General features: G+C 49.0%; 1 protein-coding gene across 1 annotated transcript; it reads right to left on the bottom strand.

Annotated features, from left to right (window-relative positions):
- Nucleotides 1–16,604: 16,604 nt before the first annotated feature.
- On the bottom strand, nucleotides 16,605–17,051 carry LOC127309805 (uncharacterized). The gene has a single exon (XM_051340527.1). The coding sequence runs from the start codon at nucleotides 17,049–17,051 to the stop codon at nucleotides 16,605–16,607; it is 447 nt and encodes a 148-aa protein (XP_051196487.1).
- Between the last annotated feature and the right edge of the window lie 44,836 nt (nucleotides 17,052–61,887).

Here is a 61,887-nt window from a genome sequence, read left to right as displayed (position 1 = left end):
TGCCACCAACGACTGCAGGGCGTGGCGTCAGCAGATCCAAATGGCGATAGAACAAGGACGACTGATTTTCAACCAGTACGCCATGAAGGTCGACACTCACCCCTTCCCCGCCGTCAACATGGTGGGGTCTACTTACCCTGAAGGTTGCCAGCCAGGACCCTCGTTCAGCATCAACATGGTAGGACCTGGGAACCACTCTGGCAAAGATGGAGACGAGGGCAGCTGCTCTCATAACAAGGACACAGAGGAGGCCGCTCCACGCGATCGGCTCCGTCATGATGGCAAGCGCTACGTCACAGAGGGAGAAGTGAAGAACATAAGATATCAGCGACCCCTCTCTGATCACCTCCTCAACAAATATGTAAGTCAGTATGACCAACGCCGACGGTCCAGCTATGATAATGAAGGAGATCGTCTGGCTAGAGAAGCCAGAAGATATCATCGGCATGATGACGATGAGGAGGAGCACGAGCGCCGGGCCATGGGAAAATCAAGGGAGCAAGACGACAACGACAGGCACTGGGACTGCCCCTTCTTCAGACACTGCTGGGATTCAGGAATGAGCCGATTGCCCACAATCGGCAATTGCCCAGAATGCAACCAGAAGAAGGAGGAGGCAGCCAACGTGTCTGTGTTCAAGCGCCTAGGGCCTCTCCCGCCACAAAGCAAACGCGCTGAGTCACCTCGTTGGGCAGATCTCGAGGATTCAGAGGACGAGGAAGAAGAAGAAGACAGGTACCACCGTCCAAGGTGGTGCCCTGATGGACTCAGCCGTTCCCAGAAGCGCAGGGTTCAGCGATTGCGCGGCTTGGAGGAAGCCGAAAGGTTATACTTGCATACGCTAAGGAAGGCGCGACCTGATCTGGCTGCAAAAGTTCAGCGAACCCTGGATGAAGAGGGTCGTCCACAAAAAATGGAGTGGCGTCCCAAGCAAAGGAAAGCCGACGGCGAAGCATCGGCTGGTACAAACATGGTGCTCGTCCTTCCAACAGAGCTTAGTGCTCCACGGTTCTACGATGCACTCAAGGTAGACGACAGCAGGCGCATCAAGTCAGAGGTTGGGCTGGTTCTATCCACCAGCCTGACCGAGTAGCAAGAACAAACCAATGAGCAAACAAGGCGAGGCTGATCCTTGGGATCGGCCCCAAAAATCTATGAAGGGACATTACAGATACTTCACTGAGCGCTTCAATCAATATGGAGGCCGGTTCCAGCAATCGGCCAAAATTATCCTCACCACACGTTCCGTTTGTGTTCATCCTTGGTCCTATCAGGAGCCGACGCGCAAGTTACAGAGCCGATATCTGCCATTCCCCGACAGATTCGGCTCGGGGGGCACCTAATCAGATGGACATGTGCAGTAAACATGTGTGCAGTAAAATACTGGGGGCCGATAGGAAAAAATCGGCCAATAAACAAAAATTTTTAACAAAGCCGATGCGCGGCCATCGACTCTAGTACAGTTACACAAGACCAAGACCTACTGGCTATGTGCTCAAGGCTCACTTTTCGCCAAAATGGTTTTTCGGTTGGGTGTTCCTCTGCAACATCGGCGTTCAGTGATCAATGACCCGTGCATCCTCGCCGGTATTCTCGCCTTGATTAAGGCTCGGGGGGCAGCTCGCCCTAAAAAATCTTTACCCTGAAGAGCCGATTTGGTTGGAATCGGCTGGTTCTACATCGCAATTACCCTGAAGAATGGTGCTTTTGTTACAGAAGTGCCAGTCTCAGCATCCAAACTGGTTCAGCGACAGTCCCAGGGTTTCTTGAAGTTTATCGTCAGGAACCAATGCGTTGCCGACAGTCATTGAGCTTTGGTTAAGCTGACAGCCGACGAAGTCAGAAGAGATATATCGACTTTCGAGGGAAGGAAGGTAATCGGCTTTGGTGCATCCTTTCTGACATTCTCGCCTCAAGTAAGGCTCGGGGGGCAGCAGGCCTGGTGGATGCTCTATTCAGGAGCCGATTGGAGTCGCATCGACTGACCCTACATCGTGATCTTCTCTGAAGTAGTGAGGTGTTGCAAAAGAAGACTGCTGAAGCTATGAAGAGGAATCGGAAAAGGGGGGCCGTCGGCTTTTACAGGTTTTGGATCCTTCTGTCAAGAGAAGGAAAGGGACTGGATTCTCAAAATAGCCGATGAGTAGTTGTCGGCTAAGGGATTGCGAAAAGTTTTGGTCAAATAGCAAATCGCAGCCTGAAATTGAGAGGTGCTTGGCCGATGGGCTAATCGGCATAAGAGCCCGGCTTCACGGGCGTCTGAGAGAAAAGAAATCCGATACGTTGCTATCGGTCTTGGCATGATAGGCGGAAGGAATGAGATTGGATTAATTGAAAGGGGAATTGAAAGAACAATTTTCATTAATTCAAAGGAGCGGCTTTACAAGAAAGAGCCGATGGCTCTCAAAAGAGGGATCTGGTGCCTAGTGCACTGCTACTACTGGTCCTATTCTACTAGTCGTCGCTGTCCTCGTCATCACCGCCGTCGATGTCGTCGGCGCTGCTCCCAGGAAGCTCCTCGTCGCTACTGCCCCAGCCTTTGGCTGGAGCCTCGCCTTCCTCGTCATCATCATCATCCTCGCTGTCCGCCCAAGAGCGGAAGCGCTTGGTCGGCGGGTACCCGATGGAGGAGGAGGATTCATCCTCCTCCTCTTCCTCCTCGTCATCATCATCGTCCTCGCCTGACCAAGCCCAGCCTCGGATGCGCTTTGGCGGCGGCTCGTCGGAGGGGGTGTCGTTCGCCTGTTCTTTCTTCATGTTGGAGGAGATGTCTTCGTCTTCATCATCCTCTTCTTCTTCTTTGGTGACGGAGGTGAATTTACCCCGGAAGGGAGAGTCGTCGTTGTTGCTCTCCGCCTCCAGTTCTCCGTCAATGGAAACGGAGGTCATCCTCCCCGTCAGTTAGGGGCATGTCCCCATCTGACCAGACGAGGTCCTCGCCCTCTGGCACGAAATCGAAGTCCCACTCCCGCTGGTCCCAATGCTTGGGAGCGCGCCGGTTGTACGCCTCAATCTGGTTGTGCTCTGGGATCGACTCGCTTGAAGAGGAGGATTGGGGAGAAACGGAAGAGGAGGAAGAGGATGACATAGCTATGAAAGGAGAGGATTTCTTGGCCGACGACTGATGTGGAGCAGGGGGGACGAAGAGGTGAACTGTTCGATAAATAGAGGGGACAGAATAGAGATGTATTGCTCGAGCAGTTTCCGAGGGGGTGGAGTCAAAATTGTCAGATCACGCAGAGAAGTTGTGAAGGCAAGTCATCATGATGAGGAATACTGCGACGGTTCTGCTCTGCCACGACATGACCCTTCGAAGGAAAAACAGAGTGGTTTTGAAATTATCATTACCAAAACCAGGGGGGCATGTGTTATCACCGGAATTTGACCAAGTCAGAGGTGGGCCGCGATCAGAGATGGATTTGAAGATTATATATTGAAGAATATACGTGAATCGGCCTTGAATAGCAAGTTTGGGCTAGTTTGCCCTTGTATCTGTAACAGAGTAGGATACGTGTCGGTTTAGTTAGAGTTGGGCCCGTGCCCGGTTGGGACTATTCCCACGATTAGAGAGTCTACGGACTATAAATATGTATCTAGGGTTTATGGAATAAACAACAACCAACGTTCAACCAACAAATCAATCTCGGCGCATCGCCAACTCCTTCGTCTCGAGGGTTTCTACCGGTAAGCGACATGCTGCCTAGATCGCATCTCGCGATCTAGGCAGCACAAGCTCCACGTTGTTCATGCGTTGCTCGTACTGAAGCCTTTTTGATGGCGAGCAACGTAGTTATCATAGATGTGTTAGGGTTAGCATAGTTCTTCGTATCATATGCTTGCGTAGTGCAACCCCTAGCATATCTCGCCGCCCTTACACCTATCTTAGGTGTAGGGGCGGCACCCCGCTTGATCATGATTTAGTAGATTCGATCCGTTACGGTTGCTCCTTGATTCTTCAAGGATTAGTTTAATATCTGCAATAGTTAGGCCTTATAAGGGGCTGGAGGATCCAGCGGCACGTAGGGTGTCGTTCGCAAGTCCTAGACAGGATGTTCCGGGGATCAACCTCGTGTTGGTTTTTAGGCCTTGTCTAGGATCGGCTTACGATCACCGTGCGTGGCCGCGAGGCCCAATCCTGAGTAGGATGTTCCGATTATGCGGTGAAAACCCCAAATCGTCGTAGATCTTATTAGCTTTATCTTGATCAAGCAGGACCACCATATATTCGTGCACCTCGTACGAATCATGGGTGGATCGGCTCCCATGAGCCGATTCACAGGATAACCTGAGAGCCGATCGAGGCTCGTATTTAATGTTTACGTGTATGCCATGCAGGAAACTAAGCGAGGCATCTCCATTACCTTCCTGACCAGGTATAGGTCAGGTGGCACGCCCTAGCATCAGCATCGGACGTGTGACCAGAAAGCTTTGCGGGCCGTTGCTCGGAGGGACCAGGGCCAGCCGAAGCCCTAAGTTGTTCCCGGCTCTACTGTGTTGCCTGTCGCTACCCGCCGGTGGGTTTCTGACCGCAACACGGCGACGTAGTCGGCGAAGGAGTCCGGCAGCCTCTGGATGTCGCGCGGGTCGCCCTTGAGGACGAGGACGAACTCGAACCGCACGTCCGGCTCCACGTCCATCTCCGACGATGATGAAGCCGGCGGCGTGGAAGGTGTTATCACCAGAATTTGACCAAGTCAGAGGTGGGCCGCGATCAAGATGGACTTGAAGATTATATACGAAGAATATACGTGAATCGGCCTTGTTTAGCAAGTTTGGGCTAGTTTGCCTTTGTATCTGTAACATAGTAGGATACGCGTCGATTTAGTTAGAGTTGGGCCCGTGCCCGGTTGGGACTATTCCCACGATTAGAGAGTCTACGGACTATAAATATGTATCTAGGGTTTATGGAATAAACAACAACCAACGTTCAACCAACAAATCAATCTCGGCGCATCGCCAACTCCTTCGTCTCGAGGGTTTCTACCGGTAAGCGACATGCTGCCTAGATCGCATCTCGCGATCTAGGCAGCACAAGCTCCACGTTGTTCATGCGTTGCTCGTACTGAAGCCTTTTTGATGGCGAGCAACGTAGTTATCATAGATGTGTTAGGGTTAGCATAGTTCTTCGTATCATATGCTTGCGTAGTGCAACCCCTAGCATATCTCGCCGCCCTTACACCTATCTTAGGTGTAGGGGCGACACCTTGATCATGATTTAGTAGATTCGATCCGTTACGGTTGCTCCTTGATTCTTCAAGGATTAGTTTAATATCTGCAATAGTTAGGCCTTATAAGGGGCTGGAGGATCCAGCGGCACGTAGGGTGTCGTTCGCAAGTCCTAGACAGGATGTTCCGGGGATCAACCTCGTGTTGGTTTTTAGGCCTTGTCTAGGATCGGCTTACGATCACCGTGCGTGGCCGCGAGGCCCAATCCTGAGTAGGATGTTCCGATTATGCGGTGAAAACCCCAAATCGTCGTAGATCTTATTAGCTTTATCTTGATCAAGCAGGACCACCATATATTCGTGCACCTCGTACGAATCATGGGTGGATCGGCTCCCATGAGCCGATTCACAGGATAACCTGAGAGCCGATCGAGGCTCGTATTTAATGTTTACGTGTATGCCATGCAGGAAACTAAGCGAGGCATCTCCATCACCTTCCTGACCAGGTATAGGTCAGGTGGCACGCCCTAGCACCAGCATCGGACGTGTGACCAGAAAGCTTTGCGGGCCGTCGCTCGGAGGGACCAGGGCCAGCCGAAGCCCTAAGTTGTTCCCGGCTCTACTGTGTTGCCTGTCGCTACCCGCCGGTGGGTTTCTGACGACAACACATTCTGGCACGCCCGGTGGGACAAGCTTCTACATCAACCACATCGCCATCTACATCTGAGATGGCGGACGGCACGCCAGTCACATACGATGACCTAACCGAGGAGCTCAAGAAGAAGCATGACGAGATCAAAGCACTCCTCGAAGCCGACCTCATCGGCTCTTTCCACAGGACCCGTTCCCATGGCATCAGATGGAAGGGGTTCTCGCCTAACGGTGCACTAGATGGGATAGACCTCTCTGCCCCGTCGGAGGAACGCACCAGGTCCCTGCGGCAGGAGATCAACTACTTGGTGGGGCACTCGCTACACCGCCACTCTGAGAACCTGGTAAACGCGTTGGAGCGTGTCGCTCTTCGCGTGATCCAGGAGATCATGAGGCACCAATACTCGCCGTCAGGACCAGCTCTCGGGACACATCAAGGGGAGTTGCCACTCCAGTCCCGTCCACCGCTGCCATTTGCGTTGGCAGCGCCAGAGGTGCCGGCTTCACCGGCATTCATCGTATACAAGATCGGCGGTGACCCTAGCGACTGCCAGTTCTTGCAGGAGGCACCCAAGGAGATCCCTCACGGGTACATGTGCACGTATGTGCCAGATTGCGGTAACTGGGCTCTCACAAACCAGGCCGCGACATCAGGGGCTTCCGGGAAGACAGGAGGAACGTCAGCGACAGAGCTTGAGAAGCAGACGTGGCTAACAAAATACGCCACCCCGACGAACCTCCAGAGCGCAACTCCTGCAGTTGGCTCAGAATTGGAAAAACAAGCGTGGCTGGCTAAGTACGCCACCCCGGCGAATCTTCAGAGTTCTACTCCTACAGCCAGCACCGTGGATCAGATCAGCACGATCCTGAGGGACCAGTTCGGCATGGTGCCGAAAAGAAGGACGATCGGCTATTCCAAGCCGTATCCCGACGACTACGAATTGGTCCCACTACCACCTAAGTATCGGCTCCCTGATTTCTCCAAATTCAGCGGAACGGATGGCTCCAGTTCCATCGAGCATGTAAGCCGATACTTGGCACAGCTTGGAACGGCTTCAGTGTCGGATCCACTACGCGTGAGGTATTTCTCACAGTCCCTCACGGGATCGGCTTTCGGGTGGTACACCTTGTTGCCGCCGAACTCGATCCAGACTTGGAAGCAGTTGGAAGAACAGTTCCACATGCAGTATCACTCAGACGCTGCCGAGTCTGGCCTTGCCGATCTAGCACAAGTACGTCAGAAGCGTGGAGAAACCGTGGCAGAATACATCCAGCGCTTCAGAAATCTGAGGAACCGATGTTATTCGGTTCGTGTGACTGAAAAGAAGCGATCGAGTTGGCAGCAGCGGGCCTTGCCTCACAAATCAAGGACATGGCCTCCCAAGCAGACTATCCTTCGCTGGCGCACATGGTTCAGAAACTGTCAGCATATGAACAGCGCCACCCAGACTTGTACCAGGACAAATTCAAGCGTGCAGTAGGCCTGGTCGAAGCGGAGGAAGAAGAAGTCCCTGTGGGAGATCAAGAGGTAGCAGTGGCTGAGTGGACTCGGGGGGCAACCCCCGTGTCCTGCAAATGGGTAAAGTCACCAGGCCCGCCCCGGGGGTTTGATTTCGACGTGACCAAGACTGAACAAATCTTCGACCTGTTACTCAAGGAGAAGCAGTTGAAGATACCTGAAGGTCTCAAATTCCCCACGGTACAGGAGCTGAATGGAAAGCCATACTGCAAATGGCATAATTCGCTCTCCCATGCCACCAACGACTGCAGGGTGTGGCGTCAGCAGATCCAAATGGCGATAGAACAAGGACGGCTGATTTTCAACCAGTACGCCATGAAGGTCGACACTCACCCCTTCCCCGCCGTCAACATGGTGGGGTCTACTTACCCTGAAGGTTGCCAGCCAGGACCCTCGTTCAGCATCAACATGGTACGACCTGGGAACCACTCTGGCAAAGATGGAGACGAGGGCAGCTGCTCTCATAACAAGGACACAGAGGAGGCCGCTCCACGCGATCGGCTCCGTCATGATGGCAAGCGCTACGTCACAGAGGGAGAAGTGAAGAACATAAGATATCAGCGACCCCTCTCTGATCACCTCCTCAGCAAGTATGTAAATCAGTATGACCAACGCCGACGGGCCAGCTATAACGAAGGAGATCGTATGGCTAGAGAAGCCAGAAGATATCGTCGGCATGATCACGATGAGGAGGAGCACGAGCGCCGGGCCATGGGAAAATCAAGGGAGCAAGACGACAACGACAGGCACTGGGACTGCCCCTTCTTCAGACACTGCTGGGATTCAGGAATGAGCCGATTGCCCACAATCGGCAATTGCCCAGAATGCAACCAGAAGAAGGAGGAGGTAGCCAACGTGTCTGTGTTCAAGCGCCTAGGGCCTCTCCCGCCACAAAGCAAACGCGCTGAGTCACCTCGTTGGGCAGATCTCGAGGATTCAGAGGACGAGGAAGAAGAAGAAGACAGGTACCACCGTCCAAGGTGGTGCCCTGATGGACTCAGCCGTTCCCAGAAGCGCAGGGTTCAGCGATTGCGCGGCTTGGAGGAAGCCGAAAGGTTATACTTGCATACGCTAAGGAAGGCGCGACCTGATCTGGCTGCAAAAGTTCAGCGAACCCTGGATGAAGAGGGTCGTCCACAAAAAATGGAGTGGCGTCCCAAGCAAAGGAAAGCCGACGGCGAAGCATCGGCTGGTACAAACATGGTGCTCGTCCTTCCAACAGAGCTTGGTGCTCCACGGTTCTACGATGCACTCAAGGTAGACGACAGCAGGCGCATCAAGTCAGAGGTTGGGCTGGTTCTATCCACCAGCCTGACCGAGTAGCAAGAACAAACCAATGAGCAAACAAGGCGAGGCTGATCCTTGGGATCGGCCCCAAAAATCTATGAAGGGACATTACAGAACCTTCACTGAGCGCTTCAATCAATATGGAGGCCGATTCCAGCAATCGGCCAAAATTATCCTCACCTTCCATTCTGCTTGGGTTCAACATTTGATCCAACAGGGAATACCTAAAGAGCCGATACCATCAATTCTCTTGACAGAATCGGCTCGGGGGGCATTTAGGTGGATAAAACACGAGGATATGAAGAAGGAGTATCTTTCAAACGCCCAGCAACCTAAGATATCCTTTGATGATGGGTGTTGAAGTGTGGGGGCCGATACATAAACCGGCCGTAAAAAAAAAAAATTCAAAGTTTTTAAGCACAGCCGATACAGCAGACATCGACTTAAAGATGTCAAGCCGATGCATGGCCATCGACTCAAGAGGTTATAATTGGAGGGTCAATGGAGCAGGAAGAGGACCACGAAGAGAGATTCTAATGGAAGAACTTCTCAATGGAGTGGTTTAGCTCGGATCCTCTCTTCAAGAACAATGCCAAGAGCAGCATGGGTGTGCAGATCAGGCTAAGGGTAGGTTGCCTCAGATCCACCAAAAGAAAGGAGCCGATCTGACCTGCAAAGACAAAGAAGTGGACTGAAGAAGCTCGGGGGGCAGCTCATTCTGAAGGTTCTCTGCTCTGGAGAGCCGATTTGTTGAAATCGGCTGGCTCTGCATCATGACTTGGAAACCGATGACGACACGTTTGATTAGCCCACTGCTATGCTCGCCTTGGTAGAGGCTCGGGGGGGCAACTGACTGCGTAGATATTCTGTTCTTAAGAAGCCGATCGAGATTTCATCGGATGGCCCTCCATCATAACCTTTTTAAAGGGGATTGGGCAGGTTTGAAGAGTATCACTGAATATCTGAAAACCCAGAGGTCTCAACTTCAACGTCAAGTCATTTCAGCAGTGGTTCTGGGACTCTCGTAAGGGTGTTGATCTGCCTAGTTGTCCGCTTGAGCTCAAAGTCATCGGTTGGAAAAGGCGAAAGATAGATCGTGAAGGATTGATGTGTTAACCTCAGCTTTCGGGCATTGATCTAATTCACGATCGCTCCGATGTCAAAGGGGTGAAGAATGGGTCATGAGAGACCGATGCGTTGTCATCGGCTCATTAAGCTTTAGCTAAGTGACGATCGGCGGAATCAGTATGAAGGGAAATCGGCTAAATTGGCATAAAGGAACTCGGCAAAATCAAATTAGGGAATTTCTTCATTGATAAGCCAGATTTCTTACATAGAAGAGCTGATTGCTCTCAAAGGGAGTACTAAGGGGATACATTGCCCCGTCTACTACTGCTGATCCTATACTAAGGGTCCTATCTACGGGCCGTCGCTGCCCTCGTCATCACCCTCGTCGCCGCTGTCGGCGCTGCTCCCGGCGGGCTCGTCGTCGCTGCTGTAGCGGCCGCCGGCGGGACCTTCGTTGTCCTTGTCTTCCTCGTCATCGGCGTCGTCGTCGCTGTTGTAGTCACTGAGATTCCCTGGCCAGGGGCAGTGGCGCTTGACCGGCGGCTCGTCGGAGGGACTGTCGTCGTCGTCCTCCTCCTCCTCCCCCACCTCCTCAGAGGTGGTGAAGTCATCCCAGGAGAAGCGATCGTCGTCGCTCTCCTCCTCCGATTCCCCGTCGGCGAGGAAGCGGAGGTCGCTCTCCCCACTGGTCAAGGACTTGTCGTCCTCGGACCAAATGGAGGAGGCGTGGTCTTCCAGGTCCCATTCTTCTGGTGCGCGAATGTCCGGCGGCGTCTCGCGGGAGGAGGAGGACCCAAAGGAAAGTTCCGATGAGGTGGAGGAAGAGGAAGACATGGTGCGCAGAAGGGCTTTCGGAGTGCTAATGCGGAGCAGGAGGATGAAGAAGCAAACCGCTCGACGCGGTTAAAAATAAAGGGGACGGGGAGATTTAATGCTGTGGTGATTTCCGAGGGGGTGGTGCCAAAACTGTCGAATCGTGCGGAGAAGTTGAGAAGGCAAGGTGTCATGATGAAAGCTGCTGCGACGGTTTTGCTCTGCCACGACATGACCCTTCGAAGGAAAGACAGAGTGGTTTTGAAATTATCATTACCAAAACCAGGGGGGCATGTGTTATCACCAGAATTTGACCAAGTCAGAGGTGGGCCGCGATCAAGATGGACTTGAAGATTATATACGAAGAATATACGTGAATCGGCCTTGTTTAGCAAGTTTGGGCTAGTTTGCCTTTGTATCTGTAACATAGTAGGATACGCGTCGATTTAGTTAGAGTTGGGCCCGTGCCCGGTTGGGACTATTCCCACGATTAGAGAGTCTACGGACTATAAATATGTATCTAGGGTTTATGGAATAAACAACAACCAACGTTCAACCAACAAATCAATCTCGGCGCATCGCCAACTCCTTCGTCTCGAGGGTTTCTACCGGTAAGCGACATGCTGCCTAGATCGCATCTCGCGATCTAGGCAGCACAAGCTCCACGTTGTTCATGCGTTGCTCGTACTGAAGCCTTTTTGATGGCGAGCAACGTAGTTATCATAGATGTGTTAGGGTTAGCATAGTTCTTCGTATCATATGCTTGCGTAGTGCAACCCCTAGCATATCTCGCCGCCCTTACACCTATCTTAGGTGTAGGGGCGGCACCCCGCTTGATCATGATTTAGTAGATTCGATCCGTTACGGTTGCTCCTTGATTCTTCAAGGATTAGTTTAATATCTGCAATAGTTAGGCCTTATAAGGGGCTGGAGGATCCAGCGGCACGTAGGGTGTCGTTCGCAAGTCCTAGACAGGATGTTCCGGGGATCAACCTCGTGTTGGTTTTTAGGCCTTGTCTAGGATCGGCTTACGATCACCGTGCGTGGCCGCGAGGCCCAATCCTGAGTAGGATGTTCCGATTATGCGGTGAAAACCCCAAATCGTCGTAGATCTTATTAGCTTTATCTTGATCAAGCAGGACCACCATATATTCGTGCACCTCGTACGAATCATGGGTGGATCGGCTCCCATGAGCCGATTCACAGGATAACCTGAGAGCCGATCGAGGCTCGTATTTAATGTTTACGTGTATGCCATGCAGGAAACTAAGCGAGGCATCTCCATCACCTTCCTGACCAGGTATAGGTCAGGTGGCACGCCCTAGCACCAGCATCGGACGTGTGACCAGAAAGCTTTGCGGGCCGTCGCTCGGAGGGACCAGGGCCAGCCGAAGCCCTAAGTTGTTCCCGGCTCTACTGTGTTGCCTGTCGCTACCCGCCGGTGGGTTTCTGACGACAACAGAAGGCGACGGCGAGCGTTCAGCTCTTCCGCGGCCACGACCACGACCACGACCACGGCCGCGAGGTCGGCCTCCGCCTCTACCGGACATAGCGTCGAGTCTTGTTGAGGTGGTGGCGGCTAGGGTTTGGGAGAGAGGCGCTAGGGTTTGTGTGTGAGAGGGACGATGAGAGGCGGCCCTTTTATAGGCCGGAGGGAGGCGGGGAGCGGTGGCGCGCATTAACGCCGGCACGCAGAGCTAGGCGCGACGGGACGCGTCGTTGCGTCGCTGCGGGAACTGCACCGTCGCTGCGTCGCTGCGGGAACTGCACCGCCAATAACTTTCGTCGCGAGGTAGGCGACGGTTAGGTTAAAAATTTATTGCGCCGCTGACAAGTCGGCCCCGCCACTCCCCGTCTCGCTTTTCGTTGTGTCCGGCGTCCCCGGTGCGTCCCCTGTGGGACGGGGACGGGCTCGGGGCGCCGGACACCGTATGGGGACGCGCCGGACAAAAATGGGCTTTGGGGGACGCGGCTGGAACGGTTTTTTTGTCCGGCGCGCCCCAAATCCCTTTGGGGGACGGTTTGGGGGACGCGACTGGAGATGGTCTTAGCCCTAGCCTCTACGTCGATTGATGCATGCAGCTTTTATTATATTGTTGCAATGTATGTACATCATTTTACATCAAGGATCACATAAGGCCGATACATGAATCGACCATCTAAAAAAGAGAGATAACATGGAGCGACTCTGCACTGACATGAGATCAAAACGCCAACTGCTCCGATCGTATAAATCCAGTGCAATACTCTCGAGTCGGTTGCACCCAGTATCCAAATCCTTGCGCCTCTTCATTGGTTATAAGTAGAACAGTGGGTAGTCATCGTTATAACCTGCATGAAAGAGGAATTTGTTTACATTGTTAAAAATATAATCATTACAAATATTCCATATGCCTAGAGCAAAGCACAAACACCGACTTAGATGTGTGCTTTCACATTTTTTTAGACCAACAGGGAGCGCTCACCAGCTCCATTCTCATTGAAAATGAAACATATAAGCGTTTTAACGACAAGGAAAAGAAAAGATCCAGCCCACCAGCTAGCCTGGGGGTCTTAAACACCTGAGAGATCCAGGAAGAAAAGACATACAAAACAGAAACCAGCAGCTCCTTAGTCCAGCTACCCTAAACTCTGAAAAGCAGATCAGCACCAGCTACGATATATGCACTAACGCACCACCTCCTCACGCCAAGACCATGCCATCAGATCACCACATGGATGTTGTCGGATTCCTCTGGGTGCTTCAGCAAGTAGGCTTCGGAGGCGCGTCCTTGGTGGAGAGAAGTCGTAGAAGACTTCCAGGTCGAAATCCAATTAAAGGATATGCACTTCAGTCCGGCATCAACGACGGCATCATCCTCAGATTTCTCACCAGGGTGTTTTTGAACTTTTCCACCAGATCCCACTCCGGGTTTTTGAAAGGAATCTGCCATTACTATTATAAAAATGTGAGAAATTTGAATATGAAATAATTTTGTTTTATTCACTTTATTATTATTATTATCAAATAATATATGCATTATTCATATAATATGGCCAAATAATTAATATCTTTAAATCTGTAAACCGCAATTGGAGAAATAATATATGCATTGCTATTATAAAAATGTGAGGAATTTGAATATGAATTAATTTAGTTTTTATTCATTTATTATTATTATTATCAAATAATATATGCATTATTCATATAATATGGCCAAATAATAGCTTTAAATCTGTAAACTGCGACTGGACAAATAATATATGCATTACTATTGAAAAAATGTGAGGAATTTGAATAGGAAATAATTTTGTTTTTATTCATTTTATATTATTATTATCAAACAATATATGCATTATTCACATAATATGGCAAAATAATTAATATCTTAATCTGTAAACCGCAACTAGACAAATAATATATGCATTACTATTAGAAAAATATGAGGAATTTGAATATGAAATATTTTTTATTAATTTATTATTATTATCAAATAATATATGCATTATTTTTATAATATGGCAAAATAATTAATATCTTTAAATCAGTAAACCGCAACTAGAAAAATAATATATGCATTACTATTATAAAAATGTGAGTAATTTGAATGTGAAATAAAAATATTATTCAATTTTTATTATTATTATCAAATAATATATGCATTATTCATATAATATGGCCAAATAATAGCTTTAAATCTGTAAACTGCGACTAGACAAATAATATATGCATTACTATTGAAAAAAATGTGAGGAATTTGAATAGGAAATAATTTTTTTATTCATTTTATATTATTATTATCAAATAATATATGCATTATTCATATAATATGGCAAAATAATTAATATCTTAATCTGTAAACCGCAACTGGACAAATAATATATGCATTACTATTAGAAAAATATGAGGAATTTGAATATGAAATAATTTTGTTTTTATTAATTTATTATTATTATCAAATAATATATGCATTATTTTTATAATATGGCAAAATAATTAATATCTTTAAATCGGTAAACCGCAACTAGACAAATAATATATGCATTACTATTATAAAAATGTGAGTAATTTGAATGTGAAATAAAAATATTATTCATTTTTTTATTATTATCAAATAATATATGCATTGTTCATATAATATGGCCAAATAATTAATATATTTAAATCTGTACGACAAGTGGACAAATAATATATGCATTACTATTAGAAAAATGTGAGGAATTTGAATATTAAATAATTTTGTTTTATTCATTATTATTATTATTCTTAAATAATATATGCATTATTCATATAATATGGCCAAATAATATATGCTCCATCATGTTTGGTAATTCTTAGCCCTGCCGCAAGAATATGGCCAAATAATGTGAGGAATTTGGATATGACATAATTAATGTGTGGGGAATCTGTAAATCACAAATTAGAAAAGTATGAAAAATTTGAATAACAATAAAAAGATTAGATTTATTTAAACGATTCATAGTTCATACAAATATAGAAGACTGATGACCCACAAGTATCGGGAGTGTATCGTATTACTTTCGATAAATAAGAGTGTCGAACCCAACGAGGAGTAGAAGGTGTTGACGAGCAGTTTCGATCAAGGATCTGCAGAAGGTGTAAACACTAGCAAACAAGTTTGCATGGGTATTTGGTATTGCAGATAAATAAAGTAAGAGTAAATAAAATGCAGTAATAATAATTGCAGCGAGTGGTCCAATACTTTTTAGATCAAAGGACAAGCCGTTTGTTGTACTTATTATGACCAAACGTTCCTGAGAGCACGCGGGAATTTCTTCAAGTACTTTCGCTTCACATAGCGGAATAATCTTTAATGGTTTGGTAAGTTGTGTGTGAGTGAACCTATGCTAATGCACTACCTCATACTTGGACTAATACATACTTGTGATTATACCTTTTGCAAGCATCTGCAACTACAAGAAAGTAATTTAGATAAATCTAACCACAACCTTAAACTTTGAGATCCTACACTCGCTCGTGCACCGGTTTCCTAACGGGGGTTTGGATTTCTGTCGCTCCCGCAACTCCACAATTATTAGCCAAATACACGATGCATTCCCCTAGACCCATAAAGGTGAAGTATAATATAGTCGACGTTCACATGATACCACTAGAAGAATAACACCACAACTTAAATATCAAATGATTGCATATTACTCAACATAGTTCCACTACTAACAACATGACTTCTCCCATGTCCTCAAGAACTAAACGAACTACTCACGAGACATCATATGAATCATAATAAGAGGTGATATAATGATGAATAACAACCTAGACATAAAGCTTAATTCAATGGTTTCACTCAATAGCATCAAGTACAAGGAGTAATCAACACCGGAAAAGTTTCCCCTATGAACTAGATAAGTATCAAACCCAAGATGTCACAGCAGGACAGCGTGGAGACGTCGGTGATGATGGTACTGGTGGTGGAGATGATGATGATGATGATGATGATGATGATGATGATGATCCCGATGAAGTCCAGCTTGATGGCGGTAACGATGGGGACGATTTCCCCTCTCCGGGAAGGAATTTCCCTGGCAAAATTCTGCCTGCCAGAGAGCTTTTCTTTCTCTCTGGTTCTCCACCCCGTAGCGGCGGCGGAATATTTCTATGGTCGCTCTCCCATCTTAGGTTTCTCGGATGCTTGAAATATGCGAGGGGGCGACGTCAGATGTGGGCTAGGGCGCCCAGACCAAGCCTAGGTGCGTCCAAAGCCTGCGCGCCTAGGGGTGGTTTGGCCCCCTCCTGGCCCATCTCTACCTCCCCTTCTGGCTTCCTCCGTCATCTCGCAAAATAGGATTTTCTGTAAATTTTCTGGGAATTGTTGTTCTTCAAAATTATGGTCTCTTGACGGTCCTTTCTTTAGTAGAATCCTGGCTCTGGCGTTAATTCTCCAATAATTATCAAACATGCAGAAAATAGATGGAATGACATAAGTATCACCTCTAAATATGAAATATATCAATGAATAACAGTAAATTATGATATTAAATAGTGATGCATCATCTTCTTTTTCTTGCGCAACATCCTTCTTCTTGTACTTCTTCCTCTTCTTCTTCCCAAGGTTTGTCCCAATGGTAGAATTTGCCACATCTTATAGACTCGGAGTGGGTTTGTTGGTGAGGTTCGGGAGTATCTTTTGGAGGTCGAACGCAGAAGTAATATTAATACCGTAGGAACTCAGCATTTGCACATCTTTGCCGATAACCGCGCCCCAGAATCTGATGTTGCTGTCCTGCAAGAACTCCTTGAGAACTTGTGTCACTTCATCGGCCCAACAAATCTGGAATACCAAAGTCTCGATCGCCACCGAGAGTTGAAGGATGGCGGCGCGCTGATCACCCTCGCGAGGGTCGGTGAACTCGCAGTCCAAGCCGACACACTTGGTTGGTGAGGCGTAGAGAAAGTCCCTCTTGATGTCGCAGATCCACTTCTCCACTCTTGATGCACGGAGAGCGGCCGTGACCTTGAAGGCCATCCCTTTAGCCATGAGATGGTATATCCGAGATCGAGGAGCCTTGGCACACGCGAGGTGCTCCATTGAGGCCGGAACGTCGACGGGGAGAGAGAGCTTTTTTGGGAGAGATGCGAGATGTGAGAAGAGATGTGTGGCAATGGTGAGGAGATGTGAAGCATATATGAAGGTGAGGAAGGTGAAGATGAACATGCCGACCACTGGTTGATCAATTCATGTGGCCGGCCGCTGGCGCCAGCGACCCGAATTCTGTGCGCATCAATCGATTTCTGTGCGCCAGTAATGGCGACAACCATCAGGTTTCGCGCGGGAACGGAAGTTGGACTTCATGTCCCAGCTCGTGTCTCCAGCCGAGACAAAAGGGCTGCCAGCAGGCCGCAAAAGGTCTCAGTCCCTTTTGTCCCGGTTTGAGGCTTCAACCGAGATAAACTGCCTTAAAGAACTAGGACAAAAATCCCCGTGCCTACTCGCTGATTTCGGAGCGACGTGGCCTGACCATTTGTCCCGGCTCTAGATTGGACCAGGACAAAAGGCCTAGATAGAAGGTCCGTTTTCTATGGTTTGAGAGGACGGCGACGAGAGCCGAGCATCGATCCCGGTGATACTGGGGAGAAAAAAGGCAGCTATCGGTCGCTATATCGCTTGTCGAAAAAGCTGAGAAGGGAGGACGGATGGGGCTCGTTCTCGGGCCAGTGATGCCGGAGGAAGGAGAGGTCGGCCACCATGGCGCGCCACTACTTGCACGTCATGGTGCATCGGAAGAGGGCGGCAACATCGACAGCGTGCACGCACAGGAGGATCTCGCGGACGACGTCGTCCGGGAGCGGTGGGGCCTCTCTCTCTTCCATCTCTTCATGTGCGCAGGGCTATGCGAGCGATCCATCAATCTAGGTGGTACCTAGGCATGCGTAGCCTCCAGCTTGTTGTGTTCTGTGCGGGTCAGAGTCGGGACCGGACACAGATCGATCCTTTTCCTTCTCCAGCCCCCACACAGACTTTTTTTTAGAGTTTCTCCGCATTCATGTCACGAAAAGATACAAAGTTGTTGACCCTTACAATCATAGAGAAACACAAACACAAAGGACCAAGAACACCTAGAACACCCTAACACCACCATGACCCATGAAGTTCTCCGGAGTCCTATGTTATCATCCCATAATCTTGAGAGAAGACCCTTGCAGCAGAAAGAACTAAAACAAAGCACAAGCAGGTCATCATCTTCGACCACGGTACAATTGCCACCACGCTGCTTCCTCCTTCCTTGATACAAGCACCGAGAAGGCATGGACACCAATCCAACAAGCCTGCAGCAGCCGTCGCCATCTTTGGCTTTGAGTACCACGAAAAGTGTCCCTTCCAAAAGGAAGGGAACTCGATTCAAAGAACGGTCCATCACCGCAGTCGGGCCATCCTCCCGGGAAAACTAGGAACTCCCTCCAGCATCAGCGCCGAGGAAGAAGAAGAACAGCTGCAGCAAATCATACCGACAAGGAGGAAGAAGGGTCTTTCTCCCACCGGAAGAACGCTCGACCATCTGGCAGATTTTGGAGTCGACACGTCGGACCACCTCCTCCCCTCGCCACCAAGGCTGGCCCGAAGAAACCACACAACATGAAAGCCACAAACCACCAGAAGAACACAAACCCTAAAAAGAAGACAGTGGCGCAATCTCCTTCCCCTCCCTCGCCACGACGGCCGACCGAGGAGAAGGCAACAGCATCAGCACTCCTCCGACTCCAGAACAGACTCCGCAAACTCCACGATAGGGTCGAAATTCGACCGTGGCCGGGGAATCCACCCTCTCCCGATCCGCATATCAGAGAGGAAACCAGGCCAGCAGCTCGCCGGTTCCTCCACAAGTGGCCTTGCCGAGATGGGGATCGAGCTCCAGCATCCTTATTCCGACGCGACGTCGCCTCCACCATCACGACGCCGTCCCAGTACACCGAGCGAAGTCTAGGCTATTAGGAATAGACAGCTTGTATTACCAGGGGCCAAAGGGCCACAATATATAGTACAAGTACAGGTGCAAATATGCAGGAAGCCCCCTAACATAGGGGGAAACTACAATATATATATATATATATATATATATATATATATATATATATATATATATATATATACATCTAACACCCCCCCAAACTCAGGGTGGATCCACAACACTGAGTTTGGAGAGTACGAAGTCATGCTGCGCTCGAGTTTGTGCCTTTGTAAACTCGAGCGCAGCATGAGAGAGCTTAAAAAGCATCAACACCAATATGCTTTGTCAGCTCATGCTTGACCGGATCACGTGCAATACTGATAGCACCTGTACTGTCAGACAAAAGTGGAGTGGGTGTCATAACAGAGACCCCAAAATCTGCAAGCAACCACCGTAACCAGGTCACCTCAGCAATCAACAAAGCCATAGCCCGCAACTCAGCCTCAACACTCGAACGAGAAACCGCTACCTGTTTCTTCGACTTCCAAGCAACAAGCGAACCACCAAGAAACACACAGTAAGCAGATAGTGAACGACGATCCGTAGGATCACTCGCCCACATAGCATCCGAGTAGCACCGGAGCTGGAGAGAGCTGGAACTAGGAAAGAAAAGGCGACGAGTGATCGTGCCACGAAGATAACGAAGAACACGAAGGAGATGACTGTAGTGAACAGTGGTAGGAGTTGAGACAAACTAACTCAGAATATGAACAGGATAGGAAATATCAGGACTAGTGACAGCAAGATAAACAAGACTCCCAACAAGATGATGATAACGAGTGGGATCAGGAAGAGGATCGCCATCAGTAGGACGAAGCTTAACATTAAGCTCCATAGGAGTATCAACCGTGCGCTCATCCCCAAGAGTAGCACGAGCAAGAAGATCCTGAATGTACTTTTCCTGAGAGATATAAAAGCCATCAGAAGTGGAGGAAACCTCAATCCCAAGAAAATAGCGCAGAGGACCAAGATCAGTCATAAGAAACTGATCTCGAAGACGAGCCTTGACAAAGGCAATATATTCAGGATCATCACCAGTAATGATCATATCATCAACATAGAAGAAGAAGAGTGCGTCCACGAGGAGAAGTGTGAACGAAAAGCGTTGGATCATGAAAACTAGGAGAGAAACCAGCAGCAGTCACCACGGAGGCAAAACGCTCAAACCAGGCACGAGGAGCCTGTTTGAGGCCATAAAGAGAGCGTCAAAGACGAAAAACCATCCCATCGGGAACAGAATACCCAGGAGGAGGCTGCATGTAAACCTCCTCACTCAACTCGCCATTAAGAAAAGCGTTCTGAACATCAAGCTGAGACACAGACCAGCGTCGAACAGAAGCAACAACAAGAAGACTACGCACAGTGGTCATATGAGCCACAGGGGCAAAAGTCTCATCATAGTCACGGCCGTGCTCCTGCTGAAAACCACGAGCAACAAGACGCGCTTTATAGCGCTCAAGAGAACCATCAGAGCGGGTCTTAATTTTATAGACCCACTTACGCGTGATGGGGCGAACACCAGAAGGGGGAGAAACAAGATCCCAGGTGCCAGTGCGCTCAAGCGCAGCGATCTCCTCAGCCATGGCAAGCTGCCATTCAGGATGGCGCTCGGCATCCCGATAAAAAGTCGGCCCGGAGACGACAGAGAGACCATACTGACTAGGAGAGTAACGGTCTTGTCGTTGCCTATTCGACGGTACCTCGGAGGAGGGATCCTCACGAGGGGGAGAAGAAGTAGGGGCCATAGGGCGGAGAGCACTCGGGACGGTGGTACGCGATTTACCTAGCTTCGGAACACCTGCTCGATGACAGGGCCTACTGCTGCTTGTCTGGAATTATCTGGGCGCTTTCGCGTTGTTACAATGAGTTGTGGTTGTGCCTCTAAGGCTCCCAGGATCCGGCTTATAAAGGCGCACGGATCTAGGGTTTACACGGAGAGTCCTAGCCGGTTTACAGGTCGCCTAACTACGGTACAATGTCTTGCCGTGTACGTCAAGGATCCGCCTTCCTTCCTACGTCGTACTGGATCCGGGTTCCACATGGGCCTCCATGGATCCGGGTTACTCCTGGGCCTCCATGGATCCGAGTCACACATGGGCCTTCACGGATCCGGCTTCCTCCGATGGTCGGTTGAGATCCGGCTCCCCTATCCTGGGCTGGACTTCATCCTTTAGGATCAACAGCAACTGGGCCGCTCGACGGGCCACATGCCACGTCACCATCTATGGGCCACCCGGGCTTGCCGGATCTAGGCACTGTCGATGGTACACCCATGAAGTATACCCACAACAGTAGCCCCCAGAGTTCTCCGAGTTTCTCCTGCTGTTTCCGCCTTGTTAGTCCATCATGGATTCCGACATATTGGCAACGCGGAGAAACTTGAAGAACTCCAACTTCACATTTTTCTTCTTCTTCCAACTTGGAGTCGGAAAATGCTCCCATCCTGCGGGACTTCATCCATCGACAGTACAAGACATGTCTCCGGGTTACTCCCCTGCTTATGAATGAGACTTGCTTATTTCTCGCATGGTTACCCGGAATCTTAAAAGACTCAAACGGTTCCGCCAATTCTGGCGCCATTTTCGCGCGATTTGTGCGGTAACTTATCTCTAGCCATTTTTACCGCTAAGGGTTTAGGACACGCGTCACGCATCCAACGGTGCGACGCTTGCGTTCCGACCACAGGATGCGGAGCACGAATCTTGTCCCGGCGGCCTATAAATATCCGCCGTCGACGCCCTAATCCTCATTCACCCCCCTTTTCACCTCTCAACCAAGCGCCGCCGCGAACTTCCTCTCCGCCGTGCCGGATTCTCACCGGAACACCGCCGGAGTTGCTTCGCCGCCGCGCCGTGTTCGTCCTGTTCTTAACATCAGCGAGCCACCGCGCAGAAACCTCGTCGCCGGCGACTTCGACCGCCGCAGACGCCATTACGGTGAGTCTTCGAACTCCGTTCTCACGCCGTAGTTGGTAGGGATGATTTTGGGGAAGACAACGTCGGATCCGACTAAAGATTGTTTTCCGCCATTTGTTGTTTCTTCAGATGTCTTCAACAACTCCTCCTCCGGCTTCTGAACCGATTATGGCCACCCCAATCTCCTCCGCCCCTCCACCTTTTGATCCAGTTAGGCTGGGTCCTCCAAAGGATTCCGGCAAAGAAATCGAGGGGACCTCTGCGAACCCGGAGCAAGCTTCCGGGGAGGATCAGGCGAGGCTCAAGGCGGAAGAGGTCGCCGCCAAAAAATCTAAAGCTCGCCAGCGGGACGTTGAAGCTAAAGGAAAATGGTGGCCTTGCACTGATGACCCACAAGTATAGGGGATCGCAACAGTCTTCGAGGGTAGTATAACCCAATTTATTGATTCGACACAAGGGGAGACAAAGAACACTTGGAAGCCTTAACAGCGGAGTTGTCAATTCAGCTGCACCTGGAAACAGACTTGCTCGCAAGAGTTTATCAGTAGTAACAGTTTTATAGCGATGGCAGATAGTGAAATAACAGCAGCAGAGTAACAAAGACAGCAGTAGTGATTTTAGTAAACAGCAGGATTAAAATACTGTAGGCACGGGGACGGATGACGGGCGTTGCATGGATGAGAGAAACTCATGTAACAATCATAGCAGGGCATTTGCAGATAATAATAAAACGGTGTCCAAGTACAAAGCAATCAATAGGCATGTGTTCCATATATAGTCGTGCGTGCTCGCAATGAGAAACTTGCACAGCATCTTTTGTCCTACCAGCCGGTGGCAGCCGGGCCTCAAGGGAATCTACTGGATATTAAGGTACTCCTTTTAATAGAGTACCGGAGCAAAGCATTAACACTCCGTGAACACATGTGATCCTCACATCACTACCATCCCCTCCGGTTGTCCCGATTTCTGTCACTTCGGGGCCATTGGTTCCGGACAGCGACATGTGTATACAACTTATAGGTAAGACCATAAACAATGAATATCATGATGAAACAATAACATGTTCAGATCTGAGATCATGGCACTCGGGCCCTAGTGACAAGCATTAAGCATAACAAGTTGCAACAATATCATCAAAGTACCAATTACGGACACTAGGCACTATGCCCTAACAATCTTATGCTATTACATGACCAATCTCATCCAATCCCTACCATCCCCTTCAGCCTACAGCGGGGGAATTACTCACACATGGATGGGGGAAACATTGCTGGTTGATGTAGAGGCGTTGGCGGTGATGGCGGCGATGATCTCCTCCAATTCCCCGTCCCGGCGGAGTGCCAGAACGGAGACTTCTGGCTCCCGCGACGGAGTTTCGCGATGTGGCGGCGTTCTGGAGGATTTCTGGCGACTTCGACTTCTTTCCGTGCGTTTTTAGGTCGAGGCGAATAAGTAGTCCGAAGGAGGGCGTCGGAGGCCGGCCGAGGGGGCCACACCATAGGGCCACGCGGGCCCCCCCGGGCCGCGCCGCCCTATGGTGTGGGGCCCTCGGGCCTCCACCTCAATTGTCCTTCTGGCTCCGTTAGTTTCCTGGGAAAATAGGGCCTTCTGCATAAATTCCGAGGATTTTCCCGAAAGTTGGATTTCTGCACAAAAACGAGACACCAGAGCAGTTCTGCTGAAAACAGCGTTAGTCCGTGTTAGTTGCATCCAAAATACACAAATTAGAGGCAAAACAATAGCAAAAGTGTTCGGGAAAGTAGATACGTTTTGGACGTATCAACTCCCCCCAAGCTTAGCTTATTGCTTGTCCTCAAGCAATTCAGTTAACAACTGAGCGATAAAAGAACTTTAATGAACACATTTGCTCATATGATATATATATTCTCATGCTATGGCTAATACTTAAGCAATTCATAATGGGATACATGCAAATAAGATCATCTAACAGCCATGTCAATCATGGAGAGGTACCAACAATTAATAATAAGCATCATGAATCATGTATATAAGCAGGATTGCAATGTTCATAAGAGAGTATGATAAAGTGGTATCTCGCTTGCCTGTATTTGATTGGCAAAACATAAATGCCCGGGCACCTCTGGAGTTCATAGAAAGACTAGAAGTAGTGATTGTCAAAAGATAAATGCATCAAAGTTATACCACAATCAATCATATTTTGAGACAAGCATATTATACTAAGAATGACAGTTGTGCTCTCGAGATAGTGCCCAAAGAAATAATGGAGACATAACATAAAAGTAAAAGATTGACCCTTCACAGAGGGAAGCAGGGATTAACATGCGCTAGAGCTTTTCATTTTTATAATCAGGAGTAAAATTATTTTGAGAGGTGTTTGTTGTTGTCAACGAATGGCAATGGGTACACTAACTACCTCGCCAACCGGACTTTCAAGAGCGGCTCCCATGAATTATTGCATATTTATTTGGCACTCCTTCCAACCTTTCTTTCACAAACCATGGCTAACCGAATCATCGGGTGCCTGCCAACAATCTCATACCATGAAGGAGTGCCCTTTTATTTTAGTTTTATTATGATGACACTCCCCCCAACCTTTGCTTACACAAGCCATGGCTAACCGAATCTTTCGGGTGCCGTCCAACAATCACATACCATGGAGGAGTGTCTATTTAGTTTAATTAATTTGGGACTGGGAATCCCATTGCCAGCTCTTTTTGCAAAATTATTGGATAAGCGGATGTGCCACTAGTCCATATGAGAGTCCGTCAAAAGTAAATGACAAGGTTGAAAGCTAAACACCACATACTTCCTCATGAGCTATGAAACATAAACACAAATTGAGAAGCATTTTGAAGGTTTTAAAGGTAGCGCATGAGAATTTACTTGGAATGGTTTGAAATGCCATGCATAGGTATTTATGGTGGACACTTTTGGAACAACTTGGTTTTCAGGTGGTTGGAAGCACGAGCAGCTTTCCCGCTCAGTAGAAGTGAAGGCTAGCAATGGACTAGGGAGCGACAAATCAAGAGAGCAGTAACTGTCATAATCATGCTTGCGGCAAAATAAATTAACGGAGGCATAAAAGTGATACAAGAACTCTGAAGCAATATAGATCATCGAGGCTTAATTGACTTTTTGTTCAGTCATGTGCATGCGTGAGCATGTGCCAAGTCGATATGAATGAATTATCCATAGGAGGATACCATAATGCCATACTTACTTATGAATAAAACAATGCAAGCAAACATCCATGACATGCTACTCATATTAATAAATTGGTGCTGAACATGAGAGATCATGAACTACTAGACTTTCTCAAATAACATATACCTCACATGAACCAACTAAGCATGCTCACATGGATGAGTATATGTACAAAAATGAAAACAAATAGAGTTCATACCAGCCTCTCACCACAATCCAATTGTTGTAGATCGTCATTATTGCCTTTTCACTTGTGTAGCTTGGATAATATGAAATGAAAACCACGCTCCAGCCACCGAAGACCATTGAACTCATAAAGAACTTTACAAACCAAAGAAGAACAGCAAATATTTTTGGTGTTTTCGAATTTGAGAACAAGAACAAAAAGAAACAAACAAACAAAACAAAATCTTTTTGGGTTTTCTTATGGCAAACTAGCAATAGCAAATAAAGTGAAACAAATGCAAGAAACCAAAGCAAAACAAATGGTGAAGAGAAACAACAGAAATATTTTTGGTCTTTTTGTGTTTTGGGAAAGAAACAAAGCAAAAACAAGAAATAGCAAACTAAAAGAAACACATAACAACAGGATGACAGAAATCTGCCAAAACCTGACAGCAGTACAGAAATCGATTTTTACAAAAATCCTACGTTGCTCAGATCGAAAAGTGTTCAACTAATGAAAGTTAGATAACAACCTGGGGAACCTGCACAAAAATTGGCAGCTCAAAATAACGTTCTGGCTGTGCGCACGAATTTTTCTAGTAACAGTCCAGAATCTGTTTTCAGGCAGCACTTCCCCAAATATCATCTTCCTCTCGTTAGAAAACCACTCAAACGAACAAAACAAGTATGTACAAGTATCCAGCAATCATAATATGCAAAGAATGAGTGATGCCGGTATACCTCCCCCCAAGCTTAGGCTTTTGGCCTAAGTGGAGTTCAATCCCATCGGGGCCATGAAGTGGTATCTCCGTAGTACGACGAAGATGGATCATATTCCGGGTATGTGCTAGAGGAAGCACCCGGATACGTGACGGTGTGGTCGTAGGAGGCCTCGGCGTCCTCGGAGTCATGTTGCTGGTTGTTGAACTGGAAACTCTCGACGAAGATCTTGGTGAGCATGTAGTATTGCTCCCTTTCATCTTCCATATAGGTGGTTAACCCCGCCCTGTTGACAAGGGTTAAGAAATCCTCCAATATCCCTGCATTCCTTAGAAAATCATAGCATGGAAAAGTAGAAGCATTAGGAGGCCCGTTATCCTCTTCAGGCGCGAAGCTAGGCGCGAGGATGTCTTCATTGTATGATCGCCTAATCCGGGTGGCGGCCCTAGAAGGCCTCCCGGTGCTGGTTGTCCCTTTCTTGAACAACTCTCCAAAGTTGAACTTCTTCATAGCTTCTCTGAAATTTTTAACAAGTGATATAAAATTTGATTTGGTGACATATAAACAAGGGAAACTACCATAGGAACTTGCTAGAGTACTAATCATGCATCAAAACTAACTTCTACCACTTAGAACAAGCATGCAAGCTCACTAAACATGTTACCTACAGCAGCAAAATAATCAAGATATACTCAACCAAACGAAATTCTACTTGGATGGGTGGAGGAGTCACATACCAAGGAGCAAATGTGCCAAATTTCAGCAGGAAATCTGGGCTGAGCAAAGAGATCAAGAAATCTGGAGCTCTGGAGCAAAAACGCGAGAGAGAGGAACTTGGTACGAGTTTTTTCGGGAGAGAGAAGGTGCTGGAAGAAAGAGATGAAGAAGTGGGGCAAAGGGGAGCCCACACCACATGGTGGCACGGCCACCTCCTTGGCCGCGCCGGCCTGTGGTCTGGCACCCTCTGGTGCCCCACAGGTCATCCTCTGGTGCTCCCAGGTGCCTCGTCGAAAAATAGGACCAATGGTATAATTTTTTTGAATTTTTGAAAACTTTGAAAAATGAACATTTCTGGGTATTTAGTTTATTATTACTGGCCAGGAAAAATTTTGAAATCTTCAAATAACTAAGGAACTTTGCAAATTAAAAAGTGTTACAGCAACTAGAGAAAGTGGAGGAAGAAAGAGATGTTGTTTACCTCCTCTATGCATATAAAAGGTATTTGTTAACAAGGTTGATCAAGTCTTGCCACCAAATAAATTTTACATAGCATAAGAAGAATTGAACCTCAAATCAATCATGTTACCTTGAATTGTATTGATATGGATCCAATCACGAGAGTTTGATATTCTTCTTTAGGCTCATATATAGGACAATCAATGGTTCCCACTTTAATACTTCTCACATTAGTAATAGTATTGACTCCACATACTTTATCAATCTTCTTGGGGAAATAGACGGTATGCTCCTTATCATCAACATTAAAAGTAACCTTTCCTTTATTGCAATCAATAACAGCCCCTGCGGTGTTAAGAAAAGGTCTCCCAAGAATAATAGACATATTATCATCTTCAGGCATTTCCAACACAACAAAATCAGTTAATATCAAGCAGTTAGTAGTGACTTGAACAGGAACATTCTCACATATACCAACAGGAACAGCAGTAGATTTATCAGCCATTTGCAAAGATATATCAGTAGGTATCAACTTATCTAAGTAAAGTCTCTTATAAAGAGAAAAAGGCATAACACTAACACCGGCTCCCAAGTCACATAGAGCAGTTTTAACATAATTATTCTTAATAGAACAAGGAATAGTAGGTATACCTGGGTCGCCCAACTTCTTTGGTATTTTGCCATTGAAGGAGTAATTAGCAAGCATAGTGGAAATTTCCTCATTGGGGATTTTCCTTTTGTTAGTAACAATATCTTTCATATACTTTGAATAAGGAGGCAATTTAATAGCATCAGTCAAAGGGATTTGCAAGAATAAAGGTTTCATCCAATCACAAAATTTATTATAGTGTTCTTCTTCCTTTGATTTTAATTTCTTAGCAGGAAAAGGCATTGGCTTTTGCACCCAAGGTTCTCTTTCATTACCATGTCTCTCAGCAACAAAATCTTCTTTAGTATACTTTTTATTTTTAGCATGCTTTTCAGGTTCTTCTTCTACTTCTTCTTTATCAGGAGTATCATTCTTATCATTATCTTTATCATATTCATTGCCACTTTCAGTTTCAGCATCAGAAATAGAAATGCTATTAGGATCATTAACAGGTTCAGAGGATTCTACAACATTTTTATGCTTCTTCTTCTTTTTCTTCTTAGAATGAGCACTAGGTTCAATGCGTTGAGAATCTTGTTCAATTCTTTTGGGATGCCCTTCAGGATATAGAGGATCCTGGGTAGAGACACCACCTCTAGTTGTTACTTCATAAGCATGTTTCTCTTTAGAATTATTCCCTAACAAGTCATTTTGCACTTTAGTGAGTTGATCAATTTGAGTTTGGATCATATGAAAATGTTTAACAAGCATCTTAACATCATTGGAGGTTCTCTCTACAATACCATGCAATTCACTAATAGCTCGAGAATTTTCCATTAAATGATTCTCTACTCTCATATTAAAATTTTCTTGCTTAACAATATAATTATCAAACTCATCTAAGCATTGTGCAGGAGGCTTCGAATACGGAATATCTTCCCTAGTAAAGCGTTGAAGGGAGTTTACCTCAATCATGGATGAAGGGGGAATTATCTCACATATATCTTCTATAGGAGGTAGATTCCTCACATCTTCAGATTTAATACCTTTCTCCTTGAGAGACTTCTTGGCTTCCCTCATATCTTCATCATTCAATTTAATTAAACCCCTCTTCTTCAATATTGGTGTCGGAGTTGGTTCAGGCGTAGTCCAATCATCATGATTCCGGCTTATTTTAGCCAATAATTCTTCAGCGTCATCCGGAGTTCTTTTCCTGAAAACACAACCAGCACAACTATCCAGGTATGCCCTAGACTCAATGGTTAGTCCACTATAAAATATATCAAGTAAATCATGCTTTTCCAAATCATGCTCAGGCCGAGCTCTAATAAGAGAGCAAAATCTCGACCAAGCCTCAGGCAATTTCTCTTCATCTCCCTGGTCAAAATTATAAATTCTCTGCAAAGCAATATGTTGAGCACTAGCAGGAAAGTATTTGCGGAAGAAAGTATCAAGCAATTCTCTTGGACTTTTAATAGAATTAGGTGGCAAATTATTATACCAAGTTTTAGCGTCATCCTTTAATGAGAATGGAAAGATTTTAGCAACAAAGTAGGTACGCATCTTGACATCATCAGAAAATAAGCTACTAAGAGTAGATAACTCAGTCATGTGTTCAACAGCACTCTCTTTTTCGGTACCACAAAAAGGTGTTTTCTCAACAATAGCTATATGAGATAGATCAAGAGAAAAATCATAATCTTTATCCCTAATGTTTATAGGAGATGTGGCAAATTTAGGATCAGGAGACAGTTTATATCTAACAGTATGTTCTGCAAGCAACTTTTTAATTTTTCTTGCATCAGTAGTAGCATTGCATTTTTCAATAAAATCATCATTAAGCTCCACATAATCTTCCTCAGGATCATCACTAAAATAATCAAGCTCAGGTGAACTAACAGGTGTAGTAGCATTAGGAATTTCAGCATTTTCAATTTGTCTAGACCTAGCAATTGTAGCATCTAGAAAGGATCCCAATGAACCACTATCATCAAGCACAGCAGAAACATTATCAATATTATGAGAGTTTTCAGATTCAGCAGAAGTACCCGCATGTGAAGCATGCGGCGGTGAAACAAGTTTATCAATCACAGATGGTGAATCAAGAGCAGCAGAGGTATTCAGAATTGTACCTTTTCTTGTAGTGGATGGTAATATGGCGATCTTAGTATCGCGAGGTTTACCCATGATGGAGAATTTGCAGCGAACAATATTAATCCAAGTGAACTTCCAAATAAAGCTATGCTCCCCGGCAACGGCGCCAGAAAATAGTCTTGATGACCCACAAGTATAGGGGATCGCAACAGTCTTCGAGGGTAGTATAACCCAATTTATTGATTCGACACAAGGGGAGACAAAGAACACTTGGAAGCCTTAACAGCGGAGTTGTCAATTCAGCTGCACCTGGAAACAGACTTGCTCGCAAGAGTTTATCAGTAACGAGCTTTATAGCAGTAGCGATAGTGAAATAACAGCAGAGTAACAAAGACAGCAGTAGTGATTTTAGTAAACAGCAGGATTAAAATACTGTAGGCACGGGGACGGATGACGGGCGTTGCATGGATGAGAGAAACTCATGTAACAATCATAGCAGGGCATTTGCAGATAATAATAAAACGGTGTCCAAGTACAAAGCAATCAATAGGCATGTGTTCCATATATAGTCGTGCGTGCTCGCAATGAGAAACTTGCACAACATCTTTTGTCCTACCAGCCGGTGGCAGCCGGGCCTCAAGGGAATCTACTGGATATTAAGGTACTCCTTTTAATAGAGTACCGGAGCAAAGCATTAACACTCCGTGAACACATGTGATCCTCACATCACTACCATCCCCTCCGGTTGTCCCGATTTCTGTCACTTCGGGGCCATTGGTTCCGGACAGCGACATGTGTATACAACTTATAGGTAAGACCATAAACAATGAATATCATGATGAAACAATAACATGTTCAGATCTGAGATCATGGCACTCGGGCCCTAGTGACAAGCATTAAGCATAACAAGTTGCAACAATATCATCAAAGTACCAATTACGGACACTAGGCACTATGCCCTAACAATCTTATGCTATTACATGACCAATCTCATCCAATCCCTACCATCCCCTTCAGCCTACAGCGGGGGAATTACTCACACATGGATGGGGGAAACATTGCTGGTTGATGTAGAGGCGTTGGCGGTGATGGCGGCGATGATCTCCTCCAATTCCCCATCCCGGCGGAGTGCCAGAACGGAGACTTCTGGCTCCCGCGACGGAGTTTCGCGATGTGGCGGCGTTCTGGAGGGTTTCTGGCGACTTCGACTTCTTTCCGTGCGTTTTTAGGTCGAGGCGAATAAGTAGTCCGAAGGAGGGCGTCGGAGGCCGGCCGAGGGGGCCACACCACAGGGCCGCGCCGCCCTATGGTGTGGGGCCCTCGGGCCTCCACCTCAATTGTCCTTCTGGCTCCGTTTGTTTCCTGGGAAAATAGGGCCTTCTGCATAAATTCCGAGGATTTTCCCGAAAGTTGGATTTCTGCACAAAAACGAGACACCAGAGCAGTTCTGCTGAAAACAGCGTTAGTCCGTGTTAGTTGCATCCAAAATACACAAATTAGAGGCAAAACAATAGCAAAAGTGTTCGGGAAAGTAGATACGTTTTGGACGTATCATGCACCACCACCAAGATGGAGCTGACGAACCTCGAGGCGGAAGGCTTCCTGCAACCCGGAAGCTGGAGATCAGTTCCTAACGAACTAGCCCCAGCTCCGGAAGACAACGAGATGGTGCTGACGAAGGCACTAGTGGAGCGGGGTTTTTCGTTTCCGCCTTCGGACTTCTTCCTGGAGATCCTGAAGGTCTACGGGCTTCAACCCCACAATATCTCTCCAAACAGTGTGCTCGCTATCAACAATCACGTCGCCCTGTGCGAGGGCCATCTCCGGGTAACTCCCGAGCTTCCTTTGTTTCAATATTACTTCAGTGTCAAGAAGGAAAGGATCCAGAACTCCACCGAGCTTGCGACATGCGGATCCATCACCTTCATGATCCACCCCGGCCGCGTCTACCCCCACACTGACCGCCACGAATCCGCGCGGTATTGGTCCGGAGGCTTCTTCTATTCGAAGGACGTTTCCGACCCGGCGAGCGCAAGGAAACTGCCACCGTTTAAGAACTTCCCCGCCACCGAGCTTCCGTCATGGTCGCACTGCCCCCATCTCTCCGAGTCGCCCCAGCTTACTCGCGCTGTCAGGCGGATCTGCAAGCTCACGGAGGATGGGCTGTCAGGGAAGGATCTAACCCTTTCCTGGTTCACCAAGCGGATCCAGCCGCTCCAACATAGGGATCGGCTGATGTTTCAGTATACAGGGCGCGATGACACGATGCGCGCCACAAAAGATAACCTTTCTGCCGACGCCATCGACAAGAGGATCCGACTCCTCATCAAGGTTCCGCGTGAACTTCATGTTCACGTGTGTAACAAAGATATCCACACCCATGGTTCCGGAACCGCGGTATGTCGTCTCGACTCTTTAGTCCATTGCCCTTCGCATTCAACTGTTTGTCTAATCACTCAACATCGCATTAGCTTGAGGCGCTCGAAGAAAGCGAACTCGGAACTCTTCTCCGGGTTCCTTCCACCGGTAACACGGATCCGGAAGCTGCATCCGAAGCGGAGGTTCACGAAGCCCCGCGCCCTCCTAAGAGGAAAAGGCCAGCTCCTTCCAGTCCCATCGCTAAACGCGCCCGCGAAGTGCCTAGCACTGCGGCAACTCGGAAAGCGGAGGCGGAAAAGAAACGCCTTAAGCTGATTAACACCAGCAACAAGGGGCAGCCCGCCATCCAGAACTTCTTCAAGCCCTCCGGGTAAGTATCCATTTCCAAGATCCAAATTCTAGTTTAACGAGCAATTCCTTAGTTGCTTATGCTTTTTTATTTTAACTGAAGCTCCGGAAGCCAGCCCCCCAAAGCTCCAAAGGCCTTGAAGAAGAAAGCCAAGCCATCTCCGGCTTCAGTTCCTATTACTCCAGAAGTGGAGATCCCACCCAAGGCCTCATCTACTTCAAAGCCGGATCCCAAGGACGTCATCGACCTTGAAGATCTTCCAGAAGATCCCGCGGATCATGGTGACTCCGCCAAGGGTGCCTCCTCGCCTGCCCCTCCTCAAGATCAACCAAGCGCCGCTTTCGCGGAACCCACCAATGAAGAATATGAGGAGAAGGCGAAGCTCATTCAAGCTTGCAACACGATCCGGGTGGACGCTCGACCAACCCAGTCTCTTCAAAAGCTTACCCTTGCCCAGCGCCACGCGGAAGTTTCCGTCATGCTGAACAAAGTCTGGGGGAAATCGGACGAGGAGATGCAAGAGCTCACCGTCCTGGAGAATGATTTGAAAGAGTTTTTCGCCAAGCACAAAGAAGTGCGGCAGGTAACACTAGCCCCCAAGCATTGGGTCAGACATTTCCGAGTAATCATGTGTTAGCCGATGCTTTCTCAATATGTACCTTAGGCGGAAATTTAAAAATTGTTTATTCCTTCAAGACTTTGAATTCCTCGCCAGCCCCCCAGATTTTAAATATCCGGCTAACTCCTCTCTGCTTCCTCAGACGACGCGGAAATTACACGAAGATCTCCGCGTTCACGTGCTGGAGCAGATCTCGGAGATCGAAGGGCTACGTCAGAATGCGGAAAACAGCCAGAAGGCTATCCAGCTTCTTGAGACCCGCCTGCATGGTACGTATTCCAAGCTTTGCATTCGCATATTGATATCTGTTCATGATCTTTGATATGTGCAACTTTCCGCCTTCAGAAGAAACTGCCAAGCACTCCTCGTTTGATGAGCTTTCCGCCAAGGTCAAGGTGCTTGAGGCGGAGAACGAGTCCCTCAAAGCCTTCATCCAGGAATCCTCTGAGAAGGAGAATGAGGCTAGGAAGGAGCTCTCCGGGAAGCATGCCCGCGCCCTGGCGGAGCTGAACGACAAACTGGAGAAAAGCCAGGGTCGCGTGCTTTCCGTGATAGCCAAGAACAGAGTTCTGGAGGCGGAGGCGGAAGCCATTGACAAACTTATCTTCCGTAAGCTTTTTCCCTTGTTATTGCTCCGACTACCTCACATGCATTCTCTCTAACGGAACTGGACCTTCTTCCACAGCGAGCCTTGGCTTTGAGTGGTCAAAAGAGTCGAATCTGAAGAGGACGAAGGCATATGATGAGGCGCGGATTTCCATTGATGCGTTATTTGAAGCCTGTCGCGGAATCGCCCAGACTCTGTCTCTGAAGAAAGCCAAAACTACAGTCATCGATACGATGACCAAGCTTATGCAACAAGTGCCGGACTTCATCAAGGACTGGCAGAAATCTTCCGCACGCGGAGTCGCCTCTCTGGTCTTGGCCACCTGCAAGGCCCACTTTCCCTCGCTCAACTTTGCGAATGTTGCACGCGGAGCCCCCAAGGGTTCCGACATGGGCGCCATTCTTGCGGAAACCAAGGGCTACGAGCAGTTGTTTGTCAGGCGAGTGAATCACTCGTTCTGGTACAACAAATACGATCTGCCCGAGGGATTTTCCGATGCAGAGGAGGATGAGGGTGAGCCAGAGTATTATGGCGAAGGTTCCGGGTCAAGCACGGAGCATTCCGGAGAGGGCTCTGGAGAAGATTCTGAAGCCGGATCTGGTGACAGCGACGGCGACGACTCCGTCTACCAAGAATCTGAAGAGGAGGATTCCGAGTAGAGTTCCTGTTTAAACAATGAAACAAGTTGCATCATTTTGGCCCCAGAGAGGGTTTGTAAGATAACTTAAATTTTTAAGTAGCTAGGGACGAAACAGCGTATGCATGGGCGGAAACAACTTATCCTGCTATCCTTTAATATTATTTTGCATGTTTCGTTTGTGTCGGAAAGCAAGTGCTGATTTCATTGTTTTCCGGCTTGCTCACTTGACCTTCCACGAGCCGGAAGACCTTTTGCCGGAAACGCTCGCCAGCGGCGACGAAGCCCAATGGCAATCCGTCAATAACCACGGAAACAAGCCCCCAGCCAAGGTGCCGGAAATCGCTACTAGGAATCCGTGAGTTCGCAACAGAAAACATTTCCCTCAGAAAACTTAAGCTTACGTCCTAAAGGACGATTTTGAAAACCTCAACTTTTATACACTCCTAGGCGGAAAAATCCAGCTCTGCGGTTTTAGTCGGAAAACATACACGATCTAAAAATGAACAAGTAAAGGAGGTAAAAGACTCAAAGAGTGAACCAAAAGCTTTATTTCATTTGATCATGTATAACTATTACAGAGTATAATACTCGGAAATGCATGCTAAGTGTGGAAAGGACGTAGCTGTGAAATGTTCCAAGGTCGCTCTGTTTCGTCGTATATGTCACCCGGATCCTCTCGTTTTCGTTTCCGGTGCCAATTTGCAGGTTTGTCTCTTAACTCTCGGAAATCAATGAGGTAGTACGATCCGTTGTGTAGCGTTTTGCTAACGACAAAAGGTCCTTCCCATGGAGACTGTAGCTTATGGTCTTTCACCTGTCGAAGTCGGAGGACCAGGTCTCCGACCATAAACGAGCGATTCCGCACTCGACGGCTATGGTAGCGTCGGAGCTTCTGCTGGTATATGGTGGAACGTTGGTCAGCCATATTCTGAGCTTCTTCGATTAGGTCCACAGATAGCTGTCTGGCCTCGTCAGCAGTTTCTTCATCGTAGGCGGAAACTCGCGGTGAATCGTGGATGATGTCGGAGGGGATGACGGCCTCGGATCCGTATACCAGGAAGAAAGGTGTGAATCCAGTTGACCTGTTAGGGGTAGTTCGTAAACTCCACAAGACAGGATCCAACTCATCAGCCCAAGCTCCAGCTGCGCGACGCAGCGGTTCTTCAAGGCGTGGTTTGATTCCTGATAATATAAGGCCGTTGGCCCTTTCAACCTGTCCATTGGACTGTGGATGAGCCACCGAGGCGATGTCCAATCGTATCCCTACGGTATCGCAATAATCCCGTAACTCTCCCTGTGCGAAGTTAGTGCCATTATCTGTGATTATGCTGTGTGGGATGCCGAATCTCATCACGAGGTTGCAGACGAATTTTAGTGCCGTAGCACCGTCGGCTTTTCTCACTGGCTTAGCCTCGATCCACTTACTGAACTTGTCAACAGCGACCAGGAGGTACTCACAACCGCCAGGAGATGATTTCTTGAGTTTACCAACCATATCGAGCCCCCAGACCGCAAATGGCCAGGTGATAGGGATGGTCTTCAGCTCTTGGGCTGGAGCGTTTGGCTGAGTAGCGTAGTACTGGCAACCTCGGCAGGTCTTAACTAGCTTGTCAGCATCTTCTTTAGCTGTAAGCCAGTAGAATCCTAGCCGAAAAGCTTTGGCAACGAGTGATCGAGGAGCGGCGTGATGCCCGCAGTCCCCTGCATGGATCTCTCTGAGGATTTCAATGCCGTCTTGATTTGAGATGCATTTGAGAAATACCCCTGTTGCGCTTCGTTTGTAGAGCTGTCCATCGACAATTGTGTAGGATCTTGCTCGTCTGATGATCTGTCGTGCGAGGACCTCGTCCTCTGGCAACTTCTGATCGATGAGGTAGTCCAGGAAAGGCTGTGTCCAAGCCGGAATGATAGCCATCACTTCTCTAGCCGGAGAGACTGCCACCTCTGGGTTTTCCGGGTTAGCGCCCTTCACAGAGGGTATCCGTAGATGCTCAAGGAAGATGCCAGGAGGAATTGGTTTCCTGCCGGATCCGAGCTTAGATAGCATATCTGCCGCTGTGTTGTCGTCTCTTCTGACGTACTTGACTTCGTATCCGAGGAAGCTCTTGGCGATCTCGTCAACTTCGTCTCTGTAAGCTGCCATGACGGAATTTCTGGCGTTCCAAGTTCCGGCTACCTGCTGTGCCACCAAGTCGGAATCTCCACAGCAGATGATGTGCTTGATCCCTATCTCCTTAGCGATGCACAGTCCGTGTAGTAGAGCCTCGTATTCCGCCATATTATTTGTAGCTTGGAAGTGGATCTGCAGAACATACTGCAATTCTTCTCCGATTGGGGATTTTAGGGTGACTCCGGCTCCTGAGCCTTGATGCTGCTTGGATCCGTCGAAGTGCATGACCCATGTCTCTGGTTCCGGCTCCAAGCTAATGTCTGGAGCTTCTGTCCAATCTGCGACAAAATCTGCCAGGACCTGGGATTTGATCGCAGTCCTGGCTTTGTAGTTGATGTCGAAGGCTGATAATTCGATGCCCCATTTCGCTGTGCGTCCTGTTGCGTCAGCGTTATTGAGAATTGTTGCCAGCGGAGCTTTGCTCACGACTGTCACTGGGTGCTCCTGGAAATAGTGTCTCAGCTTCCTGCTGCCTAGGAATACTCCATACGCCAGCTTTTGAAAGTGAGGGTATCTCTGTTTGGATTCCGTAAGCACTTCGCTGATGTAGTAGACTGGCCTTTGGACTCCGTACTCGTGTCCTTCTTCCTGTCGCTCCACAACGATGACGAGGCTGACGACTCTGTTGGTGGCTGCCAGGTAAAGGAGCATAGGCTCTGACTCTCCTGGAGCTGCTAGGATAGGTGGGGAGGTGAGTATTTCCTTCAACCCTTGAAGCGCTGCGTCTGCTGCCTCGTCCCAGACAAATTTGTCTGCTTTCTTCAGTAGCTTGTACAGGGGTAGCGCCTTCTCGCCAAGACGGCTGACGAACCTGCTGATTGCTGCGACACATCCAGTCAGTCGCTGCACGTCTTTGAGACAAGTTGGCCTTTTGATGCACAGGATTGCCTTGATTTTCTCCGGGTTCACCTCAATGCCTCTATTGGAGACAATGAAGCCAAGGAGTTTTCCAGCTGGTACGCCAAAGACGCACTTGAGCGGATTCAACATCATCTTGTACCGACAGAGGTTTTCAAAGGTTTCTGTGAGATCGCTGATCAAGTCGGATCCTTTCCTGGTCATGACCGCGATGTCGTCGACGTAGGCGTGCACATTCCGGCCAATTTGGTCCTTCAAGCACCGCTGCATCGTACGTTGGTAGGTGGCACCTGCGTTTTTCAAGCCAAAAGGCATAGTAACATAGCAGTAAGTGCCAAACGGGGTGATGAAGAAAGTCACCTTTTGGTTGGACTCCTTCATCCGGATCTGATGATACCCGGAATATGCGTCAAGAAAACACAGAAGTTCCGCCCCCGCCGTCGAATCAATGACTTGGTCAATGCGCGGCAGGGGAAACGGGTCCTTCGGGCAGTGTTTGTTCAAGCCAGAGTAATCGATGCACATTCTTAGTATTTCAGTGTTCTTTTTGGGTACAAGGACGGGGTTTGCGACCCAATCTGTATGGATAACTTCTGTTACAAATCCTGCCTCTAGTAACTTTGCTAGTTCCATTCCTATGGCGCGGCGCTTCTTATCTCCAAAGCGTCGCATAGCTTGCTTCACCGGTTTAGCCCCCGGGTTTATGTTGAGGTAGTGCTCGGCGAGTTCCCTAGGTACTCCGGACATGTCAGAAGGCTGCCATGCGAAGATATCCATGTTAGCGCGGAGGAACTCGACGAGCGCGTCTTCCTATTTGGGGTCCATGTTGGCTCCGATCGAGACCTGCTTAGACGCATCTCCCTGCTTCAGGTCGATGTTTTTGGTCTCAATCGCGGCCTTGAACGAGTTTTTCTGCTCGGAGATTTGCCTCTTCGTGGTCTGCATCTCAGTCGGATCCACCGCGGCTCTGTAGCCTTTCAGCTCTTCTCCGGAAATCACAGACTCTACGAAGGCGGCTTCGCCTAGCTCGCACAAGTGAGCTTTTTTGTAGTCTCCGGATATGGTGATCATACCATTGGGACCCGGAATCTTGAGCTTGTTGTAGATGTAGCACGCCCTTGCGTGGAACTTGTGGTAGGTGGGCCTGCCGAAGATGACGTGGTAGGAGCTCTTGAAGGGCACGACCTCAAACGTGATCATCTCTTCGCGGAAATTTTTAACATCGCCGAAGGCCACGGGAAGTCTGATGCTGCCGAGGGAATTTGCCTTTTTACCCGGAACCACACCATGAAACTCAGTGGTGCTGTGCTTAAGCTGCTCCTTGGTAAGGTTCATCCGTTCCAGAGTCTCCAGATACATGATGTTCAAGCTGGCCCCGCCGTCCATGAGGCACTTGGAGAAGTCATAGCCGTCTATGCGGGGACTTACAACCAATGCGTAGCACTCCTTCGGAATGACGGTAGGGTGGTCCTTCCTGTCAAACGTACATGGAGTTTCCGACCACCTGACATACTGCGGCACAGCTGGGACTGTGGCGTTCAGGATCCGGAGAGCTGATTTGCTGTGACGGACTGTTGGGGTTCCGAGGAAGGTGTGGTACGCGCCTACACTCTTTTTGCCAAATGGATTAGATTTAGCTGCGGTTCCTTCCTTGGGATCCGGCGAGCCTTCATCTTCGTCCATTGCCTTGGAGCTATCTTCCTCCTTGTCCTTGTTCTTGCCCTTGCCTCCTTTGCCGCGTGGGCGGTGCTTCCGGGCTCGTTTGTAGCCTGCTTCCGGGTCAGATTTGAGATCGTTGACCCACTTGCAGTTGCGATTGGTGTGAGTGGACTTCCCTGTAGCCGGATCCAAGTGGGCCAGGCAGGGCATGTCCCTGTATTCTTCATAGGTTTGGGGGGCGCGGGTTCCGTCAGCAGTGACCTCGTCACGCTGCTGGCCCCTGCCGGCTCCGCAGCCGCGGCCGCGTCCTCTTCCACCTCCTTGACCTCCGCGTTGAAACGCCATGGCGACCATCTCGGATCCACCACTCTTCTGGTCATCAGGGGGATTTTTCCGCTTGCTGCCGCTGCTGTTACCATTGTCACGGTTTTTCTTCTGCAGGTGCAGGGGGATTGCTGTGGCTGCTAGATCTCCGCCAGCGTCGTCATCGTCGGCGGTGTGATCACTGGCAATGGATATCATATCATCCAGAGTCAGTTGATTTGCGTTAGCTAAGCATGTGAGCTTGTGCCGTAGCAATCCTCCTCGCTGCAATCCTCCTATGAAGGCGTGCATAGCTGTGGTGTGATCGACGTTCTCGCACTCGTTCCTGCACGCCAGCCATCGGGAGAGGAAGTTTCTTGATGTTTCTCCCTTCTTCTGGATACATGCCTGTAAGTCGCTTGTCGTGGCAGGCCTTTTGTAGGTGCCCCTGAAGTGCTTTTCGAAAGCGTTCTTCAGGTCGAACCAGCAAAAGATGGAGTTCCTCTCGAGGTCGCTGAGCCAGATCCGGGCTGGACCTACAAGGTATAACTGAAGCATGCGGCATGCGATGTTGGGGTTCCTCCGGCGAAGGTTACAGCGTTGTAGTAATCCTCGATCCAGGTATCCGGCCTTTCGGTGCCATCATATGTCTTCAGGTTTCCAGGTAACTTGAGGTTCATCCTTGGCATTGGTTCCTCTCGAATCATCCTGCCGAAGCACTTTGGGCCAATGTACTCAGATCTGTATTCGTTGAGACGTTCCCGTGCGTCGCGCGGGCCGTTGCGGGGAGACTTGGAGCGAGAGCGAGATTTCCGACCGCCGCCTCCGCCTCCACCTCCACCTCCACCGCTGGGCGGTGGGGAGGGAGACCTGCGAGGGGGTTGGTTTGACCTTTTGCTTCCGCCGTCTGATTCTCCGCGCCCTTCGCGGTGTTGACTCCGGCTTCGGTGGCTGCCTTCCCCGTGGTACTGGCTGCCGCCGTCGTTCCGGCTTCGGCGAGGCTCCGGCTCGCGGTCGTCGTTCCGGCTCCTCCTTGGCTCCGGCTCGCGGTCGTCGTTCTGGCTCCTTCTTGGCTCCGGCTCGCGGTCGACGTGCCGATTCCGACGAGGCTCCGGCGTGCGCTCCCTGCTCCTGTTCCTCTCGGGTGCCACGTTGTCGCGGATGTTGATTCCACCTGGCCCATGGGGCCTGGTGTTTCCGGCTGGACTACGACGACGAGGAGGTGGAGGACGCGGGTATCCCCTGGGTGGAGGTGACGGATTCCGGTACTTGTTTTTACCAGAGTACATCGCATCCTTTCCCTTGTTTGGATCTGATGGAGGTGTTTTTGATGGTACAGGGATTGGATTTGGATGCTCTCTGGTTCTCCTCCTGCGCTCCGTGGATCCGGTGCGCGACTCGTCATCCCGATGGCGATTGTCATGGGCGTCCTTCTGCGCGGTGGACATGCAGTGATCCGGATTGGATTCTAGCCTGCGCGAAGTGTCTGCCTTGCTCTGCTGCTTCATTGCTGAGGCAACCAGCGTTCGGACGTAGTCGATATCAATCTCCTCATCCTTCTTCTTTAAGATCTCCGCAGCCTTCTTTATGTTATCCTTTGGAGTTGCGAGTGGCTGTTGCTCAGTGGGAGTCGCAAAGGTGATCTTGCGGGGAGGTATAGCTTCCCGCCTGATTTTGTCGGCCTCCTCCTGAAGTTCGGTGACCTTATCTTTCCAGTGTTGCTGGAGCTCCTTGACTTTCACCATCTGTTCGTCCACCTCAAGCTCTCGCTGGTGGAAATTTTCCACAAAGTGTGCGGCTTCTTTCCTCTCGTCCAGCATTACTGCTGCGGTTCTGGCGAACTTCTGGGCTGTTGCCAGCATCTCTTGTCTTTTGGCTTCAAGAGCCTCTAGATCTGCGGCATCGTCAGGAGTTATTGGCTTGTTGAGAATATCCGAGTGTGCGATTGCCTCCATGCCTGCTTGCTCGATCATATCTTCTGGAGATAGCACCTCCTTATGCGGACGTACCCGTGAAAGCGGGGATCCATCATGGGATGGCTGCGGGTTGGAATAGGTATTGTCCTCAGAGTGTCCTTGATCCAGCGCCGCCAGGGTTGCGAGAACCTGTTTAGGCTGGGCGGATTCAACTTCAGACTGTTCACCATACCCGAGTTCCGACACCTTGCGATCAAACTCTTCGGTGTTCATGGAGGGGGCATCCCCGGAAATTGGGCTCAGGTTACCCAGAATTGACTCTTCACCCGGAGCGTCACTTTCTCCGATAGCCTCCTGCTGATCCGGAGCGATGCTGTTTTCCGGTGCCTCAACCTGCTCGGGACCATCTCCGACTTGAGGGGCGGTTCCGGTGGTATGGGCCAAGAAGTGTACGAAGTGACACCTTTGCTTCTCTAACACCTGGGAGACCCAGGCGGATCTGCATTGGTCTTCCACCGTTGTTTCCTGCTCAGGGGCGGATTGGGTGGGCTTTGATTTTTCCAGATCTAAGGCGGAATCTTCGCTGGGAAGTCCTGGCGTCTCAGATCGGATCTTCGCGACTGCGTCTCGCTCAGCGGCGGTCGCGTCAGCGTTACTTACCAGAGCGTTTCCGTCGGAATCGACGGTTTCGCCGATGAAGATGTGTATGCCGCCGACTGGGACGATGGAGAGCTTGACGGGGTTTGTCTTAGCCGGAATCCAGCACTCATCCGGAGGGACGATCGGAAAGTTTCCGGCGTAGAGGACGCGCCCCACAGCGATGGTGTCGTCGTAGCTTCCCATGGCGGAACCCTCCCGGTTCCGGCCTCCAGACGCCGCAGGCCCCACGGTGGGCGCCAACTGTCGTTGCCTATTCGACGGTACCTCGGAGGAGGGATCCTCACGAGGGGGAGAAGAAGTAGGGGCCATAGGGCGGAGAGCACTCGGGACGGTGGTACGCGATTTACCCAGCTTCGGAACACCTGCTCGATGACAGGGCCTACTGCTGCTTGTCTGGAATTATCTGGGCGCTTTCGCGTTGTTACAATGAGTTGTGGTTGTGCCTCTAAGGCTCCCAGGATCCGGCTTATAAAGGCGCACGGATCTAGGGTTTACACGGAGAGTCCTAGCCGGTTTACAGGTCGCCTAACTACGGTACAATGTCTTGCCGTGTACGTCAAGGATCCGCCTTCCTTCCTACGTCGTACTGGATCCGGGTTCCACATGGGCCTCCATGGATCCGGGTTACTCCTGGGCCTCCATGGATCCGAGTCACACATGGGCCTTCACGGATCCGGCTTCCTCCGATGGTCGGTTGAGATCCGGCTCCCCTATCCTGGGCTGGACTTCATCCTTTAGGATCAACAGCAACTGGGCCGCCCGACGGGCCACATGCCACGTCACCATCTATGGGCCACCCGGGCTTGCCGGATCTAGGCACTGTCGATGGTACACCCATGAAGTATACCCACAACAGGTATGGAGCACGACGCTGATGAACAGGCCGTGAAGAGGGAAGCTCATCAGCGGAAGACGACTCATCATAAGAAGAGGAAGAAGGAACAACATCGGAGGGATCCGAAGCCGGAGAACAAGGAGTACTAGGGCAACTAGACGGAGGAGAGGATGGCGCCGAAACCGAAGGGGGCGCATTGAAACTAGAAGGTGGAGGAGAAGGGACAGCAGGAGGTGCATCTAGAAAAAGAAGAAAAGAGATATCATCCACCGGGTAAGTACCAGAGGTGGGGCGAGGATAGAAGGGACGCGTCTCATCAAACGTGACATCACGAGAGATGCGCATCCAACGACCAACGGGGTCCCAACAGCGGTAGCCCTTATGCTCATCACTGTATCCGAGAAAAACACACTCAACAGACTGAGCGGTCAGTTTGGTGCGTTCGCGAGGAGGGGGAAGGACATAGCAAACACAACCAAATAAACGAAGAATCGAGTAGTCTGGAGAGGTACCAGAAAGTCGCTCGAGAGGAATGCCACCTTGAAGGGCAGCAGAAGGCTGAATGTTAATGAGGTAAGTCGACGTAGCGACAGCCTCAGCCCAGAAATGCGGCGGAAGAGAGGAAGCAATCATCATAGCACGGGTAGTCTCAAGAATATGACGATGCTTACGCTCGGCGACACCATTTTGAGCATGGGCACCGGGACACGAGAACTGAGCGAGGGTGCCATGCTCAGCAAGTACACCACGCAGGTGCTAGGAGATGTACTCTCATGCAGAATCAGCACGAAACACACGAATAGGCGTGGAATACTGAGTACGAACCATGGCTGCAAAGCGCTGATAAATAGAGAGCACCTCACTACGAGAGCGCATAAAAAACAACGAGGTGTACCATGAAAAATCATCAATGAACAAAATATAGTATCGATGACCCCCTTTCGAAGGAAAGGGAGCCGGACCCCAAACATCCGAATGAACTAAATCAAAAGGTCGCTGAGATACACACGCACTAGTAGGATAGGGAAGCTGAATCTGTTTGCCTAACCTACAACCCTGACACGAATGCAAAGACACATCTCCTGATACAGACCCCAGAAGACCACTACGAACTAATGACGATAAACGGGAGTCACAGAGATGACCCAGCCGATGATGCCACTGCTGAAAAGATCCAGTGACAGAAGCAGCAATCGCAGGAGAACTGGCAGATGAAGTGGCAGCAGAAGAAACGCGAAGCCAGTCTAACTCCCAGAGCCCCGGGGGCTCAAGGCTGCGAGGGCCAGCTCCAACTAGGGCCTGTGTACAGCGGTCCTGAACAGCACAAGAATCAGCGTCAAGAATGACGCGACAACCAGAATCAGTAAGCTGACTAGCATAAAACAGGTTCATCTTAAGACTAGGAACATGCGAAACATCAGGAACAGAGAAAGAGGTAGTAGAAAGGGTGCCTCGACTGGAAACAGGAAGAGAGGTACCATCAGCCGTGATAACACGAACATGAGAAACAAGAGAGCGAAGAGCAGAAAGAATAGAAGACGCAGAGGTCATACGAAAAGAAGCTCCAGAATCCAGATACCACGGGGATGACGTACCTAACCGTGTGGAAGGTGGTGGTCGCGCGGTGCCAGAAGAGCCAGGCACAGAACCAGCAGTACCCCGTCGAGGAAGAGCCTGAACCAGCGAGCAGACCACGAAGACCACGGATAATGTCCTGATCAGATAGCGCAACAGCAGAAGATCCTGAAGAACCAGCCTGACGACGAGTATGCTGCGGCGGACGTAAGCTGGGATCCCTCTGCCAGCAAGTAGAGACAGTGTGGCCAGTCCTGCCACAGTAGGTGCAAGGAAGTGATGTCGAACCACGATACTGCTGGGGCTGACGCTGTCCCTGGAATGGAGGAGTAGGGAGTATCGGCTGTGACGGGGACTGCAACGAAGCCGGCGGCATAGGAGGTCCACAAGCAGACGGCACAGGAGGGCCACGAGCAGCAAGAACAGAGGGAACCTCAACAACACCAGCACCACGAAGATGAGTCTCCTCAGCACGAAGCTCAGCAAGTACCTCAGAGAGCGGAACACGACCACGGGCAAGCAGCTGGGCACGGCGCGGCTCAAACTCCTTACGGAGCCACGACAAGAACTCAAAAACGCGCTGAAACTCCAAATCCGCTCGCACAGTCAGACAACAGGGACAGGTGGCACACACAGCTGTATAGAGAGAATCAAGCTAACGCCAAATAGCAGCACTCTGAGTGTAGAACTCATCAATAGTAGAATCACCCTGCTGAAGGGCATGCTCCTGGCGGACCACGGACAGGTAGAGAGCATCCCCAGACTGCTGATAGCGCTGACGAAGAAAAGCCCACTGAGCAGCAGTGGTGGGAAGACCCATAAACTCAGCAGCATACTGAGGCAGAACACTGGAGGTGAGAACAGCAGCAACACGAGCATCCTCATCTATCCACTGAGTGTACTCGGTCAGATCCAGCCGGTAAGTCGCAACGACAGTAGAGTGGTCCTGGACCTTCCGGTCATAATCAGCCAGAGCAGCGTCATCAGCACTCTTAGCTGCATCCTTATCCGCCTGAGTAGCATCAGGGGCAAGGGCAACAGGTGGCGGTGCAACATGCACCGTAGGAGCAACGGGGCGTGGCGGACATGAGACCTCGCCAGAAAGGACACCCCAAAGACGAAGACCGCGCATGTGGATGCGCATGAAGGCAGCGAAATCAGGGTAATTCGCGCCATCAAAGATCACCGGGCAGCGAGGGATCGCAACATAGCCCGAGGAAGACATAGCTCTATCTCTTTTTTTTTTTTTGCTTTTTTTAGGAATCAACTGAGATCGGAATTAGATACCGATCGAGACGCAGGACGACGACGGAAGAAAGCTGGCGGCCCGATCCGGCAGCGGCGACCCGATTCCCGGCAAGTCGGACCTGGCGGGGGCGGAGACCTGCAGGGCGGCCCGATTCCCGGTGGTTCCGGTCCACTTTGTCCAGGCGGGGCGGAGACCTGCCGAGAATCGGGGGCTGTGCAGGGACTTGCAGGGCGAGCCGGGGGAGGAGCTGGCGGACTTGCAGGGCGAGGCGGGGGCGGAGAGCTGGCGAGGGCGGAGACCTGGCGGGTAGATCGATCTCAGGGCGTGCGGAGAGGAAGGCCGGGGACCTGCACGTCGGGTGTCTACCTCGTGGGAACGAAGGAGGAAAGACGAGGCAGAAGGATCTCGATCCAGAAAAAAAACAACGGCCAGTTCGGGAACCGGCAATGGAGACCGGGGCGAGATGGCGGCTGCGACGAGGAGAGAGGAGCAAAACCTATAGCTCTGATACCATGTTAGGAATAGACAGCTTGTATTACCAGGGGGCCAAAGGGCCACAATATATACCAGCACTATTCTGCAACCGGTTGCAGAATAATATTCTGAGCACTGACTTGTACTTTCCTGGACACAAGGTTGTACTTCCCAGATAACAGGGTTGACCTTTCTGTCGGAACTTACCTGAACTTCCCATTTTCTTTAGAGCTACTGATTATACTACGATTTTCTCAACCATTTGTCGGAACTATGCAAATGATATACCGTTGGATAGATAATGAAAAACCGCAACTTTTTCATGTTCACACTTTTCACAGATTTTGCACGGTTTAAATTTAATTTTGAAAATACGAAAACGCTTCTATATGGCTAGAAAACATACTTTTAGTTCGATTTTCGAACCTGTTATCGAAACTGAGCAAATGATATACCGTTGGAAAGATAATGAAATTGCGCAACTTTTTCATGTTTTACGTTTTTCCGAAATCCTCATTGCTCAGTTTCGAGCGGACAGTAATTTGGATGATTTGTTTCAACCATATGTCGGAATGATACAAATGATATGGCGTTGGAAAGCTATGGACTAGGCGCAACTTTGTTATTCAAATTATTTTCTCTAATTCCTTACAGTTTAAGATATTATGTTGAATTACTATCCGCCCGTTTTATGTGACGGGTACCGAATGATTTTCCCCGCGATTTCCATGGGTATATTTAAACAATGCAAATGATATATGGTTGGAAAGGTGTCAAAATGGCGCATCTTTTTCGTATCTACCATTTTTGCCAAATCCAAATGGTATAAAAGTAATTTTAGAAGTTTTGAAATCATGTTTTCGGTATATTTTTGTGGGATAACGATTTGTATTTGATGGATTAGATCCAGTTATTTGTTCTAAAATGTTCTATGTAATGAAATTAGACATATATTCTATTATATAAAGCTTTTGGTGACAATGATTGAAGTGGTTGGTGATCAAATCGACGAGATTTGGACAATAGATTTCCGCCCCGTAAAAACAGAGCACTGAACTTCCCTCGACATGAACTTGTACTTATCGGGCAATGCGGTTGTACTTCTCGGTGCGGTTTCATGATAGTTTTCAGTAAAACAGCTATAATTCATGTATTTTCTTTGTACACTTTGTAGTTCCTGCAATTACCTCTTGTACTTCATGTAGTCTATGCTTGTACTTCTCGGAATCACTGCTTGTACTTTCTCGCGGATGATGTAATCATTTTGTTTTTTCGACATTTTAGATTTTGCGGGTTTTCTTGTACTTCCTATATTAAGTGCGTGTAATGCTTATGTTGAATGGTTGTACTTCTTGTATTCAAGTATTTGAGCTTCCTCACAGGGTGTGGTATTTTTTTTCTACATTTAGATTTTGTCGGTTTTCTTGTACTTCCTATATTAAGTGGTGTACTGCTTATGTCGAATGGTTGTACTTCTCGTAAACAAGTATTTGAACTTCCTTGTGCGTGGTGGTATTATTTTGTTTTTTCTACATTTAGATTTTGTTGGTTTTCTCGTACTTCCTGTATTAAGTGGGTGTACAGCAGCAAGCAGTATCAATAGCAGCAAGCACCAAGCAGTATCAACAGGAGAGAGATTTTGCGGGGATAGCTTTGTTCGTTCAGATGTGAGGAGAGAGCTAAGCCTTGGAGAGAGCGCACACTGAGATGGATGAGAGACTTGTGTCGTCACTCAACAGAGGGTCCACAAAAGAGGACAACAAACAAACAAAAGCAGATTCCCATTAGCACCGTGTGTTGCCGTCAGTTTACAAGTTGAGATTGTGCGAATCTAAAAGCAAATCCAACGGTGTCTAGGGGGTGCTGACGTACCCCCGTGAACACCAAATCCACTCTCTAGCTTACTGTCATTGATAGTTAGCTTCAGGATAAATAAACATCAGTAGACAACAATATCAACAAATGTGCATAGTCTATGCATCGTTCAGAAAATGCAGTTACTGCGTCTGGTACACCCAGACAAAAGACCTTTTATTATCTGAACTGGGTCACTGTCTTGTCTAAGAGAATGGACTTATGATCAGAAGTTGGCCTTCCTAGAGTTTTGCATTCAGCTCGCACGATTTTTCTGTCCCCGCTGCTTATTGATCCAAACACTGTCAAGTCTAACTAGAGTTGATCCCTCCTCTTACTGGACCAGGTGAACTTGGAATTATATATGTACATGATTAAAAATATTTCCACATGTTTCTTCATTATACTCTGCCACCGCAGTCTCTGCTGCATGTCTCCCAGAAAAATTGCTAGCTGCTCCATCTTTCTTGCTCTCTAGCTAAGCATCCAAAGCCAGCTGAATGGGCGATGGAGCTCTACCGGCAGCTGTGCATTTTATTCTCGCGGCGGGGATTAGAGATGTTACAGAGCCAGTATGCATATGTACATGTACTTATTGAACAGGATGTATGCACTTCTCAACTATGCTAACTGAACTTATGAATAGAGTCTGTATAATATTCACAACCAGAATATCAAATACAGTATACTGACGAGCATGTACAGAACACTGCCGGCAACTGGAAACAATCACTTTTTGATTCAGATTCAAAGAAGTGGCGACCGTGGCCTTCCGCGAGCGGATACGAACCTGTCGTGGCTAGGAATCCTTGGAGAGGCTAGCTTCCAAGCCTGAGCGCATCAGGGAAACGGCGTGGACAAGCAACGCCAGCGCCATAAATCAGGGACTAGAACAGTTCATCTGGTGGCCGCCGACGGGTTGAGCACCAGCTGAGGGCACCAGCCGGCGGCGGGTCGGAGCACCATCAGTCCCAGCAGGCAGTGACGGGGAACGTAGCCCAGAGGCGCACAGAAGGTTGGAGATGGGCGACGCGCGGGCATAGGGCCGCAACGGCGGGCTGCTAGTTGGGGCCTCCTGCGCAGCTCAGGGCCGGGGGCGCGTGGGCAGATTGCAGAGGTGCGCGGCGGGGCGTGTACAGGAGCGTGGCGGCGGCGCGCGAGTCGCAGCGTGGTGGGGGCAGAGGGGCATGGCGACGCGCAGGTCGCACCGAGGCAGAGGCGGCTGCGGGGGACCGGCGGCGGTGAGCGGAATCGCGGGAACGGAGGGATCCTGGCCGACAGCTGGAGGGATCCTGGCCGGCAGCTGGGGGCTACGCCGGCGGGAGCATGGTGGGCGTGCGGGGTGGAGGTCGTTGGGGAACGAGATGGGTGGATGGTTTGTGCGCGTGGGTTGTTTGACTAACTGGGTTGGGACTTTTTTTTCGGACGTTCCGGTGCGCCCGACGAAACGGCGGTGCTCAGAATAATATTCTGAGCACCGGTTTTAAATAGGGTTAATTGGATCTATGTCACTACAACTTTCGCAAGTTGGAGAAATGCCATTACAAAAATCTATGTTGGAAATATGCCACTACAACTCTCTCATACCTCTGCCTATGCCATTTTGTCCAATACCAAGTTATACACTGCCGTTATACACCCTTATACACCTTTATACAAACATTTTTTTAACTGGTCACATACTCAGTGAACTGACAGGATTACCAACCGACCAAACCTCTGGGACGAACCTCAAATCCCAACGAACCAACTCGTACGAATCCTAGCTGAAGGCGGAGGCGGCGGCGGCTGCCAGAGACGGGCGGCGCGACGGCTTGTTGGAAGAGGGCGCTGCTCGAGGCTGCGGTGCTTGAAGGGGAAACGGCAGGAGTCGGCCGGTGGAGGCGGGCGGCGCAGCGGCTGGCTGGAGGGAATGCGGCCTGAAGAGGGCGCGAAGGGAGTCGGCCACTGCTGGATTAGGATCCCGGTGGCCAGAGACGCTCAACGCTGCATCGCGCGCGCCGGCGGCCGTACGCCCGTATGCGAGCGCCGTGGCTGCAGTGGCGCCTGACGCTGCTGGAAGAGAGCGCCACGGCTGGAGATTCCAACCCCATGGACCAGCCGGCCACCAATACTTCTTTATTTTGGCGTCCGGACTGCCTAAAAGTGTGCCTAAATTTGGGCATAGAGGTAGTATGGACAGAACTAAAATACAGACTGAAATACAAGTATTTATTGAACCGTTATTCTTCTTAGCAAAGAAAATGGCATAGGTAGAGGTATGAGAGAGTTATAGTGGCATATCTCCAACTTAGATTTTTGTAATGGCATTTCTCCAACTCGCGAAAATTGTAGTGGCATATATCCAATTAACCCTTTTAAATAGTGCGACCCTATATATATATATATATATACACACACATCTAACATAGGCCAGGCGCTACCCGGCGCAGCAAAGGGAGCCCCCCCGCCGCCTCCACGCCACCGGGGCTTTGCCCGACGGCACTGTTGCCTGCCAAAACCCACCGGCGAGCTGGCGACGAGCAACACCGTAGAGCCAGGAGGCTCCCAGAACTGCGGTTGGCCCTGGTCCCTCGGTCGACGGCCCGCAATGCCCCGGCACATGTCCCGGCTGAATGCGAGGGCGTGCCACCTGACCTATACCTGGTCAGGAAGGTGTTGGATTGCTTCGATTAGCTTCCTGCATGGCGAACACATAAACATTAAATACGAGTCCCGATCGGCTCTTAGGTTGCTCTGTTGATTGGCTCAAAGAGCCGATTGTCCCATGGTTCATATTAGATTTGCAATAACATGGGAATCCTGCTTAATCGATACCAAGACGGATCTATCTACGACAGCTTATGGTTTTCACCGCATAACCGGAACATCCTACACGTAATTGAGCCTGGCAGACACGTAAGATAATAGGAAAACTAGTCCTAAAGAGGCCTAAAAACCAACACGAGGTCGATCCCCGGAACAATCCCTCCAAGAGCAGCAAACTACACCTTACGCGCTACTGGATCATTCAACCCGTTTGCAAGGCCTAACCACGCGGATATCAAACCAATCCTTGGAGAACAAGGACCAGCTATAACAAATCAGATCTACTAAATAAGACTAAGCAAGATGCTGGCTGGACGTTGAAGGGTGGCATAGCTAAGCAAGTATATTAGAAAAGCATCCACGTCAGCCCTAAAACATTTACGATAAAGATGTTGCTCGCCATCAAAAACGCTTCAGCACGAGCAACATCACGTAACGAATAAACAGATACTGCCTAGATCGCAAGACGCGATCTAGGCAGCATGACGCTTACCCGGAAGAAACCCTCGAAACAAGGGGTGGCGATGCGCCTAGATTGGTTCGTTGTGAACGTGTTCGTCCTCCTTCTCAATAACCCTAGATACATATTTATAGTCCGTAGACTTTCTAACTTGGGAATAATCCCAACTGCGTACGAGCTAAACTCTAACTCTTAATTCTAACCGACACGGAATCTATTATAGTTTACAGATACACGGGCAATTTAGCCCAAATCCTCGCACAAGACCGATTCCCAAACTCCTTCGATGTATATCTTCTAAGCCCATCTCAATAACGGCCCATCTTCTGATCCGGTTAAAATCTGGTCATAACACATGCCCCCCTGGTTTTGGCAATGGTAATTCCAAAACCACTCTGTTTTTCTTCGTAGGGTCATGTCGTGGCAGAGCAAAACCGCCGCAGTATCCTTCATCATGATGCCTTGCCTTCTCACCTTCTCTGCACGATTTGACAGTTTTTTTGGCACCACTTCCTCGGAAACCGCGGTATCATTAAATCTCCACTATATCCCCATTATTTAACCGCGCCGAACAGTTCGCCTCTTCATCCCCTTGCTCTGTACTAGCCATCGGCAAAAAAACCCCTTCCTCTGTAGCAATGTCTTCCTCTTCCTCCTCCTCCGCCTCGTCGGGCCTTTCTTTCCAGTCCTCCTCCTCCTCCTCCCGCAAACCTACGCCGGAGTGGGATATGATGGCGGCGTACGACCGCCTCGCCCCAGAGGAATGGGACCAGGAGGACCATGACTCCTCCGTCTGGTCCGAGGACGACAAGTCCTTGACCGACGGGGACGACGACCTCCAATTCCTCGCCGATGGGGAGCTGGAGGCGGAGAGCGAGGACGACCGCTTCTCCTGGGATGACTTCACCTCCTCCGACGAGGAGGAGGAAGAAGAAGAGGAGGACGACGACTCCCTCGAGGACTACCCGCCGGCGAAGCGCTTCTGCGCTGGGTCGGACGACGACGACGACGAGGAGTACGGAGCCCCTGCCAAGGGCTACAGCAGCAGCGATGAGGAGCCCGCCAGCAGCAGTGCCGACGGCAGCTTCGACGGCGACGACGAGGGCAGCGACGGCCCATAGAGTAGCATCTACTAGTATAGGACTAGTAGTAGCAGTAGATTGGTCAATAGACCTCCCTTTTGTTCTTCCTCCCTTGAGCAATCGGCTCTTTCTCTGTAAGAAATCCCTTCTATTAATGAAGAAAATGTTCTTATGTCGATTTTGCTTCCACATCAATTTTGCCGATTGTCAAAGTAAGTCAACGCGCAACGAGCCGATGGCAGCGCATCGGCCTTTATCATAAAACGCGATTCAGGCCAACACGGTAATCTACAACCTTTGTCTTAGATCCCCCAGATTGCCGTTCAAACAAATCCAACTCGCGTCCCTGCAAACCTTAGATCCCAACGCACAGATTCAACCTCTCAACGAATCCAGTGGGAGAATCCGTTAACTGCTCATTTGAGTTTGTTCCTCTAAAGTCGATGGCCTCACATCGGCTTGTTAGTTCTAAAGTCGATGTCAGTACATCGGCTGTGCTTTGTAAAAAAAATTTTACTGGCCGATTTCGTGCATCGGCTCCCATATTTCACTGTCCGTCATCCCACATGCTTGGGAAATATTTCTTGAGATGTTGACCATTGACAGCTACTGGGAATTTAACACCGTCCCGCTGCTCGAGCATGTATGCATTACCCTTCAAGACTTGGTCGACCTTGTACGGTCCGTGCCAATTTGGAGACCATTTACCATACTCTGCATCCTTAGTCCCCAATGGCAATACAGCTTCCCATACCAGATCGCCAACGTGGAACTCCTTCGGTTTCACCTTCTTATTATATGCACGTGCTACCTTAGCCTTGTTCTCTTTAATCTTCTCGAGCGACCAAAGTCTGAGTTCCGTTACACCCTCAATGCTATCACTCATCAGGGCTGCATATTCTTCAGTTGTTAAATCATTCTGAAACGTGATACGTCTCGAGCCAGCCGTAATCTCCCAGGGCAATACGGCTTCTTGTCCGTAAACCAGATGGTATGGCGAGGTTTTTATTGCTCCGTGACATGACATACGATAAGCCCACAAACCCTCTGACAGTACCTCGTGCCAACGTCTAGGATGCTCGTCGACTTTCCTCTTGATCAGCTTGATAAGGCTCTGATTGGACGCTTCAGCCTGCCCATTTGCTTGAGCATAATACGGAGACGATCGGATCAACTTTATCCCCATATCCTCGCAGAACTTTCTAAACTCTTTAGAGATGAAGACCGAACCTCCATCGGTCCTGATAGTCTGGGGCACCCCGAACCTATGAATGACATGTTCTTTCACGAAATTGATAACATCTTCTGATTTCACCGATTTCATAGGGATGGCCTCCACCCATTTAGTGAAGTAATCCGTGATGGCCAAGATCCAATTATGGCCTTTGCTTGATGGAGGGTGGATCTTGCCGATCATGTCCATGCCCCAACCTCGAAAAGGCCAAGGCTTGATGATGGGATTCATTGCTGATGCAGGTACCATCTGAATTTTCCCAAACATCTGACATGCTTGACACCCTTTATAGTAACTAAAGCAACCCTCAAGCATGGTGGGCCAGTAGAACCCCGATCTCCTGATCAACCATTTCATTTTATGAGCCGATTGGTGGGTTCCACAGGCACCTTCATGTACCTCGTGTAGGAGCCGATTCGATTCGGCTGTTCCCAAACATTTGAGAAGTAATCCTTCCAAAGTCCTGTAGAACATATCGTCTCCTATAAGGACATACTTCATGGCTCTGTACCTTATCCGTTTAGGTGCCCCCCGAGCCGGATCTTTCAAGTAATTGAAGATATCGGCTCTCCAGTCATCCGGTTCCAGGGAATATACCTGAACATCGGCTCCTTCTGCAACGTCCTTGTATCCTGACACCATCCGTGTGCTATCGTTTGACTTGGTTTCTGTGCTGATAAATGTTGGTCGTGGCTTATCCCCAGGACCAATGTTGATTCTTCTAGCTCATCAGCTGATGTAAACCCATACCCTAGCTTTCCATCACCTGCTAGATCGATGCTGATCACAGACAAAATATATGATGAGGGTAATATGGGCCGATTGCCTGAATCGGCCTCCTTTTTCATTGAATTGCTCAACGCAGGTTTACAACTTATTTTTATTTTTTGGGGCCGATCGCAGGGATCGGCCTTGCTACACATGTCTAGTGACTTTGGTGCGGTTACTCTGTCAGGCCAGTGGATAAGACCAGCCTCACCCCGTTTTTTGTAACCTCAATACGCTCACAGCCGTCCAAACTGACTCTAGAGAGCGGTCCTTGACCGTCCGCATCCCAGATGTTCATGCCAGCTATTGAGATCTCAATCGAATCATCGGCATGGACGACTTCCACTTCATCTCCATCCCATTGTATCAGGCATTGGTGCATCGTGGATGGAATGCAGCAGTTGGCGTGAATCCAATCCCTCCCAAGCAGGACAGCGTAGGTACTTTTGCTGTCGACGATAAAGAATGATGTAGGGACGGTTTTCCGGCCCACAGTTAGGTCCACGTTCAGAACACCTTGAGTCTCTGATGCTTGGCCGTTGAAGTCGCTTAGCGTGACGTTGGTCTTCATCAGATCCGAGTTAGTGTCCCAAACGCCGTAGCATGGAGTATGTCATGATATTGACTGCCGCTCCCGTGTCAACCAGCATCCTGCCGACAGGCTGCCCATTGATATACCCTTTCAGGTACAGGGCTTTCAGATGTTTGTAGCTCTTCTCTCGTGGCTTTTCAAAAATGACTGGCCGTGGGCCAAAGTCGAACTGTGCTATCAGCACTTCTTCGTTTCTTGGAGCACAGAATTCCGAGGGAAGTACGAACACCATATTCGTGCCAGCCGATGCCTTCGCGTCGGCTTTTGTCTGTTTGGGGCGCCATTCCTTCTTTGGTGGCTGTTCTTCTGCGTCCAAGGTTTGCTGAATTTTCACGGCCAGATCGGGCCGCGCCTTCCTCAATGTGTGCAGGTATTGCGCCTCGGCTTCTTCCAAGCTACGTAGCCGCTGGACCCTACGCTTCTGGGAGTGACTGAGTCCATCAGGGCACCACCTTGGCCGATGGTATCGGTCTTCTTCTTCGTCTTCTAATTCCTCAAGATCTTCCTCCTGAGGTGGCTCAGCTCGCCTGTTCTGAGATGGGAGCGGCCCTAGACGTTTGAACACTGACACGTCGCATGTGTCCTTCCTCTTCTGTCTGCACTCCGGCCAGTTGTCGATTGTGGGCAATCGGCTCATCCCTGAATCCCAGCAATGCTTAAAGAAAGGACAATCCCAGTGTCTGTCCATGTCTTTCCGCTCTCGTGACGTATCCTTTGCGCGGCGTTCATATCTCTCGTCATCTCGATCATACCGATGATATCTTCTATCGTCCATGTCAGACCGATGATACCTTTGGTCATCTCTGTCGTACTGCTGACGTCGGTCACACTGACGCTCGTATTTGTTAAGGAGATGGTCTGAGAGTGGCCGCTGATACCGCACGCTCCTGACTTGTTCCTCAGTGATGTACCTTTTATCATCGTATCGGGGCCGATCGCTTGAACCGGCCTCCTCCTTATCCTCGCCACGGGAGTGACTGCTTTCCTCTTTATCTTTGTCATGGCGGTATACGGACCCTGCCATGTTGACATCGAACGAGAAATCTAGCCGACGCCTTGCGGAGCGACTGAGTTCTACCATGTTGACGCTAGGGAACGGATGCGTGTCCACTTTCATGGCAAACTGTCCAAAGATCAGACGGCCTTGTTCTATCGCCATTTGGATCTGCTGACGCAACACTTTGCAGTCGTTGGTGACATGGGTGAACGAGTGGTGCCATTTGCAGTATGGTTTCCCGTTTAGCTCTTGCGCCGTAGGGATCTTGTGGCCTTCGGGTAATTTCAGCTGTTTTTCTTTAAGCAAAAGGTCAAAAATTTGCTCAGCTTTGCTGACATCAAAGTCAAACCCTTTTGCTGGCCCTTGTGGTTTCACCCATGTACAGGTCACGGGAGCTGCCCCCCGAGCCCATTCAGCTACGGCTACCTCCTGGTCTTCTGCAGAGTCTCCGAATTCGTCTCTCTCGACCAGGCCGACCGGACGTTTGAACTTGTCTTGGTACAACTCCGGGTGACGCTGCTCATATGCTGTTAACTTCTGAGCCATGTGCGCCAGTGAGTTGTACTCCACCTGGAAAACTAGATCCTTGATTGGTGCTGCGAGGCCTGATACTGCCAGCTCGACTGCTTCTTTCTCAGTTATACGAGCCGAATAACATCGGTTCTTGACAGTCCTAAAACGCTGGATATATTCAGACACCGTCTCTCCACGCCTTTGCCGTACCTGGGCCAGATCGGCAATGCCAGCTTCGGTAGTTTCTGAGTGATATTGTATGTAAAACTGCTCCTCCAGCTGCTTCCATGTCCGGATGGAATCTGGCGGCAATGAGGTGTACCACCCGAAAGCTGGTCCTGTGAGAGATTGCGCAAAGAACCTTACGCGCAGCGGGTCTGATGCTGAAATCATGCCCAACTGTGCCAAATATCGGCTCACGTGTTCAATTGAGCTGGACCCTTCTGATCCATTGAACTTTGAGAACTCAGGGAGCCGATACTTGGGTGGTAGTGGAATCAGATCATAGTCATTAGGATACGGCTTGGAATAGCCGATTGTTTTCCTCTTTGGCAGTATGCCGAACTGGTCTCTCAAGATCATACTGATCTGTTCCACTGTATTAGCTGCAGGAGCTGAGCTGTCCTGACTTGTTCCGGTGGCGTATTTAGCTAGCCACGCCTGCTTTTCTGCATCCGCTCCAGGAATCACTGCTAGTGCTCCGGAAACCCCTCCTGCTGAAATCTGGTTTGTGCGCGCGAAGGTGTTAGAATCCGGCACGTACGTGCACACGTATCCATGTGGGATTTCTTTAGGTGGCTCGTACAGGAACTGGTAGTCGCTAGGATCGCCTCCAATCTTGTAGACGACGTACGCCGGTGAACCCGGCGGCTCTGGAGCGGCAAGTGCAAATGGTAGCGGTGGTCTGGTTTGGAACGGGAGTTCTCCTTGGTGAGTCCCTAGGGCAGGCCCCGATGGAGAATACTGATGCTTCATAATCTCCTGAACCACGCGAACCGCAACGCGCTCGAAAGCATTCGCCAAGCTCTCAGAATGGCGGTGTACATAATGAGCCACCATGTAGTTGACTTCCTGGCGCAGAGCCCTGGTGCGTTCTTCTGAAGGGGTAGACAGATCTACTTGATCGAGAGCACCCTCATCCGAGAAACCTTTCCACCTAATGCCATGTGAACGGGTCTTCGTGAAAGAGCCGATGAGATCGGCTTCGAATAGAGCCTTGAGCTCATCATACTTCTTCTTATGCTCCTCAGGCAGATCGTCGTACGTGACTGGTTCTTCTGCCATCTCAACTGCAGATGTTGACGTGGTTGCTGAAGATTGTCCCACCGGGCATGCCAGAATGTGTTGCCTGCCAAAACCCACCGGCGAGCTAGCGACGAGCAACACCGTAGAGCCGGGAGGCTCCCAGAACTGCGGTTGGCCCTGGTCCCTCGGTCGATGGCCCGCAATGCCCCGGCACACGTCCCGGCTGAATGCGAGGGCGTGCCACCTGACCTATACCTGGTCAGGAAAGTGTTGGATTGCTTCGATTAGCTTCCTGCATGGCGAACACGTAAACATTAAATACGAGCCCCGATCGGCTCTTAGGTTGCTCTGTTGATCGGCTCAAAGAGCCGATTGTCCCATGGTTCATATTAGATTTGCAATAACATGGGAATCCTGCTTAATGGATACCAAGACGGATCTATCTACGACAGCTTATGGTTTTCACCGCATAACCGGAACATCCTACACGAAATTGAGTCTGGCAGACACGTAAGATAATAGGAAAACTAGTCCTAAAGAGGCCTAAAAACCAACACGAGGTCGATCCCCGGAACAATCCCTCCAAGAGCAGCAAACTACACCTTACGCGCTACTGGATCATTCAACCCGTTTGCAAGGCCTAACCACGCGGATATCAAACCAATCCTTGGAGAACAAGGACCAGCTATAACAAATCAGATCTACTAAATAAGACTAAGCAAGATGCTGCCCTTACACCTAAGATAGGTGTAAAGGCAGCTGGACGTTGAAGGGCGGCATAGCTAAGCAAGTATATTAGAAAAGCATCCACGTCAGCCCTAAAACATCTACGATAAAGATGTTGCTCGCCATCAAAAACGCTTCAGCACGAGCAACATCACGTAACGAATAAACAGATACTGCCTAGATCGCAAGACGCGATCTAGGCAGCATGACGCTTACCCGGAAGAAACCCTCGAAACAAGGGGTGGCGATGCGCCTAGATTGGTTCGTTGTGAACGTGTTCGTCCTCCTTCTCAATAACCCTAGATACATATTTATAGTCCGTAGACTTTCTAACTTGGGAATAATCCCAACTGCGTACGAGCTAAACTCTAACTCTTGATTCTAACCGACACGGAATCTATTATAGTTTACAGATACACGGGCAATTTAGCCCAAATCCTCGCACAAGACCGATTCCCAAACTCCTTCGATGTATATCTTCTAAGCCCATCTCAATAACGGCACATCTTCTGATCCGGTTAAAATCTGGTGATAACAGGCACCACCGGCGGCGGCAGCGGGAGGAGGGGTGCGGTGGGGGCTAGGGTTGGGGGTTTCAGAAACACGCTCGCTCTTTGTTACCTGAACCTCCCCCCCCCCCCCCCACACACACACGGACTTGATAATACTTAATTACAGCACTACACGTTACTTGGACAATTATCGATGCAACATTTGGAAGAATTTCATGAAGAAAGTTTGGTTTCTTACAGTACCAAATGCTGGCTAACTAAACTTCTTCAGCCTTTAGACAGCAATTAAACTTTATTTCTCCACCATGCTCACATGTGCAGTCTAGGGGTTCTTTGTGGTTTATATGTGGGGATTTTTTTTTTGTGTTGAACTGGTAATCGTCCTAGCTTTTCTAAATCCAGGAAATGGTGATTACATTTCATATAAAGAAGGCATGGTGATATTATTATGTATACTAGGGTAACCAATGGTTGGCAATGTTGTAAAACTAGATGATTTCCCGCGCGTTGCTCCGGGGACACTTGTAAACATGTAGCCATGGAATACTTTTACTGTATGCCCAGCAATAATTGCAGAATTGATAGAAATTCTTTATGAAAAATTAATTTAGTAAGCAATAATAAACACTATTTTGTCAAGCATCGGTAAGGCAGAAGCAACATCAGGACGTACTACACCAATCCAGGATACCAAAATTTAATGATGAGCATCAACCATGAAGGTGAATGGGTATGCATTGAACTTTTACCAAGCGACATTTTGTCAAGCATCTGCAAGGCAGAAGCAACAGTAGCATAGCACGTACTACTGCAATCTACAATACAGAAATTTAGTGTTGAGCATCAACCATCAGGGTGAATGCGTATGCATCGGATATGAATGAGTCGCCTGAATGAGTCACAATATGGACAAAAATAACAGACTACCTGGTCATGCATGCTGAAGAAAAAAAAAGAATAGATGTGCGAAGGCACTGCTCGACGATGACCTTGGAGAAAGGAGCTGCACCATGGGCAGGCCAGTCCGGAAGCAGATGCCCTCTTGGAGCCTAGCAGGATGCTACCAACCCTGTTACTGACGATTTCGTCAGCGATAATTTTTTTACAACCAGAGATAGGCGGTAAGGTTGGCCTTCTAAAGCGTCGTCCCCAAGCCAATACCTGAGCAGTAAGCACGACAACATAAACTTCCAATCATAGCGGAGTGGGGAAAAACTCGGATCTCTTGCTTGAGAAGACCACGGGAAGAGGAAGGAATGGAACGCTAGAGCAGCTTCTATATATAGAACAATCCCCTCGGTCCTCCTGGGAAGATGAAAGGAAGAAAATCCATGAATGCTCCAGTAAATGGAGGCCAAAGGCAACTGAAGATGGTGCGTTGGAAAAAAGGAGAAAAAACATAATTTGATGACGCCACTATCCTTCCGCATGTCCGTCAGTTAGGAATCAGTTTCTTTTTCAAATTAGTAGTGGAAAGATATATTGTACTTAATGCAAACATATGGTCGTAGAGGAAGGAGATCAATGGGACTTTGAAGTGAAAGAAACTGAATTGGACCAACTGATGACCTGGCTTAAAAGCATGACGTGGAAGATTGATGAGGTGGCATAGCTGCATGTTGAGAGAATTACCCTCACTACGGGAAAATCAGGCGCTGCCGTGCAGCAAATCATTGCCGTGAGCTACCGCACGGCAAAGATTTCTTTGCCGTGCGACGCAAGAGGCACGCACGGCAAAGAAAATGTTCACGGCAAAGATACAGGGTGGCGCACGGCAATGATTTGCTGCACGGCAACCTCACGCGTGCCGCACGGCAACGTCCCCTCGCACGGCAAAGTACCTCAAACGCGCACGGCAAAGAAATCATGACGGCAAAGGCAAAATAAGGCCGCACGGCAAAGAAACTATGCTCGGCAAAGGACTGGGACGTTGCCGTGGGCTTCTCTTTGCCGTGAGGCCAGATAAAATGCACGGCAAAGGAGCCTTTGCCGTGCGACTCCTTCTTTGCCGTGTGTTGTACTTCATTTTATTTGTTTTTCTTTCTATTTTATTTCATCTCATACTTATATTTATTTTTTTATTAGTTTCACTTTTTGATGAATATTTATTAGTGTTACTTAAGACAATGTGCAATACAAAATTACTCTCCATGTTCATCCCCCACATATATCAGGGTTTCGGAGCAATTAATACGCGCTTCGGAAAATCTGCTAAGTGTTATCGCCCAAATGTGAGGAAGGTCACACCGGGGAGCTACTTTTGCACCATTAGACCTTGCACCACACTTTGACACATATCATAGGTCGACATGCAAGATTTGGTGGGGTTCCGGTGCTCCGGCGGTCGTTCTCCCCCTCCTCCCCCCAAAACAGCGGAACGTGTGCCCCGGCGGGTCTACCCCCCTAGATTTCTCCGCGCGAGGGTGCACCAATGTACTTTTTCATTCTTTTAGGTTTGTTTAGGACATATACACATGGAGAACCAAGATTGGGACCCTTTGGCACATACACCCGCAGCTCGAGCCATTATCACACGATCGACGGTGAGCGGATCTCTTGGTTAGGGTTAGGTGTAGGGTTAGGGCTAGGGTTTAGGGGGTAGGGCTAGGGTTTAGTTTAAAGGTAAGTATTTATGGTTAGGTATAGGTTTAGGGTTTAGGGTTAGGGTTAGGGTTTATGATGCATGGTTCTGCAGCTCCGGCGTCGTGGTTTAGGGATTTAGAGGGGTTTAGGGCTCGAAGCCTCCCCAGTTTAGGGTTTAGGGTTTAGGGGAGCTACTTTTGCACCATTACACCTTGCACCACACTTTGACACATAGCATAGGCCCACATGCAAGATTTGGTGGGGTTCCGGTGCTCCGGCGGTCGTTATCCCCCTCCTCCCCCCAAAACAGCGGAACGTGTGCCCCGACGGGTCTACCCCCCTAGATTTCTCCGCGCGAGGGTGCACCAATGTAACTTTTCATTCCTTTAGGTTTGTTTAGTACATA

This window comes from Lolium perenne, chromosome 6 (genome assembly GCF_019359855.2).
Source record: "Lolium perenne isolate Kyuss_39 chromosome 6, Kyuss_2.0, whole genome shotgun sequence".
In the NCBI taxonomy this organism is placed as follows: domain Eukaryota; kingdom Viridiplantae; phylum Streptophyta; class Magnoliopsida; order Poales; family Poaceae; genus Lolium; species Lolium perenne.
The sequence above is the reverse complement of the archived record's forward strand: the minus strand, read 5'-3'. Positions and strand labels throughout refer to the sequence as shown.

Bases quoted from the DNA above. Each gene is read 5' to 3' on its own strand.
- LOC127309805 (XM_051340527.1), bottom strand. From the start codon at position 17,051: ATGGAGCACCTCGCGTGTGCCAAGGCTCCTCGATCTCGGATATACCAT.